The 59,294-nt window shown below is 46.1% G+C and overlaps 1 protein-coding gene across 1 annotated transcript; it reads left to right on the forward strand.

Moving 5' to 3' along the window:
• Positions 1 to 400: 400 nt before the first annotated feature.
• Positions 401 to 45,609, forward strand: LOC149363793 (chromosome-associated kinesin KIF4A-like). Its single transcript, XM_089573731.1, has 26 exons — positions 401 to 594; positions 1,047 to 1,290; positions 4,618 to 4,808; positions 5,772 to 5,861; positions 6,556 to 6,817; positions 7,448 to 7,558; positions 9,766 to 9,941; positions 13,563 to 13,778; positions 14,885 to 14,943; positions 17,405 to 17,486; positions 18,267 to 18,311; positions 19,711 to 19,971; positions 22,485 to 22,582; positions 23,355 to 23,517; positions 26,183 to 26,470; positions 28,704 to 28,841; positions 30,004 to 30,115; positions 31,666 to 31,745; positions 33,609 to 33,779; positions 34,439 to 34,528; positions 34,679 to 34,756; positions 35,766 to 35,846; positions 38,857 to 38,982; positions 40,784 to 40,837; positions 42,392 to 42,523; positions 45,451 to 45,609. The coding sequence occupies exons 2-26, from the start codon at positions 1,059 to 1,061 to the stop codon at positions 45,529 to 45,531; spliced, it is 3,417 nt and encodes a 1,138-aa protein (XP_089429857.1). The 5' UTR covers positions 401 to 594; positions 1,047 to 1,058; the 3' UTR covers positions 45,532 to 45,609.
• The last annotated feature ends 13,685 nt before the right edge of the window (positions 45,610 to 59,294 follow it).

A 59,294-nucleotide genomic window follows, 5' to 3' on the forward strand; every position in this document is an offset into this window, starting at 1 on the left:
ATCAAACGACGCGCCATTGACTCACCGGACGTAACGTTGGGACGTACCGTAGTCCGTTGTGTCCGTAGTACTCTACTACAGCTGACCGTAGCAATATAACACCCACAATAACGCCGTTGAAACATGTAACGTAATCAACTGCCAACGTTGATACTGGTCGATACATCGATATGTATATCGAAGTTGTCACGTTGTCAATTTCCTGGTCAAGTTATTGTGCCTGTGTGATAGCACCCAAATTTTATTTTGAAACAAAACAAAAATTGCTTTTAAAGGCAGTTAAAGGTTAAACTTTGGTTTTGAAATATAAAACCACTAGAAGCGCTAAAAGCGAACAAGTACTAAAGTAACCAAAGGCAACACTGGCAATATCCCGTCAGCCAATCACATGGAGGCCAATCACAACCGCCGTAGCGCGTGCGTGCCTAACAGCTCAGATTTTGAATGCGCTCGCATCGTTCTGTTCTCACAGCGCCGCCGGTTATTCTGTTGCTCGCATGCTAGGTGGTAACATGTCACAAGTGTGCTGCTCTTAAAGTTGGCAGTTGGCGTACAGCTTGTGCTGTACCCTTAGGCAAGTCTCTTCTCAGTTGAGTAAGTATGCATCTTCTAAGTATGCCTCTTGTACGTTGGCAGCTCTGTCGGGTTTGCCTGCCCTCGGTCCTCTTCGTGCCGGTACACTGCAAGTATGTTCATTGATGTGATTTGTACTGTTTCATACATTACGAAATGACCTACAGCACTGTGAGAAACGCATGACCAGGAACGCCGCGATTCTTGGAGCGATTCTCGGTACCATTGAACTCTGTGCCGCGTTCATTTGCGATGAACCGTTGGATAACATTGTTCAATTGCGAGAAATTCACTGAATTCTTCACGCGCTTGAATAAGTGCGCCGGCTCACTTTCGAATCGCGACAGCCCATTGCATTGCCACAAACCCAACACTGCGCTTCCCAGTGTGTCGGTGCAAACTACTTCTGTACTTGAGACGACTGTTTTCAGACATATTTTACTGTTTTTTTGCTGCTTTTTTTTTTCGTGCAGACATCTCGCAAAATGGACTCCGAGAAAACCATTCCCGTTAGAGTGGCGGTCCGTTGCCGCCCGCTCGTCTCTAAGGAGCTCATCGAAGGATGCCAGGTCTGCACACGCCCAGTGCCAAACGAGCAGACCGTGGTTATTCGTGGTGAAAAGACATTCACGTACGACTACGTTTTCGGAGAAGAATCGAGCCAATCTGGGGTCTACGAGGCCTGTGTCTCCAGCCTGCTGCCTAAGATATTCGAGGGTGAGCATACTTCTCTTAAAATACACCCCCATTATTTTCTTTTCTGATCCTGTGAGTGGGGTTGGTCCTGGAATTGCGAAAAGGTTGGCAGGTATACCTTGCTTACATGCGACTTGGGGTGAATAACGGTGCTGCTGCCTCAATGCAGTGCTAGCATTTTGACTACGAAACTCGTTGACAGGTTCTGATAAATGTGTAATTTGGTTCTGACGAATGTAATGTTTACTTCTTAGCTGTTTCCACTGAACTTAGACATCAGCACTCGTGTTTAAGTTTGTACAGTTCTTGTTTGCTTCAGTCGTCCTGCTTTCTTTACTCTCACTGCTCGCATATGCAAGCTGCCTTTCTCGGTGACATACAGTCGAGCCTGCTTATAGTGGCTGCAGTTGTGACCAATGTTTGGTTATTATGAAAGAGGGTGTTTTTACGAGGGTGGTGTCGAAACATGTATTATGGCTATGGCACGCGTCTCGGATAAAACGAACAACTGTGACCGCACCACTAATTTATAATGAACGAGGAGTCTGCCAGTGCACAGACTGAAGAGTCTTCCAGCCCCCGTGATCTCTCCCAAAGAAAGTGTGTACCCTGAGAAACAATAGAAAAGGCAGCATTGCAATTAGAGCTGACCTCCAGCCAAGTGCACCCACACAGGCTAAAGGTTAATCGATGCATGTGTGTCTGCCATTTCGGCAAAGTGTTTAATGTCAAAGAAGCATGACATGGGCAGCGTTGAAAGTGAAACTACTACACCTGGCTGGTTATCAGCCAGTGACAGCAGTTTGAGAAGTTAGAATGTCTGTCACGAGTTATGTCCACTGTTCCATCCGGTAACGTGGCGTGTATTGCCTAGCCAATCTAATCTGTGCTGCTGCCGCGTGTAGGCAGTGCAAAGATGGTAACCGGTCTGAATCACCTTTGTGTAGAGCGGACGAGCAGTCCACAACAATCAACGAAACTGAAATTGGACAGTACCTGATTTGTTTTGGGTAAAGCAGTGGTTCCTGCCTAGTTTAGGTCCATGTGGCCCTACCTTAGTGCAAAGGTTGCTTCAAGAACCTAGTTACTGTGGCAAGATGTCTCTTTATCTGGTGTCCAATGCGCTGCTCAAGCACCTTGCACAAACGGCTTTACACAAGGGTGGTGCATACTGTATGAGGAAAGCACTGCGCTGCACATATATGCACTGCAGTCACTTTGCCGCTGCTTCCTTACAAATTTATCTAGGATTAAAGACAAGTATGCGGACCTAAACATTTCAATCGGTATCAGTATTATTGCATACCAAAAGCTACTCATCCGCAGCAAGGGACTCGGCCAGGAGCACATTTACTGCACTGGATAGCTTAGCAAGTCACTTGATAGGGCCTACTTTGAAGAAACAGACATGCACAACAGGTTTTGAAAGAAATAAATGTCAATCTTGTCTGGATTTGTTTTGGCTGCAATAGGTTAAGTCCACCTGCTATGAACTTTGGGTACAACAAACTCAATCTGCATGACCATCAGGCACATTATAAATTGGTGCAACTGTATTAGTGACTTGTGGTGGTCGCTTTCCTGGAAGGGATCCAATGGAGGGAATATTTTTCTCATTAGTGTGCTAGTTTATTTCATGTTCACTGGCAAGATTTATGGAAAATTGTCATTTTCATCTGTTTTTTTAGTCTGCATACTGGACAAAACGATCGGTTGATTTTATTGTAGTCCCGCTTCAGAAAGTGCAGTTCCACCTGAGCCTTCCTGCGGTGCTTATGAGGAGCTGCTTTTAGGGTACTGCAGTTACAATATTTCCCACCAATCTTAATCTTGGCAACCTACACTGTTCCCTGTGCAACAAAAGCACATTGAAACGTTAATTTCTTTCATCACAAGTAGCAACAGCTAGCGTTTTATTTTGCATCAACCAAAATTTTACAGCTTAGTCCACATTGTCTCTTTCTGTTGAGTGTCTGTAGACTGAATTGGCTTGATTCAGCTATGTGTATGAGAAAAGCTAAGCGTCGTCGAAACCTGAGAGAGCACAGGCATTCTTTTTGAGGGTGTCTATTAAAGAAAACAAGTTGATAATTTAAATAACAGGTACTTTCACAGAAAGTAATGGGAAAAAAAACAACTGCATGGCAGTGATGGGGCCCAGATGCATGACCTTTCCATACTGTGTGCAATGCTGTATCCACTGAGCTAAGGCGGTGGCTACCTAAGCTTTTGCTTTCGAATGCGTTAATGTTATGTGGAGTGTAACCTCGTGTTTTATGTAGCAGAAAATCCGGTGTCGGCATTGTTGACTTTTAGCGAAACATCCGCGAAAAATCCCCAGAGGAGTAACCTCGGAGTTAGATGGTCCACCTAGGTCACGTAACCTTGTGGCACCATCATAACCTGTCCACCTGATTGTGAGCGATGCGCACCGTGGCAGGTAATTGGTTGGTCACGAGAGTGACCACAGACGTGGCCTCGTGGTAGAGCACCCGCCTCAGCTTCGGGAGGTGGTGGGTTCGACTCCCGCTGCCGGCCGGGTACCCACCGGTTTTCTCAAAATGGGTACAAGCTATGCCCCGTCCTGGTGCTCGGCTTCCTAGGGCTGCAATGCTTGGGAAAGGAGTCTGCGCCTTCAAATCCCGTCAATGTAGGCAAAGAGTCACGTGGACAAAGCAATAAAGAGCCACAAGTTGGGCTTCTACCGCACGAGGCGGACGTTGCTTGACGGGATTTAAGGTTGCTCTTTGCCCACAGTGACGGGATTTGAAGGTGCAGGCTCCTTTCTCAAGCTATGCAACCCTGGGAAGCCGAGCACCAGGCCAGGGCATAGCTCGTACCCATTTTGAGAAAACTGGTGGATAACTGGCGGCAGTGGGAGTCGAACCCGCCACCTCCCGAAGCCGAGGCGGGCGCTCTGCCACGAGGCCACGGCTGCGGTCTTGCCAATTGGTTGGTAATTTGTTGGTCACCATGGTTGGTCACGAGAGTTTGCTCAGGAAGTGCAAGCAGGGCCGCATAAACCACACCGGCATCAGCACTTGCCATCGCAGGGCAGTGATGCATCACATAACCGCTGTACCACTGTGCCAGTAGTGGTATAAGGACTTCCAGGGATCTATGAATGTAGAGTAGGGACCAATTCCGCATATGTGGGCATTAACCCATCCAAGCTATCGTGCCATATTCTTAAGGCGCAGTTTAAGTGTCGCCTCCAATTTTTTCTTTGTACACATATTCTGACTAACCCCTTCTCCCACTGTCCTTGTTTGATCCAGCTGTATAATATGTAACTAGTTCATGCCCATGAAAACGTTTGACACCGTGACTGCCTCCTCTGTGTTCAAGGCTTCAACGTCACCGTCCTCGCTTACGGCCAGACTGGATCCGGCAAGACTTTTACTATGGGCACATGCTGCTCTTCGAATGGTGTTAACTCTGAGGATGCAGGAATTATCCCCAGGGCAGTTCAAGACATCTTCAAGCACATTGCAGCGAGCACAGGCAAAATTTTTCTTGTGCGCGCTTCGTTCCTGGAGGTGAGTGTTTTCTGCAAAGCATGGACATCGGAATTTGTGCCATCAGCCAGTGCATACTGAATACAACCAATTTTATGGCGAGAAATTATTAGAGCTATTCTGCCTAATGGGCAACTTGGTGGTCTTTAAAAAAAAAACTTTGTCCCTGAGCGGGATTTGAACCACTGCAAAACAGAGCAGCTTCGTCTCCCGATGCCTTAGGCAATTCAACTATTGTCACAGCTTGTACCTGCCCTTTTTCCAGAATACAGAAACAGTTGCGAGTCTTAAGCTCATTTTCGCAGGCTATTGCACATGTTAAAAATAAGACACGAGTGGTGTTTGTGCAGGAATTACATTCGTTCTAGACGACAGTTCTCCGGACACTAGTTGGGCTGAAGCAGTTGAAAACGATTCTAACTGGAGTCTCCTACCCGTGACTCGGAGTGAAAGAATGAGTAGCAACAAGATCCAGCCATGGGTAAAGCTTAGTGCAATTGTGATAGACTTTATGGCTAAACTGATCACGGGCGGCACCTCTTTCTTCTTTCGCTCCCACGTTCTTCCCTTCCCTTACGGTGCAGTTCGGATGTCTACCAAGATGTGAGACAATTACTGCGCCATCTCCAATTTCCTCAAAAACCAATTTTCAATTTTTCAGCTTCTCGCTGAATTATTCGTGTCAAGCTGCAAGCTGTCACAAATTTTTGTTCAGGCATCACTGGTTCACCACTCGGATTTGCATGTGTTCTTATTGCTCTCAAAGTGACTCCGCATGCTGTATGCATCTTGAGGATCTTTTGCTTTCATTGGTTGGGTGTAAGATCCCCGTAACCTAGAATGTGGACTGTCAAATGCGGCTGTTCTTCATGTTGTCATTGGGCTTGATGTCCAGAAATAAGTCTACATGCAAGATGTTGCGTCATGTTCATAGCATGCAAACTGGCTTCTTGTGGATTTAATACTGTTGCCAATTTCTTGCAGATATACAAAGAAGATGTCTTTGATCTATTCTCAAAAAGCTCAGGGCGGGAGCCGCTTGCAATTCGGGAGGACCAGACCGGCACCATAAAGGTGAGGTTCCACTCGTATATTCCACAGATCCGTGCACAAACTGCACGATTAATAGCATGCTACTTGAATTTCATCTGCAAGGAAAAGTCAGTACCTGGCTGAAGCCAGCTGTTCATATTTCAGGGCCCCTACATCAGGGGAAAGATGGGGTTTGCTCATCCTGCTACACTCTCAAAGTAATGTGACTGAATTTCTTTTCAGTATGCAAAACATAACTCAGCTCTGCTTGTTTTGTGGCCTAATCTGTGCATTTTCTAACTGTTCACGGCACTTCCGCTTTGCTTGGGGCTTCTTATGCATCTTTTTTTAGTTTGGTTTGGACGGCGGGGTAGGGGTGTAGTTCTGTCTCTTGCTGCATTTATTTCCATTTTGCAGTTTTCACCCTGTTCACGAAGACTTGCTCATGCAACAAGCTTTCTTTTAACTTTTAACTCTTCTTCTGTAGCCGCCGTGGTGGCTCAGTGGTTGTGGTGCTCTGCTGCTGACCCGAAAGACTCGGGTTCGATCCCGGCCGTGGCAGTCAAATTTCGATGGGGGCGGAATTCTAGAGGCCCGTGTATTGTGCGATGTCAGTGCACATTAAATAACCCCAGGTGGTCGAAATTTCTGGGGCCCTTCACTGCAGCATCTCTCATAGCCTGAGTCACTTTGGGGCGTTAAACCCCATAAACCAAACAATCTTCTGTGTGTGCAGGTCACCAACCTGACTGAACTTAACGTGACCACCCCTGATGAGACGGTCCGGCTCCTTGAAATCGGCTCTGCATCTCGGAGCACTGCTTCGACCAATATGAACCTGCGATCCTCGCGGTCGCACGCCATCTTCACATTGATAGTGGAACAACAGGACAAAGAAAACATAGGCGCCACAACGGTGGCCAAGTTCCATCTCGTGGATTTGGCCGGCTCTGAACGGGCTGGGAAGACCAAGGCAGTTGGCGAGAGGCTAAAGGAAGGTTGGTCACTAATTTTTTCAAGGTTTCAGCTGCTCGTTTTTGCTAGGCATGAGTAGGTACAGTGGTAATGGGCACTGTAGTCAAACTGAAGGGATGGGCAGAAGCAATAGGCACGAGCATAGAAAAGACACTGCTATCACACTGCCTGTGTAGCCAGTGGTTTCTAGAAATTTTTTTTTTCATCGATGGTGTGGATTTTTTTATGCAGCTTGTACTCTGCATTGTCATCTCTGATAATACTAGTTTTCATACCTTTTGCAGCATTTTTTTTGTGCGTGTGTTCATAGCTAGCAGTCATATGTGACATGATGCAGTGAGAGAAATGTCATTTTATGATATACCTTACTACATAGTTCACGCACTTGGTCAGGAGGATACCTGGCCCTTGCAGCTTGTGCCGCAGAAGACTAGCACCTCATCGTAAATCATGCCTTGTACGCACTCCGCATATCAGCTTTGATTCTTGACGTTGCCATACCAAGCACTTGTGATACTAGTCAATTTCATCCTGTTCTTGTTCTTGTGTCGTTTTTCTATTTTTTTATCATTTAGTTAACAGTAAGCTTGTGATTATTTTGTATTTCTCAGCGCCAAAAGATGGCTGAGCTTGTACTCTGAATTTGTTCACAGGCATCAACATCAACCGTGGCCTTCTGTCACTTGGCAATGTCATCAGTGCCCTCTGTGACGGCAACCTCCACGTGCCATACCGGGACTCCAAATTGACCCGATTGCTTCAGGGTGCGTACAGTCTCAATTTCGGTTTTGCGCATTGGAAATGTGGCACATATTGTATGCTGTACACAGCCCAGTGCACAATTTTTATTGTGTTTACTAGCATATTGTAGTGTAGTGTGTACAGCCTTGACCTTCACAAGCCATTGGCATCTCTTGTATTTCGGTAAATGTCACACACAGCTTCTGTTTCCGAATCCTGTGCAGCATTGAATACAGTGCATCAATTACAGCTGGTTACACATGCACACAATCAAGATGCAGATTCAGTGCTAATTTGAGCATGTTTGTGCGCCTGCAGTCAAGTTTATGAAACATAATAATCAGCAAAAAAATTATTTCATCATCTTTGCACAGAGCCTGGAAAAAACTTGGGCAGCCTTAATTCTGGGTTTACAAATTACACAGTGCATCATTAAATCTTGTGCAGGGCTTCCTCGATGCTAATGAATTGTATTTTTTCGTCAATGTCATTGCATAAACTTTTGAAGGCTGGTGTACTACAATACATCTCTATAATTAATGAAATAAGATAAATTAGTGCTTTAGGTCATTCCAAGGCAATCAAACTCCTTGGCCGGCAGTGTTATTAAAAAAAGGAAGTTGCTTGAGCAAATATCCCTTAAACATCCCTTAAATATCCCAACTGATGGCTTATGTCTCAGGGCTGCAGTTACTATTATGCAATACTTTTCTTACCAGCTTCGTCCCTGTGAATTCATCTGCGTGCTTTAGTAATCTCCAGCCAATCAGCCTATGCAGTGTGTCACGATGTAGTTGCTTAAAAATGTTGTGTGTGTGCGGTATTTATGGTGCCAAAATACTTTAAGAGAAGATTGAAACCATACATGATGTCGATGAATTAGGATGTCTCCAAAAAGCACGCTCATTGGTTTGGCAGTTTTTGCACATGCAACGCACGTGCAGCCGTTCTGGCGTCTTCTGTTTTTCAACCTTAATGGTCGTGCAGCATCTGCGACTCGCAACTGTGAATTTGTGAGTCGCGAAGTTTGCGCTATTTTTTTGGTAGAAAAGCGATGGTCGCGTGGCGTCCACACGCTGCTCGATTTTCCAGCCTTGCGACCATGCTCACAGGCTGTTGCGCACCTTTCACGCCTCTGGTGCAGCTCTGCTGCGCAAGTTAGGACGCACTGAACATTGCCTGCCTTTTCTTCAGTTTTGAAGGTAAAAAAAGAGGCCTTTCGATAAGTTCAGGCTTTTGAATGGAAGGTTATGGCCATTGCCTTCCAGGAAAAAAAAAATCTAAAGGTGATGACTGAAAATTTGACCAATAAAGTAGGGTTATCTCACTACCACGCTGCTTCCCGACCGTTTTATCACATATTCTGTTCACTTTCATTAGTTCGAACTTCGGTTAATTCGAACTGCGTTGGCGTCCCCATGGAATTCGAAATAATGAGCTTTTAATGTAGGTGGAAACTTGCTTAATCTCTTAAAGGCCTTAGACAAGTTCACTTTGTTCCCGGCCAAAATGGCTAGTTTGGCTTCTGACGAACCTGCCTTGTTGAGTATATTTATGAGCTTTAAGCAGAGCTTTTGACTGAGCGCACGGAACAATATTGTAGTCGCTATTGGATGCAACAGGTGGCAGTACAGGTTCTCATGAATGCCTATAGTACCTGTCAAAATTGTGACTTCCTGCAGAAGAACCATTCTGGTTTGACCTGTGAAATGGTGGGAAGATTATGCGATCCCGATATTCCATGTGTGTACTTCCATGCTTTGAGCATTAGCGCGCAACTGAAAAGTTGAGTTTACATGTGGAAAGGTATAGTTTTACCTTTCTGGCATGAATGATTACCTTGTGTGTTTCCCTTGAAGTTTTAGGGACCTTTCAGCAATATTCAGATTCTTTTGACTTCCCACAAGGTGATGTGGTGTTCGTGATGTGACCAGTAAAGCTTGTTTTACTACAGTTACGCACTACTTGTCATGCTTTCCAAGCCTAGAGAGGCATAGTTTGTAGCTTAGAGCCTTAAAACTCAAGGAGGAATTGGTCATTCAGCTGGTAAAATGTTTTTCATGGCTCAATTGGCTTTGAATTGGCGAATGTTTTAGTATATGCTCGTGGACTGTGCAGTTAATCTGCTGCAGGCAGCTCTAAATTTTTTTCACACGAACTATCTTAAATGTCTGTCACTTCCTGGCATTTCCTTTCCTCTCAGTCCTTGTTTGATTATTTTTTTTCTCAGATTCACTGGGAGGCAACAGCCACACCGTAATGATTGCCTGCATTAGCCCGGCCGACAGCAACCTGGAGGAGACCCTGAACACCTTGCGCTACGCCGACCGGGCTAGGAAGATAAAGAACAAGCCTGTTGTTAACTTCGACCCGACCCAGGCAGAAATTGCCCATCTTCGCCAGCAGGTAGGCTGCTCTTTGCTGCACTGTGGTGCCCTATTGCTGCACTGTGGTGCCCTATTGCACTGTGGTGCCCTTATTGCATTGCAAACAGCATCCGTGGTACTTGACCTTGCGCTGATGGCTATTCAGTCGTTTTGCAGTTATCGTATCTACAGGAATATGGTGAGAATTTTAGAGCAATACAGTGAAAGCTCGTTAATTCGACCCCCGTTAATTCGGAAAATCGGATAATTCGACGCGCGCGCGAGGTCCCTACAATTATACATAGGAGTCTATGGGGCGAAACTCTCGTTAATTCGAACAAATTTTGCCGTGCGTCGGTTAATTCGACTTCACTCCGCAGCCCGCCAAGCCGGTTTGCCGAGAGCAAAGAGAAAAAAACACTGCCATGAGCGGCGCTACTGTACGGCTGATAGGCCATCCGTATGGTCATATTATCATCCATCCATCCATCCGAGGAAGCGAGTTAGCAGCGGCCGAAGCGGCTGGCGTCTTTTTTTTTGCGCTTTGTTGTGTCGCAGCAGTCGCTACGATCGCGGTTATTTACGGCGCCGTTTTTGGTAAATGCGCGCTTTGTCAGAGTGTTTACTGCGCTGCTTATTGTTGCTGTTTTGTTGCGACTGAGAGAAGGGTGAAAGGAAATTGCAAGGGATTGCCTACTGGCTCAGCCGAGCCACCACCGCTGCCATGTGCAGATAGAGGAGAGTTAAAAGATCAGAGGAAAGATAAAGAGAAAAGATAAGACGCCGTCCCCGCGGACGGACGCTGGCTGAAAAAACAGATAAGCGGGGAGCCGCGCTCCCTTCACCTTCTCCCCACCTCCTCCCCGCGCTGCTTTCGGGTGGGTAGCGCGCAGGGCCTGCGCGCCTCGCCTTTGTGTCCTGTCAGCTGACCGAGGATGAAATAATTAAAGTGACAGGCGCTGACAACGACGACGATTTACGATTGTGAGCAGTTGTCCCAAATGCCGAAGTGCACGGTGAAAGAAGCCGCAGAAGCCTTGTCTGTGCGGGAGGACTTCTGTGAACAAATCCCTGACGGCGCGTGTGCCGCAGAGCACCTGGCAGCTGTTAGAGCTATCGTAGTCGCTCAAATTTGCTCGAAAAAGCAGACGGTGATTACAGATTTCCTTGCCAAATAAAGGTATACGTCCTGTTGCGGCAAACATTGTTTTTTGTTGTTCATTCGATAATTCGACATTCGGATAATTCGACAATTTTTCGCGGTCCCGTCAGTGTCGAATTAACGAGCTTTTACTGTAGTAGCTCTATTCGGTGCAGAAACTCTAGTTTCAGTTTGTGTTCATCTGACCTTCGGATGCCCTTCGGGCTTAGAGATTCATAGCAGCAGCCTTGAATCAGATGCCAAAGCATGCTTGGCTGTGGCCGTCGTGATGGTGGCCCTGAATTCAGCCCTGGTCATTGCCAACATTGGCCCACCCCTTACCCAAAATTTGACCTTCTCTGATTTGGACCAGAATCGATATCCAGGCTGATTTGAATGTGCTCAATACGATGGTGACCTCCAAATTTGACCTAGGCCTTTGCCAAAAGAGCAAATTCACAGTAGAAGCAAGAATAGCTATCGCTCGACCATGTCATTTTTTTCCTTAGTCCATCGGTTTGAGAACGAGTCTTGTGTTATATATTCAAAACCAAGGTACGAATATAAGGAGATTTTTTTTTTTTTCGCTACACCTCTATGGTGGCTTCACCGTCGGACTCTTGAGCTGCCAACTTTTCGGCAGCTTTGGGGAGTTGCGCAGTGCGTATGGGCAAAGGTGAAGGTGGCGTGAGCCGGTGAGAAAGAGAAGACGCTAAAAGTGTTGAGTGACGTAGGGAAAGGAAAGAAGGGCGAATGGGGACTGGGAGTAGTAGGCAGCACGAAACATGAAGCAGCGGTGGCACTGCAGTGACAGCGGCTGCTGCTGCGTGGGAGACTGCATACATCAACGCATCGAAGGCTTTGCTGCACTCTTGCACACATTTCAGCATGATATGTTGTCTTGCAAGTAATACTGAGGGATTCGATATTTTTGTGCCGCCTCAGTTTTTTTTCCGGAGCCCTCGGCTGTAGCTGGGTTGAACAAACTGAGGTCACTTTATACAGTTAAACCTTGATTTAACGAAGTCGGTAGTATTGGCAGTGTTGTAGCATTGAAATTTCACCACATCGAAATTCTTATCCTAGCATTCTAAGAACCCTCCAGAACATGTTGCGAATCACTCGTGGGGAAAACCATTATTTGCAGTGGAAATGGTCCTTTATGTCTACTTTCTCTGCCATCAGCAGGTTTACTCGTCGTTCATCTGTTCACTAAGATTGAATTTGCTCGTATTGTGAGCTTGTGAGCTGCCTGAGCATGTCTATTGCACAGAACATTTGGTGGATGATGGGGATGGCACACCTGACTTGAGGTTTCATTTTGCTGTCATCCTCATGAGTGTGCCCGAACACTACTGACACGACACATTCTGCTGCCGGCTTTTGCCTACTTCGTTTTGGGACTTGTGCAGTAATTGACTGTAGCAGACTTTCACTTTACAGCCAGTCATTATTAATTTGATTTGTTTGCTTTTTTTGAGGGGCCATGCATCTGTGTATTATTTTATGCATTCATGTTAGGCAAGAAGGAACAGAATCGAGGACTCTGGAGGTTTCCCAACACTCATTGAAAGCCAACTGCTCAAGAGTGGGAGTGCCCGCCCTAAAGAATTCAAGATATTCACTTTGCAATTACTCAAATTCAATTACTACTACCCACTTCAAATTCACTTGAAAGAAATATTCGCACAAGCCTAATTGCAACAACCTGGCAAAGGACTCAGCCAGCTTGCATACCATGTTTGCAGATATATTAATATGGCCACTGCTAAAATGCAAGTGGGGCGCTTGGAGACCATGAAAATGATCAGCAGATGTACAGTCTTCGTCAAAAGTAACCAGGCTACATGGTTTGCTTATCATTCGTATAACAGAGCCCTCACGGCTTCCCTAAAGATCAAAAAGTTCTTTGAAAGTGAGAACAGGAGTTCTTCTCACCGTACAGAGATTAAGAGCTTGAGGGCTGGCATAATAGCTTTAATATACGACTGAGAAGAAAAATACGTGTAGCCTGGTTACTTTTGGCAAAGACTACATTTGTTTTTCAGTTGAGTCAAGTGACCTTCAGTGCTTGTCAATGTTCCTTTAAAGATCAGTTGGCATTTGCATGGCTTCACATGGTTCAAAAAATGATGGCTGCATGTCAATCATTAGATGTACTGAGGCATAGACTATGCACCTGATAGTGTAATGGAGAAAAAGCTGCACTTGGGCCATGTGGAAAGCAGGGAGGCAAACAGAGCTTTATCGTATTGTTCTCATAACAATGGAGGCACGAAGGCATAGCAAGGGAGTCTAATCATCAATGCTAGGCTATTGAGTGTTGCAGTATTCCCAAGTTAGGTGCAGTGAGATTGGAGGGTATTGTGGGCTGATCTGAGAGTATGGATTACTTCTGAATTTGTCCTCCTCAGTGTTGTCACAGGTGTATCCTCAGTATCTGGCTTATTGTGGGTCACTGCATTGTTACCCTATGTTAACTGGTTCAACATGCCTTTGCTTGCACCCCGTGCTCTGCAGCTCCAGGAGGCGAAGATTGAGCTCATGAGGTGCCGAGCACTTCAGGGGGAAGGGGGAGCGGAAACATCCGGTGGAGCCGAGGACGACGAGCCGAAGAAGGAGTTGGCACTGGTGCTCTCGCGCAACACGCAGCTGGAGAGTGAGAACCAGCGCTTGGCTGTCGAACTGCATCAGGCGCTGGACCAGCTGAGCGAACAGTCGGAGCGCCTGATCCTTGTGAGTGCCCTCTTGTGGGGGGATTTCCCAAACTGGGTTCCACATAACCCTTGGCTTCCTTGACTTACTTTCTGTGCTCCCCCTAAGTGTGTCTACCCACACCTTTCCTTTTATCCACTGCATTTTGGGAGTGATCGCACTGCAGTTGCCTATAGCAGACTGTTTTGCTCATTTTTAATTGAATTTGGGCATTTTTTTGAGGGGCCGTGCTTCGACATGCTGTTTTCTGCTTGCGTGTTGGCAGGACAGGATGGAAATAAAGGCACATGGGGTTTCTCAGTTCCTTTTGAAGGTTTTGAGGTTCCCCGAGGCTAAAAAGATTGAAAACTCCTGCTCAGGAGTTTCTGCTGTAGCATCCTGCCTTTTTTTTAAACTCAACTATAAAAAAATTTGAACTCTAAGGGATGGAGGGTTTATTTGAATTAATGGGAGCCTTTTTTTTTTTTTTTAATACGCTTCATATGGATGGGGGACTCAAACCATTGGTTTGAGTACACTGGCAGTTTGAGGTAACGACTGTCCACCATGTCTACATTCCAATTATCTGCTGCATTAGTAATTTGGACGGCACAAAGGTTTATTCGGGACTATATTGTTGGTGCACACCTAAACCGAAGTGGAGGCTGGCATTTAGGCTGCACAGAAGTTTTTTTTTTTTTGAGTGCTGGAAGGGACTTGCATGAGCTGTAGTACCACTTCATTCAAGGGCAGTCTTTGTATATGTACATCACATCTCATGAATATTTGTTGAAGAGCCTTCACTTGTTTTTTTTTTTTTTTTTCAGTGAATGAGAGTGAGGCAAGCAGCAAGTCCTCTTTGTAAAATTTTGAAGGTAGAGTACTAGCAGACTAGAGTACTAGCAGGGCGGCACTGTGCTTTATTTGGTAATACAGTTTGTCGTGCATCGCAGTTACTTTACTACGCCTCATTGTAAGCCTTACCTCTCTGTAGCTCTTTCCTTGGGGCATGCCAAAGACAGCTCTCCAGCACTTATATTTTCCACGTAACCTAAAAAGCATGCTCGTTATTCATGCTGTTTGTAGTGACTTGTGCTTTTTTGTGACTGCTACCACGTACCTTATTCCTTTCTTTTTTTCTTTTCCAGGGCGACCTGGAGATCCAGAAAATGAAGGAGCTGGTTGTGCATCTGTCGGAAAAGATAGAGTAAGCACCACATTTGTGTTTGGTGGCTCGACATAATGTCTAAAACAAATGGAAAAGCGTTTCTGAACTGAGTCCGTATGCAGCAATTTCAACTACATCCAGACTCCTGCTGTAATGCATTTGTTCCCTATGTGCATTTCTCGCCTTCGTTTCCGTTCCTATTATTTGGCCAACCTTGCATGTTTGTGAATTTTGGTAAAATAGTCGTTAAATTAAATCCAGAATGAGACAGCATAGCTCTGTACAAACAGCAGTGATGAAAATATTTGATTGTATTCATTACCACATCTGCATGTTGAGGGCTATTTGAGTTCCTTTGATTAAAGCTTTAGAACCCCCGGGGATAGGGAACAAATGCACAAAAAAAAAGGAATGATATTGTAGCTGCAATTAAGAACAGGAGATGGACATCAGCGGAACTTGTAATTCAGAAAACACAGTTGATGGGCCTTTGTGGTTGCCGAGCAGATTTGCAGACAATGGAAGGGAGATATCTCAGCCTGGTGGGAGATGCAGTTAGATCTTTCTGACTGATCTCTCATCGGCTCCTTTTCCTATGTCTTGCGATAGTTATAAACGAATGCTGACAGTTACCACGATAATGCCAGTGAAAGCGCCAGTGAAAACGTTTCTATTTTTCCTTTTTGTGGTCTGTGACACCTGTGCTCTGCTATGAATACTGGTAAAACTGCATTGCCCTGTTTCGTATCAGTATACGCTGGGGCAACTTGTCTTGGAAATGAAGGGAAAGGTACAAGGGTGGAGCATCCGTAACTGCCACTCCTCGAAATAGTTCGGCCACACGAGCGGCCGACTTGAGCACCTGACCAACTGGCATGTTGTTCGCTGTGCAGTTTGCTTCGTTCAGTTGTTGGTGTAGCTGGCGCCATATATGCAAGCTTCTTGTAATCACATACCTGTCTAGGCAACTGGTTTTGCCATGACTGTCTTGATTTTAAAATTGGCTCTTATGTTAGGAATACGCCTTAAATAATGAGTATTACCAATACGCTCCTCTGTTTTAAAAGAAAACTAGGTGTAACTAGGGGCTACATATATTCTGTTGCATAGGACGCGAGGGAATGTTCTGGCTCTTTAGCTCTGTCTTTATTGCCAATAAAAGCTACCGCGGAGTGTATAAGCCTCCACATCACTGTTTTTTTTTGCAGGTTTGTTAGGGATGTGCAGATAGTCGTTTCGTGGTTCAAAGCGAATTTGAAGTCAATAATAATTTTCTTTCAGTAACTTAAAAGTGAATATTTCGGATACTCCTGGCATGAAAAGGTTTGAATGGCCCAATAAGCATATTCAAAATCGTGCATTTTTCTAACACGCAAGGCCATTGCGTGAAGAAAAGAGTCCATTGAAGCCCTGTCAAACTCACTGAAGCACTGTAGACTTTGTGTGAAAATGGGCCTCTGAAATTGGGGGGGCCAACCCACATGCGGTGCCAACGGATTTGCGGAGTGTGAAACCTATCTTTGGGACCATTGAATGCTGCCCTGCGATAGCGTCATTAAGCAGGTGCTGCACCTCAAGGGGCTCAAACTGTAAAGTTGTGACACCTCCCCTTCCTCCTCAGTTTCTCAGTCCTGCAGTTCTCGTATGCCTTGGGAGGTGTGGGCGATTTCACCGAGCGTGAGGGAAAAGGAAAGATGGAAGGGCGATCGCGGGGCTGCACTCTTTAAAGGTTTCTTTACGCATGCCCAGCGCCACCCTGGGTCAGTCGTCGAAAAGGGGCGCCCGCCTCCGTGTGTCTCGGACTAATTCCCCTTCTTGTTCACGCTGTTGTGCTTAATTAGCGAATTGCACGTGGAGAAGATCGGCTGCAGCAGCTGCAATCGACTCAGACTGGTCCCATGAAAGTCAAGGGAACCGCGCGTCCTGAAATTGATGCATGGCACCATGCCAGTTCTGGTGCGTGCACACCGCAGGAAACACGGGCGCAAACACCTGGCCAGGTGTTCATGGTGTCGGGGCTTTGGTGTGTGCATGCTATGGTGACATCCCAGAAGCAGTGTGCTGAAACGAAACCACATGAAGCAAGCGTTCCAGAAGTGCGACGCTCGTGACGAATACTTTGAGAGTTCCAATACCAAACATTCGGATTGAATCGAATATCTAATAATTTACTATTCGCCCGAATATTCAAAATTGTCGAATATTTGCACACCCTAAGGTTTGGTTTATTCGAAGCGTGGCTGAAGATTTTGGTTCACACCAGTCCGATTATTTTTGGCCAAACGTTGCCTTTACGTCTGTGCATAAACAGCTAAGCAGGGCTACAAATTGCAGGAGCAGTTTTTTTGCTTCTGTTTGTGTTGTTATTCGCCGATATTGGCCAGCGGTCATATTGCACATTACAAATGTGAGCTTAGGGTGGGTAGCTGCTTCGTAGAGACTGCTAACGCTAACGACAAATGCTAACAACAAATGCGATGTGTGCTCATTTGCATCTCAGCAACAGCCACCTGGCAGATGCTGACGGAGATCAAGCAGCCAGCCTCCTGAAGGACCTCCAGACCTCTATTTTGGAATTCTCGGTGAGTTCTATATGCATTCCTCGTTTATGTGCATTTGCTTTCTGATAAATGAATTAACTACAGAGCTTTCCAGGGTGATGTTCCCAAGGAGGAATTTTATGCTTCCATGAATGTCATTCGTATGAGTCGTAGGCCATGTTCTGGTGTTCGTAGTTACATGGTGTAGTCTTTAAAGGGACACTTAGGACAGCTCTATGCAGTCTTTGTCCTTGGTAAAAATAAATTGTTTGTTTTTCTGCCATTTTCTTTTCTCAGTAATAAACGAGTCATCGTGTAAAACAATGCTCCATTTTTTTAATTCAGTCTCTTAAAACTCATAACTTCAAAACCGAAAAGGACTGCATGATCGCCATTTGGTACTGAATGGCATCATAGTGTAGCCTCGGCGATCCTTGTAGTACAAAAGATAGTAGACTCCACCTCCTTTTGCTGGCGAAAACGGCCAGTGGCAGCAATGCCTGTATTTTGCTTTTCGATTTTTTCCTTACTTATGATTTTCCGGGGCGAATGCTATGTCAATAGAATCTGGTAATCTATTAGTACAAGCCAACTTGAATTTCTCTTCAGTGTCACTTCCAGCAGCAATCTGTGTCTGTCTGCTTTCAGCATTTTGAGAGCCAGACAAGTGCTCAAAAATTTTTTTTTTTTGTGCATGTGTGCTACCCAAAAAGTGTGAAACAAATGAATCTGCCTTTGACAGTGCCCGCTTTTTCCTCTCGCATTTGAAAAATGATGTGGTGAGATGGGCAGTTGTTTATTTTGCTTTCTTTGTCACCCCAGGCAGGAGAACAGAAGAGGCGCAAGATGAATGAATCTATGTTCAAGGTGGGAATAAGTTAAACTGAGTTTCTTCTTCCTTCCTTTTTAAAAAAAGGTTTTAAGTTACCCTTTTAATGCTCTTTATGAACTTTTTTTTGTGCATTCTATTTTAACTACACCTTTGTGGCATTAAGTTACGGCTTGCAGCGTCATTAAATATAAAGCCTTGCCATTAGCCACCACTTTTGACATAGAGGTATGAAGACTGCAATATCATGTGTGTATCACTGAATCACTGAGAAGGAAATGGGAGAGATGAAAAGTGCATAGTTGTGTGGTCTTCTAAGCTAAGCTATGCAAAGCATGAGACAGGTCAGCAGCTTTGACAGGAGGAATTATTTTTTGAAAGGAGGAAGGTTAATGATCGAGATGCGAAGAGGCTTATTGAAGCATGTTGCATGTGTCAAAAAAAAAAAAAAACTGTTGCTGAGGACCAGTATGTGCAAGATTTGCCCTCTAGCTGGTGGCAGCTGCCACGGTGGCTTAATGGTTGTGGTGCTCGGCTGCTGGCCTGAAAGAAATGGGTTCAATCCCAGCCACAGCAGCCGCATTTCAATGGAGGTGAAATGCTGGCATCCCGTGTGATGTGCAATGTCAGTGCATTTTAAGGAACCCCAGTTGGTCAAAAATATCCGGAATCCTCCACTACGGCGTCCCTCATAGCCTGAGTCACATTGGGATGTTAAACACCAACTAGCTGGTTGGAGGGTTGCCACACAAGTCCTCCCCCTGATGCTCGGCTTCAATATACACGCCATTTATGGCCCCTAATCACCCCTAATTAGGCGTGAGGCCTAGTAGCAGATTGCTTTCACCTGACATACGTACCAAGGCTGCTAGCTGCTGGAGTATCACAGCTTAGTTTCATAACTGCAGATGTTCTGAGAGCTGCTTGCATGTTCCTTTGGTTGGAAGGCCAATCCTGTTGCTGCCAATGCATTTCATGCTACTACATTGTGGCACTGCAAGAGGAGTGAAAAAGGCCATCGGACGTGTCTTAGCTTGTCATTTTGCTCTTCCATTCAGTTTCACTTCTTGCAGGCGCCTGGGAATGGGGGAGGTAGTAATGCATGTCACATGTGGAGCACACGATGCCTGGAGGCACTTTATTATGGGTGTTCTGTCCATATTCTTTTTCTCTCAGTTTATCTCCAGTCTAAAAACTTTTCTGCAGTTACTTCACTGGTACGCTTAAAAGCTTCAATTGTATTCCTTTGGAAGGTAAAAAACTAACCAAAACACTGCAGTTTCCTGTGTGTTCCTTGGTTTCAGTGGCTCTTTTGTTTGGCTTCACATGCCAAGCTTCCTGTGCATCTAGCTAACTTGCTTTTGGCAGAGGCACGACTGCAGTTGCTAGAGGCCATTTCACCATCTTTGTCACAACTATTTTCATTTTGCTGGGCAGGTTGACAAGCCAGCAGGTGCGGACGACAAGGAGATGACCATCATCAAGGAGGAGGACAATTCAGATGACGAAGTCGCGGCCTGCGAGCAGACTCAGCAAGCACCGCTGCTCGAGCAGTTGCGTCTCGATGCAACCATGCGGCGGGCTGCGCTCAACAAAGAGCTGGACGACCTGAACCGCATGCTGCAGGCCAAGGAAGAACTGGCTAGCAAGATGCACATGAACGATCAGCAGCTCGAGGTCATGAAGGTTCAGTATGAGGTGAGAGCCCTTGGTCACTCTTCTGCTTTTTATTTCCTTGCAAGTTAAATGCTCAGATTGAGAGGACATGGTAGTAGCGCCAAAAAACATGGACGACAGGATGGGAGAAAACACAGGCACTAGTTTTCTTCTATCCTGTCGTCCATGTTTTTTAGCGCTACTACTCTGTCCTCTCAATCTAAACACCAACTAGCCCATTTCTGCCTTAAATGCTCAGAGGTGGCATTTAATGGAAGGTGTGAATTCATTGAAACTGACAACTTTGTAATAAAACCTGGTTGTCCTTGCTGCCAGCACGTTACAAGGAAGGATCTTTCAAGCAGTGGCGTTGAGCTTAGGTGCTCATGAAGTAGAAACTTTACTCATTATGCAATAATTCATTGTAGCTTAGTTGCCATTCAGGAGCGCAGTTATATTGGACGCAATCTTCACTGTATGATGCTAGGACTACAAAACTTTGATTTTACACCATGCTTCCATCCCCATTGTGCGCAGTACTCTGGCAGCACTTCCAAGTGCACTCCCACCTCTAAATCTCCATCCAGTGATCACTCCATGGCTTCCATAAGTCTTGACCTGTGATGCAACACAAAGTGCATCCCTCTCGTGGCCTGACAATATGTTGTGACCATTGAATGCACTTCAGTGCCCTTAAAGGGACACTGAGGAGAGCTCTATTAATATTTTTTTTATAGCAAAATCCGATAGTTCGGCATGTCATGGCTTTGTTGCCACTAGGCCGGCAGCGAAAGATGCATTTATTTCTAAGAAATTTGGATTCGAAGTTGAAATAGTTTTTCCCGCCGCTCTGATTCAAACTTGGGATTCTGCTATGACGACACAGAACTAAGTGACGTGAAACATGACATTCACAGGACGTAACGCAGACTCCGTGATTTCTGGCGGCCAGCAGTGCGGCCCAGCAGCAGCCGAAAAGAAAGCTACCGCTGGCCTTACGTTGAAGGCATCTATCGGCTATTGCGGTCGTCACTTCGTTTACATTGCACCGACGTTTTGCCAGCGTTACGATGGATCCCGTTCTCGAAGTCGTCAACAAAGTTCTCGCAAATAGACACCTTTAGCATACCGTGTACCTTGTTACCGTTAGCAGAATACCGGGAGCCCGCATACCGCTTTGAGCAGGTGCTGATTGGTCCCGGCGCTGCAGGAGCGCGCGTAGCTGTTGGGTACGTGGCGCCATCTGGCGACGTCAAGGAGATTTGCGCATGCATTTGCTGCGCCTCAGTCATTCGTGGCTTCTTGTGTCCTAGTGTTGCTAGAACTATTGGTTCTAGCAACACTGTTTTGTCCTATGACGTCACGAAGCTTGTACTTGCGAGTTTGGCCTGTGGCGGCGATACCTGTATTTTGGTTCTTGCTCTTTTCTACGTTACAAGAGCTTTGTTGTCAGTATGAATGGCGTTTTTGTAACCAGGAGCTGGTATTCTGTCGATGCAAGTCAACTTCAATTTCTCCTCAGTGTCCCTTTAATGAACATTGCAAGGCTGTCCTCTGAGGGCTGTGACACAACAAATCTGCCCTCCCATCACTTCACCCTTTCCTCTCTCATGCCATAAAGCATACTTGCATATGACCCAAACATACCCCCTCCTCACAAGGGAATGCGTTGTTCTCTTCTTCCTCTTTACTGTCCACAATGTACACGTTGTACAGAATGGCCTTGGACCCACCTTTTGGAAAGGTCACAATTACGTAACACTGTGTACTAACTACCCACTTCTGTGTGAATAACGAGAACATCTGGTTAAGCACATTACGACTACACTATGTCACTGGCTAAATGTTTGCTTTAGAAGTTCTCCCTCTTTGTTTGAGTGCTTACAGCTTCAAAGATTCTATTTTATTTTTTTTTCTGATTTGCTTAGCTGTTGCCATCGGCCCATAGTAACTTAATTTTTCCTGATCGATACGGTTACCAAATACAAAAGCTGCAGACATGCATAGTGTGTGCAGCATGGTCACTAGCTTTCCTCGGTGCATAGAACACTTCTAGCTCTCACCGATGGCACTCGGCCTCAGTATTGTTTCTGGCTCAAGCTTCTACTTCTCCTGAAATTTGTCTGCATCGAAACTTTCGTCCCTGACTAAACTGACATTCTATGCTAGTAGTATTTTTATTGCTAAAAAATCGTGTCTAATTGGTTTATCAGATTTTGAAACCGGTTATTGTAACCAAAGTTACATGTTGCTGACACTTTTTTTTTTCCTTAATCCAAAAGTGTCTAAAAGGCTTTCAGTGGCAAGTAGTGTTACAGACAGCATATCGTGCTGCCTAGTGTTGGGGCAGCCAGTTATACAATATAACCTTGCTGGTGTGTTCCCAGTTTAGTTCCTGGTTCATGTGCTGATAATAGTGGGCAGTAAAAATGGCCCATTGTTACTCCTTCTCATTAGCCTTTCCGCCGTATATGCATCCATTTCAATCGGATGGGGTATACGTTTATCCCCGCATAGTCAGTTGAATCTGTTCTGTGTGTTTTTTTTTATTGTAGGCTACGAACCGTGAGCTTGAGCGCGAGATTTCTGCCCTCAAGAAGGAACGTGATGACCTGTCCGCTTTAATTGCGAGCCAGCAAGGCTCTGCCAAAAGGTAGGAAGCTGCAGAGCCTGTCTTGACTGTGCATCTTGATAGTGCCTGTGTTGTGGGTTTGTGTTTTCTCCCCTTTTTTGCGTCGTCCTGGTTTGCGCTACTCTTATGTTATGGTTCTTGATAGTTGCTCTATTTTTATGACTTGTTTCTTTGGGGCATTGTCTTGCACTCTTCTATCAAGTGTTCAGCCCACAGAGCAAAATAATGTGGAGACTATGTTCAGTGCTGCGTTAAAGGGACACCAAGAACTGCAACTAATTTTGTTTATAATTTAATTGTTTGGCTTTTTGTGGCTCTGGTGTTTGTTTGGCAGTGAAAGATGGATTTATTGCCGAGAAATTTGGACTTGGAAATGGAGTGTTTTTCTGCCACTTCATTTGATCCTGCGACATTGATGATGACATTGAATTATGTACCACTTCATGATTGCAGACTAGAAGTGGAGAGTGGCAAGACTTGGCCTCTGAGATCTGCTGCTGCTGCAAAAAAAAAAGTCAATGCAGTTTGCTTGTGAAAATATTCTGTATGGCCAGTACCCGTTCTTGTACCTGTACCAATGCCTAAACTGAAGCAGCTAGCATAAACCTTTTTTTTTTTTTTTTGCCTGTGGGTCTTCTTTGGAATAGACTTCTGACATATTCGGCCAATTCAGTAGTGTACACAGTGGCACTGTGACTTGTGTGGAGTGGATCAGCACAGAGCAGAAGTCTAAGACACAAAATGTTTTCGTTGTACGAAGTAGTAAAGCATCCTTTTTCCTGCGCTCTTTCAGCACGCCTGCAAGTAATGGCTTGGCTGAGCAACGGCGCAGGAAGATCGTGGAGCTGGAGGAACGTGTGAACCAGCTGCGCAAGCAGGTCACAGATCAGTCGCGCATGATCAGGCTCAAGCAGGACGCAGAGCGCAATGCCAAGAGCCTCCAGCAGGAGATCCTGGTGAGTTCCGTGTACCATTGGTCGTCGGTCTGTTTAGCGGAATGTACAATTCAGGTTTTGTCCCTTTGGTCTGTCAGTACCACTACGTTGACTCCGACAGTTCACAGCAAACTCGGGGAGGAAAGGGAGGTTAGTGCCAACGCTTGCCTGTAGCTCAGGGTCTACTGCTTCCCTTCAGTCCCATCTGCCTTTTTATACCCTCAGACTGCACTCTCATTGCACCAGAGGGCTGAAAGGGACTGTTGATGATCATCGCGAGCCTTGGCGTAGGCTTTCCTTTTTTTTTTTTGGTCATTCAAGTGATGGTGCTGCCGCACTACATTATGATTGCACCACGAGCAACCCATTCCTAAATAATTATTTAAATTGTAGATACCGTATTTTCCGGTGTATAAGACGCACCCGCCATATATGAAGGCTCTCATTGAAAAAGTTGGTATATGAGACGCACCCATGTATAAGACGCACCCCAATTTACCCACTTAGTCTAGTGAGGGTTAATTAAACTCGCTTGCTCGACCATCGCGAAATGAACCATGGATGGACTCATCTGATCGCATAAAAGCTCCGTAGCTCCGTAGGCCGCAGCCCGATTTCCGTTTTCGGTAGCATACTCGACCGCAGATAATTTGAACTTTGCGGTGTAGCTCTTGCGCAACTTCGGTGGCATACTGTAGTAAGACCGAGCACGACAGGTGTAGGTAGTGGAAAACACACGCTGAAGTCACCAACACAGACGTAACACGTACACGGTTGCGAAGTTGCAAAGAATGACTAAAAAAGAACGCCGGCTTGGCTTGTTTTGACAATGGCGAGAAGCGCGACTGTCGCCATCTTTTGGAATTTCACATTACTTTTGCTTGCGCCTCCGAAACGACCGCGTGTTTGCAATTCTGGAAGTCGTCATCCCCGCCGTTTCATGATAAAGTTCACCTAAAAAAAGTTGCGCACGGCGGTCCCCGTATTGAAGTATTAACCGTGTTACTACCGCATCATTGGTAGTGATATTTTTTCGGTGAAAAAAGCTTGAGCATGAACCTGAGTAATTTCTGAACTCGCAAGAAAAACGAAAAATTCGCATATAAGACGCACCCTTGTATAGGACGCACCAGCAAAATTTTTTACAAAAAATCGCGTCTTATACACCGGAAAATACGGTACTAGTAAAATGTAAATTTTTTCATGCCTTATTTCATTAAATTATAGTTGCAGTGTAGAAGTTCTTTTCTTTTTTGCGTGCGTCACAGCTGAAGACTCTGCAGAGCCAAGGCAATCAAGTAGGGGCGCACTTTCAGGTCTTCATCAGGGTTTTTACTACTTTACATGTTTGCACGTATTGGTGCTTCTAACTTGTGAATGCTGCAGATTAAGGATTCTGCCAGCCAAGACATCGTGTGATTTAAGGCCCTGTGACAACAGATGTTGCCAGTATGGCCAGTGTGGCAGGTCCATCAGCCACAATCTTATTCAGCTGAGACTGCTGACCTCAGTTGCACTGAACTGCTGTTGGTCGTTGAATGGCAGTTGCCACTGCCATGTACCACCATTCAACTGTCATTCACTCAATTATACATAGGGGTTGGACATTAAGGTTGTTATATTCCGAAAATTCGGTAAACTTTTGTCGGTGTTTGTTTCATATTGCAAGTTCCTTTCTTCTCTGTGAATATTATTTTGTACTAATGAATTACTGACTTTTTTGATGATTTAATGTGGCATTTTTGTATGTTCAAAAGTCGCTTAGTCTATCTCAGCATTTTTATCAGTATGATCAGTTCGTTTGCTGGTCATTAACATAATTTGCCATAAATTTTGCACTTGGAGGCGTTCTTGTAGAAGGATTGCTTTCGTCTTTAAAAAAGTCATGCAAGTTTAGCGAGAGAGCCGGCAGGCAAAAACGCAAATGGAACTTCTAAGAACTGGGTTGACAAGTTTTCTTTGGGTTGACACTATGCCCAGACACTATGCCTTTCATGTCGGCCATGCACGGTTTCGTGTCGTATCCTAAATGCAGGTGATGCACCTACTTAACAGACTGACATTAAGTATATTTCATGTTCAGGCTAGTTGCAGGACCTGCAGATGGAAAGGAATTGCATAGATGTGGACACCCAAAGGGCCTCTTTTTGTCTGAACCTGAAAGCTGTGTGAAGAGTTTGCAGCCCACTGTTGGAATAGCTTCTGGTTGTACTAATTACACTGTAAGGTTTATTCACTGCACCCTGTGGACACTAATTCTCTTTGCAATGGTTGACTGCATATCTTTTGAGTTGCCACCAGTGTTCTAAGAGGTCTTCCGCAGCCCCCGGCTTTGGGACCTCTGCCTGTATTTACACATTAAGTAACTGATGGCATGTAATGCGAAGGCAAGATAACCGCTGCTCCTTAAGGGTAATGGAGTGGATTCCAAGAGAAGGCAAGCGTAGCAGGGGGCGGCAGAAAGCTAGGTGGGCAGATGAGATAAAGAAGTTTGCGGGGATACGGTGGCTGCAACTGGCACAGGACGGGGTTAATTGGAGAGACATGGTAGAGGCCTTTGCCCTGCAGTGGGCGTAGTCAGGCTGATGATGATGACTTCTGTTACGTGTATTAAAATTAGTTCACGAAGGGTGAGTTTCGGGGCCTGTTTAAGACGAGGGGTTTGTTGTTGCCGTTGGCTGCGCAGACGATGAAGCAGACGCGGGTGCAGCTCATGAGGCGGCTCAAGGAGGAGGCGGAGCGCCACCGCCGGCAGCAGTCGCAGCACGTCCAGGAGGTGCGGGCCCTCCGGAACCGGGAGCAGCAGCAGAAGGCCCAGATGGCCCGGCTGGAGCGGCAGAGTGCCCTGCGCATCAACGTGCTCCAGCGACGCATGGAGGAGGCCCTCGCAGCGAAGCACCGCCTGGAGGCTGCCAGCAGGCGCCGCCAGGAGAAGAATGCCCACGCCAGCGGACTGGAGGAACCCCGCATCAAGGCAAGGCTGCGGTCCTTGTCCTTGATGGTGTCTCTCGCTATAGCCTCCACCGCGTTGCGATCTTGTTGCCAGATACCAATGTCATGTGACCTTCTCACTCATGATTTAAATGTTTTAAAAGAAATGTTTCACAATGCTTAAAAGCAGTGAGTGCAATGCAGCTTAGACTTGCAACTCGAGTTAGCAAGGAAGGAAATGGTGAAAGTTAAACCTGGATTAGATTGAAAAAAGTTCAGGATTTTTCATTAGATGCAGTTTTTGCAAGAAGACTTGAAAGGACAATGCAGAACAGAAACTGGAACAAGCAATAAATGTAGGTGAAGTCACCTTGAAAATGTGTACAGAAAACTCCATTATTCAAAACCATAAATGTGGAGCAATGTTTCTCGGTTTCGCGATAGCCACCACCTCCTCCACGATTGGGGTGGGGCAAGTGAGAAAAGCAGAGGCATCGTGGCTGAGCTAGAGGAGAGCGCACGCGGTCATGCCGCCATGCTAGACCTATGTCTCTCCCCACGTGTGCCCTCTCTCGGTCTGACCACCGCTCTCGCCCCAGGAAACTGACTCTGCGCCTTGCCCCGCCAGCACTCGTCGCCATCCCCACTCCCGACACACAAGATCAATGTGCTGCAGTCATGGAAACAACCGCGTGGCAGCAATGGGCACACACTGCTTGTGCCATTTCTTTTTTGCTATGCCGTAATTTTTGTTGCCTTTGAGCATGAGCTGTTGCAGTGTCACCTGGTATGATGTTCCAAATGCAAAAGTGGCAGAGGTATGTTGATGGCACTCGAGCACGGCATGCTGTCAACTGCTGTCGCTCGTGGCAGTCGTAGATGTTCCTCTCATGTCACTTTGTGCTTTATTGTCGTGAAACTTTTCTGCCAAAATTTGCAACTTGGCAGACGGTAACAGAAAGTTGTCATAGCGAGTTCGTTAGACCTTGATACCAAGGTCAACCACTGCAACATCTTTGTTATATAGAGGTCTCAAATAAACGCACTTCAATGGAAGTGGTGTTCGGGAATTCAGAAACTTCATAATATCGAGGAATTCGCTATATGGGGGTTCGCTATATCCAGATTTGACTGTATCCATCTTTTTTTTTTTGCACGTATACATCAGTTAGTTTGGCGAGACCCTTCTTTTCTTACTTTTCAAGATCTCATATTTGTTGCCTGCATGAAATGACATCATTACCGTAAAAACCAGAATATAGGCCGGATCGGAATATAGGTCGACTCGCCCCCAACTAACCAATTCTAAAAATGAAAAAAAAAAAAATTTTCAACGGCAAAAGTACCGAAAGACACGCATACCTTGAATCAAATGCGAGTCAACCGGTCGTACAATGGTGACGGTATTTATTTTAATTTAGATGCTGCTCATATGTAAACCCAGCGAATTCTGTAACAGTATCGCGCGACCATCAACCCGCGTGCTTATCAGCGTTGAGTGGGGAAACAAGCGAGGTACGCACATGTGTACACATGCGCTTACTCTCGCTTCTTTCGGCGCTCCGTGATAAGGTGCTGACAAACACGCGAGGCAATGGTCGCACGTTACTGTTAAAGAATTGGCCGGGTGTACAGTACAGAGAAGGGCATGAAGTGCGCAAGCGTTACTCAGAGTCATCACAGTCGTCCGAACTGGAGTGGGACGACAATTGCTTCTCACTGCCCACGGCCCATAGAGCATTATCCTCTGTACCGTCTAGAGCATTGCTTATGCTGCATTTTCTAAAAGACTTGCGCACTATCTCTGCGGGGAGAAATTTCCACGCCGACAACACCCAGCCACAAACCAAAATAACTTTGTGACAACGGAAATGCGAATCAACACTGCCACAACGTCGCCATACCATGCTGCTGGTAGTGGCGATGGTGATGGAGGCTGTTGACTTCAGCCGCCCATTGTTGCAAGACTTCCATAGTTTTTCCACCAGTAACTGGTATATAAGACGGGGGTCGACTTTTTGCCATGGTTTTCTGAAAAAAAGTTCAACCTATATTCCGGTTTTTACGGTACATAGGAAGACCATATGGCTGATGCAAATTATGTGTCTCGTTAATGGATCTTGTGACTAGATGACCAGATCACATGATTCATTACACCTCTGACTAATGACCATGATCTCATTATGCAACGTGACCCCATCAACTCCTGGACAGCTGACACTGGAACTCGTGTTGCATTACGTGAGCACCTCTTTACCTTTTTTTATCCCCCACAGAACTGGCTGCGGGAGGAGCTGCTCGTGGTGTCCGAGAGCAAGAAGCTGGAGCACCACGTGGCCTCGCTCATTGATGAACGCAAGAGCATCGCCATGGAGATCCACAGGCTCGAGAAGCGGCTGAAGAACCCAGACGAGGTGGGTGCATCATCATTGCTGTCATTGCCTCTCAAGCAGGATGCACCAGGTGCTTCTGGACATCGATTGGTTGTTGAGGACAGTGTGTAAGTGCAAGCAGCAAAAGATTTGAATTATCAGTGCAGAATCAGCAGCATGAAATGCCTGTCACACTGGATGAGGATGTGCATGAACATTGTGAAGAATCGAATGTGCCTTGTTTTTAGCAGCATAGCTGTTCAGTACGGTGGATTCCCCAAAACTCTTCCTGTTTGCTCTTTTCATCCATGGCTTGCATAAAACGTTTAGAATTCAGAGGCAGTCACTTTGCGTAACCCCATGGTGTCTATATGTGGTATGTGGTGTATGGGGTTTAACTTCTCAATCTGTACGTAGTGTCTGTGGAGGAAACTATAGCATCTATACTTTTGCAAGTCCATATATATATGAAGCGCCACACAGTGTGAGGGTCATGACAATGATTATGGGTTCCCATAGAATAGCAGGCATGAAAATGAAATCAGAGTTGCTCATCACTCCTAGTGTCAGTCTTTGTCACTTTGTCACATTTGCTGCTGCTTCAATTTCTGTTTATGTTGTGCAACTTCTTATGTCTATGCTGAAGTGTTCCTTGCATGCCAGTAACATCGCAATGCAATTCATGTTATATAAACGTCTCTTGAGAGTTGAGCTCACTTCCCACAGAGATGGCTTCTAGTAGGTTTCGACCATGTCCAGGTTTCAGACAGGGCTTGACTTGATGATCATGATTTATATTAGTAAATTGGTGAGTTGTTGTGTGTGTGCAGGTAGGTTTAACTATTGTTGTACTCACTGAAAAAAGCTTGGTGCTGTCTGCTGCCAAAAAGGATGAACTGCTTCCCTTTCCAACCCCTACAAAAAGAAAAAAAGTAATGAGTGAAAGGTTGGCATTTCACTTGCTACAACAGGTGGTGCCATATATGGTACTTAGCTGCGTATTTTTGTATTTGCTCTTGCATTCAGTATTCAACGGACCATTTTGTTACTTTTAAGAAAGGGGCAGGTTATGCTGCCAGGCACTGTACTAGCCCACAAAACTCCGTAAACTGTTGCCACAACTCCCACTGATTTGTAAAGGATTAACTAGTAGCTATATGTGTGTTGACGACAGTTGCATCAGAAAGGCAATCTAACACTGCAGGAAGAAAACCGTGCCAAGCTGGAGTCGCGTCTTCAAGAACTCAAAAATATGAAGCACGAACAAAATGACCGCATTGCCGAGCTCCAGCAGAAGATACTGGACGTCGAGCCTGGTAAGTGAAATGCATTTCTGTTGCCTTGCTCCGTCTTTATCTGCACTGTTAAAATTTGCCTGCAAAGTGTAGCTATGTAATGGCAGACAACAAAAAGCAGTGGCCTCGGTGCCTACTTTGTGTTATAGAAGGAAGTGAATTTGGAATACCAAGGAATTGCAGTTCCAGGTTCCAGGTTGACGCTGATGCATGACACTCGCTTGTATGTTTTTGCATCTGTGTAAGGATGCAGCATGGAATTCGGGCTATGCAACTGCAATCCAATTTCTGGATGATGTCAACTTTCAGTAGGTTCTGCCGGAATGTTGTATATGCGGTGCATTATGTTTTGATTTGAAGCAACCACTTCCAGGCGAGCACCCTCAAGCATTTGTGGCTGACAGTGACAGACAGCCATGCAATCCCTTTCATGCTGCTCCCTCCACACTGCTGTAACGTGTACAATCAACCATCACTTAAAATGGCTTACAAATGCAGCCTTTGCAGTCCTCAGTGGCAGAGCTATGGAGAAGTTAATGCTCAATAATGTGGATGCAGAGGGGGCTGAAAATACTGAATTTGATTTTGTGAATTTGGAATGAAGGATACTTCTTGCCTTTTTACTGTACATTTGTTACACAGGAAGCTTTAACCATTGTTAAAGCAATGTCAGCTATTGCTAACTGCGGTCGTCTGTAGTTGCAGGCAAACCGGGCCCTGGTTAACTTGCTAACTATAAATACTGCAGCCTATGGTACCTCAGTTAAACAACATATATTGTTTTCTTTGTATCATTTAAAAGGGAATTCTATTAGCTGCCCTACAGTAAGCTACAATAAAGAAAACTTTTTAAATTAATGGATGAAAAAAATTTGCATGCACACAGCACTGAAATTGCCGGTTTTCCCACAGTAAGAAGAAGAGTTAATACCTAAATTGCATAGGCAACCTTGCCCATGGCCGAATCGGGCAAACCATGGTTATGCTTAACCGCAGTTCCCTTGCCCATGCAGCAAAGGTATTACACGTCGTGTTGACAGGTCCAAAGCAATGATTTTAATAATCAAGTCTAAATTAAGGGTTCGAATTAACGTCAATGAATAAGAATGAACTAACATTCTGCCTTGCCATTCAGTACTGAAAAGAACACTGCAGGGTGCTTCTTCACCCCACCGAGTTGTAATAATCATCCATGAAGTGAGGTGGAATAGCATTGGCATTGACTTTTGAAGCAGTGGCAGGAAATGAAGAAAACAGGTCTGAAAACTTGAATTTCGATGTTTGGCACAGACTTCTTATTTTCCTGAATTGGCATTTTACTTGGGGCGATGGTAAAAAAGAAAATGAACATGCAACTCTACTTTGCTCGATTACATGTGGCTGACTGGAGGGTAAATCATTTCTGCTATTCATCAAGTGGATGCTTCAACCTGTGTTTAAGAACGAAATGCATTTTGTATTTGGTGTACTGCAATGCCTTGTGTACAAACTCTAAATGCAAGCTATTGTTGTTGAGCGAACTCTCATAAACTTGTGTTGGTATGGTGATTGAATTCCCTGCCCCTTTGCAGAGAAACGTGTCAAGGCCCTCGTCTCAAATGTGAGCGATCTCATCCAGTGTAAGGCTGTCGCGACACAGCTTTTCCAGATGGTGAGCTCGTGGTTTATAGCTTGTTTTAATATGGGTTGTCCTATATGGTTACTCTTCATTTGCTCTTAATGTGTCTTGCAAGCATTCCTTTCTTCGTTCTGGAAAACTAGTTTAATGTACTGGCTATTGAATGACTTGCACTCACTCTGACATACTGTGTTCCTCTGCTGTGGCAGTGGGTTTGTGGAGTCTTGTTAACTCTGTCATCAGCGCTTTGAGTGCCTGTTTTTGCTTTTGCAACTGATTTCTTTGCTGCCGAACAGTTAAGCATGAAATATCTAGTTTCACTTGCGTCATCCGTTGTGGAGTGAATTAGCCATGTTTGAATGCAGTTCTGACCCAGTTACCAAATCTGAGCGCCTATAGAATCTTCGACTGCGTACAAAATTTCACTTGTGGGGCGGTCAACAATTGTTAAATGTGCAAAAAAAAAAGTTGGGACCATGACTGTACTCTTACATGGGCACCATTTGATTTTGCTTTTGCCACAACCACAAGTTCACAAGTGTGACCTAATTGGCATGAGCCCTAGTTGTTAATTCAGCATTATGGGGTTTATTTTCTTGTCCCTATGAATACCTTCGTGCATACTTGGTGTTGTAGTTTTCACCTTTTTGGTTTGTTTTTTGCCATGCATTTGCTGGCTTGTTATTGCTAAACCTTCATGGGAGATATCGTTTTTTTTTTTTTCTTTTCATTTCCTGCATAATAATGCATTTCACATTGGTGACCACTGTGGTGATGCTGCACAAATAAGCTAATGCACATAACATGAATTTTCAGAAGAGTGATACTTGTTCATTAGCTCTAGCTGGTCGGAAATGCCATCTGCCTACAATGGAGAGAACAAGTACGACCAGGAAATCTGAAGTAGAAGCAACGGATGGAACTGACTCCTCTGATGGCTTCCATTTGCAAACGGACTTCCAAATAATCGGTTAATACACTGGCTGAAGAGTGAAAATAGCTGCCACACTACCATGCACAGCCTCTCCACATTTTTGGCTAATCATGGGGGCAATGATTACGATATGCCTGTGGGTAGCAGGCCACAATTTCATGGCGTTCTTGGGTCATGTGATTGTAACTTGTATGACTATCACTGTGAAACTGAAACTTCAACATTATTTCTGCGACGTATTCAGGCCAAAATTCTCAGAAGTAAAACATTACTTTCTAAAGACTTCAACGCCGATTGAATCAGCAAAGTGTTTAGTTTCGCACTGTTTTTACGTGAACATTCCCTTGAAAGAAACTCACTATATCAGCCATACCCCTGCGGGGCATTGTGACAGTACCAAGATGGCACTGTGGGGTTTAGCACAGACTCCTGTCTGTGCTTTAACCCTTCCTCCTCTCTGCCGCCGTGGTGGCTCAGTGGCTATGGTGCTCGGCTGCTGTCCCGAAAGACGCGGGTTCGATCTCGGCCGCGGCGGTTGAATTTCTTTGGAGGAGAAATTCTAGAGGCCCGTGTACTGTGCGATGTCAGTGCACGTTAAAGAACCCCAGGTGGTCGAAATTTCCGGAGCCCCCACTACGGCGTCTCTCATAGCCTTAGTCGCTTTGGGACGTTAAACACCGTAAACCAACCAACCTTCCTCCTCTGATCTGCACATACCACTCTGGTAATGGTGTAGAATGTGCGACTTGGCAGACTGCAAGGTAGCTTCTGTGCAAATTTTTTTTGGCATAGTAAAGATCCGTCAGCAAAACACACAAATAAAGGTGTTGCAAGTGGCTGCCTGGAGGAATGCAGGTCCCTATATGTATGTTCTCCTGGCTCCTTGTGAGCGCATTCACTCGGAGCATAATACCATTATTCTCCGTGTACACGTTGATGATGTCTCCTGCCTTTCCCTGCAGCTTGTGGAGAAGGACATGGACACCTACGTGGCAGTCAACAAGCTGGGCGAGCAGGAGCTTGCACTGGCCGAAAGCCAGACTCGCATCGAGGAGCTCGAGGCCAAGGTTCAGCGGCTCGAGAGAGGCTTCGAGCTGCAGCTCCTTGAACTCAAGAAGGAACACCAGGAAGAGGTGGGGCATGCTGTACTCCTTGCTATATAGCTAGGATAATCCTTAGCTGCAAACCTACTTATTTAAACCACTTGTTACAGGTTGTTCCGTAACTGGCAAAAAAGATGTCATAAGAAATAAATATACAATCGCCCAAGAGCATTGTACACAAGGGTGAACGTTTCTCAGGTGGATGAGTTGTAATAGACTTGGTAGTTGTTTAACGGCAGTCACCTCGATGCCATTCACAATGTTTCTGTTACACTGTGCAAATGCCATTAAACATTCCCTTCAGTGCACTCACGCCATAAAGCACAGTCAGTCATCAGTAAACATACCTTTTTGGTGTGAGTGTTAACTGGAAGCCAGCGATGTCATTAAGGCAAAGAGCAGTATGCAGAAACAGACTTCACGAATTGTGAACTTGGTCCTTTGTGTAATTATAGTCTGTAAAAAACAGGTTACTCCAGCAGCACTATCGCATTATGCTGAATATACCGCAGGTTCTGCTTCATCAACATTTGCCAGGGGGAAAATATATTTCTTACCTTTTACCTGGCTTCATGCCAAGTTCTTTCGCACGGCAATTTGCTTTGTGATGTCCACATTTACTATAACAGTGCCCTACACTGCATTAAAATGGAACCAGTTCTAACGCCCTTTGCACATGTCCCCTGCAGAAGCTGTTCTTGCTCAAGCACTCGGCCAACTCGACGCTCCAGTCAAACCCAGACATTGACGCCTCACTGGTGGAGAGGCTGGAGAGCCAGGTATTTAAGTCTGGGCAATCACTTGCCCTGCCAAAAAAATATAGAGCCTGCCAGCTTTTTCATTTCTCTTTTTCTTCTATGCACACAAGGCCTTGACCAAAACTATTTTATATGCATTTTGTTCTTTTCCTACGTGTGCAACTGCTCCAGGTTCAGGAGATATCCAAGCTCCAGTACGTCCACGATGAGCTCAAGAAGAAGACTGAGGAAGTGGAGGCTCTGGAGATGGTACTGGTCGTGTTTCTTACTGTTCTCTCTGTTCTGTTCTGTTCTCTCTCCTGTCTAGTAGCTGACATTGGCATGCAAAACTGTGCAGTCTTGAGATGGGTGCACATATCTCCACACTTGTGACTGTGCAGTCACTTTGACTACTGAGCCTTGTTTTGTGAAGGCAGAAGTGGTGTGGCGATGAAGCGGCAACCTTAACACTCGCCAGCGTGAAACAAGCCAGCCAGCTTGCCAGCCAGCCAGCAGTTTTATCAGCTTTGTCTTGAACATGTCTTGAACATGTCTTGAATGTCTTGAACATTCTGGAAATGTACGCAGTGTTCATTAATTTCTCTTCTTTTGGCGAGGGCTCATGTTTACTTCCTACTTTGAAAGCCCTGCAATACTATAATGGTAAGCAGCATGCCTGTAGTGTCATTGGAAGAAGCAAAAGTTACGGCCCTTTAAATTCAGGACAATGGGAACTCGTTATTTCGAACTTGCTAAAGTCTAACTTCTACTTTAAATAAACCAGTGTTTAGGTCCCGTCAGCATCAGGTGCATTAAAAAAGCTTGGCTTAGTTCGAATTTGGTATAGTTTTTGGCCTTTTTTGGGTTTTAATTATTGTCGACTTTAGGTCTATATTGGCTGGCCATCGGTGAAGTTGGGGCTAATGTTCAGTATGCATTGCAGTGAAGATGAAACCAACTTATTGTGCAATTCTTTGGACAAAATGCCCCATCCTAAATACTTTGTGCAGTAAACGCTATGATCAGCCTTTCCTTTTACACATATCAAATCTGATTCTTGTTGTCACTGTCAGGAGGCACTTTATTTTAGTCATTTGAAAGATTGTTGGCAACAAAGTTCAAAAGCGAAACCAGTGTGAAAGGGATGGGAATGTTGATGCCTCTGCTGATAACATCAGAGTTCATGTAAAATGCACATTCACTTAGGCTGCACATATGTGTCGCAGTGAATAGATTCAGCTGCAAAACAAACACCTTTGATTGTTCCGCACATTTGCAGGAGCTTGCGAGATTTAAAACTGGCCGCAAAGTGTTCTTCCAAGACCTGTCTGCCCAGAAGCCAAAGAGGAAGCCACTCAGGGTGAGAAACTTGGCATTGTTCATGGAATGGCACCATACATTTCAACCAATCTGCACTATTTGAGGGACAAATTTATCGAAAATGGAGTGAAAAAAATTTCAGTTAAATCCAGAAATTTGTGTTTCTGGAACCATCACTTATTATAACTACAAGTTGCTCGTTTTGGCCTCAGACCTGGAAGCAGATTTGCAGGGAGGCGCTCCTCTATGCATTTTAGCAGAAATGTGTCGGTGATATCTGGCTTAACTGTTCCTTAGCATGACACAGGTGAGGTCCCTTAGTTGTCCAGCGCAGACGTCGCTTGCTCAGAGCTTATCTACAAAAGTGGTTAGTTGGTTGTGCATCTTGAGTAAAACCTTTGATACGTTTAAAAAAACAATGCGGAAAAAACGTATTATCCGGCAAAATATATGATTCAAACTACCTAATTTTGAAAAATATAACTCTTGAATGAAGTACAGGCATTTATTTGATAATTTCATTGTATAAAATTGTCAAATAGCATTTTTTGGCGTAAGATCTGAACAGATCCTTTTCTAGCGCTCTCGTAATGCAGTAAGTGTTTGCACTGTCTTGAGTGGGGAAGGAACTACGTAGTGCATCCGGTCTGTTGACGGCAATGACGAAAGTAACCAAAATATCTTCCTTGTTATTTTTTTTATGCTTCACCTCTTTGTGCCCAAGTATTGCGGATAAGCCATCGCAGCTGCCCCTTGACCCGGCCTGCTCGTATGCAAGCGCATCGAGGTAGTTCACAGATACTTCGCCCCCTTTCCCGTATGCACCACGAAAAAACCTCGGCGTTTCTCCTCTTTGTGTTGCGTCCCCATAAAAATGGCTCTCTGGAATGCTAGCGCGCTGTGGTGGTGATGGTGGTAGCAGTAATGCTTCGCCTCCTAGCACCTCTGCCATGCAGAAAAGCCAGCACGGCGGTTGACTGCCGCTGCATTACAGCTCTTCACATTCAACTCACCTGTATGTTTGCACATGTGCGATTGGTCAATAAACATATTATATGACCACATTTTGTCGAAATTTTAAACTTAGTAGCCAGGAAATTGTTATACGGGAATATATTAACCAGGAAAAATATAGTGGAAATTTATAGGACAATTTTAATTTCTGCGATTTTGAGCGAAGGAACTGAGAAATTATATGAATCGGGAATGTATCAACGAGGTTTTACTGTACTGTGAGTGCGTTGTGCTTGGGTACTAAGACTAACAGGCGCACGTTTCCACACACAAAGCTAGCACATTTTACCAGCGTTAGCGTGCATATGTGCGGCCTAACCTGCCCTAACCTTGCACCATCCATAGGTAGTACAGTTGAGTTCGGCTATTTCAAATTATTGTCTATATTGAACACAGATTATCCTCTCAAAAATCCTGTATAAAAGTATAGAGAAGTCTCGCCGTATAGTATCAAGCTTTGTGCCATACGATTGCAAGTGGCGCTTCTAATGGCGCTCGTAGATCGCTTTCAGCACCCGGCTGTGCGGCCTTGGGCACCTACTGGCAGCGCTGGTGCTGTGAAACCGCATGACGAGGTGAACATGATGGGGCCTTGAGGATGTCTTTCGGTTTCTTGTACTCGTTTTTCGCGCCACATCTTTTACGCGGTGAAGCCAGCTTTACTACCTAAAGCCCAGTGGCGGCCCTTGCTTTGCGTGCTTCACAGCCGAAGGCGTTGCGGAAAACAACTGAACCTCAATTTTAATGGGTGGTAATTCTGTTAATAATGTATTGGCAACATGATTAGACATGTTGTGATAAGCAGTGGCTAATTCCGAAGCACTATCCACAGCAGCTTCAGTGTGAAGCAGGTTGGACTTAGCAAAGAGTAGCAAGTGGTGTGCAGCCAGCACACTGGCTGGTGGTACGTCGCTACATGAATCACACCACTGCAATGTATTCTCGCTTCTGAGTTGCAGATGAGCTTATCTATAACCATATTTTTTTTGTTGAATTATTGATGTAGTAACAGCTTTCGATACGTTAGTTAGACTGGCACCCTTTCAAGAAGTTCGAGGGTTACGGAAGGCAGAGTGAAGCAGGTGTGGAAGACTGTGGGGCCAGGAAAACGAAGGGAAAGGAACAGCAGCAGGGAAGGTGCCAATGGAGGTGTAGGTTGAACAATGCAGACCACAAACGGAAAGAGGTAAAGAACGCTGTGTGCCAAGCTGCAGGGTTGGTAGCATTCCTTACCTTTAACATTGCTGTATGTTTGCAAGTTGGTGTGTGTGCACGATATATTGGAACGAGTATTGGAACGCAGATTCTAGCGAATCAAGTGATGTGATTGAAACGACACTTAGAATGTTGTCAGAGTGAAAAGTGAGAGGGAGGGAAAGGCAGGGATGTTAACCAGAAAGGATTCCGGTTGGCTACCCTGCACAGGGGAAGGGAATGAGGGGAATTAAAGAGGGAAGAGAGAAGTAACGGGAAATAATCACAGTCTGTCAATCAAGGCAGTCGCTCTCAAAAAGCGAAAGAGTGCCTTGTAAGCCTTGATGGCAGTTGACTGTTGTGGCCACGGACTGAGGATCTTGGCCTCTGTGAAAGGGCGAGGGTCCAAGCGGTCCAGAGCACATCGCAGCTTATGTCTTTCGGCTACAAAGGCAGGGCACTCACACAAGATGTGGGTGATTGTCTCATCACAGGCGCAGTTCACACAAGAAGGGCTGTCGGCCATCGCGATCCGGAAAGCATACTTATTCGTGAAGTGAATTTTCTAGATGAACAGCTGCGGTAACTTAGAAGGGCTGAGCAGTCGAAACTTGTCTGGTGTCTGTGGTGCTATGGCCACATGGAATGCGACGAAGTGGAGACTGCTTCCGTTGGTATGTGCTCGTTCTACCAGTGTTCCTGTTAGATGCAGCACTCCTTCGTTTCAGTACTGTTGTTCATTTGTACACAAAGCGACTGTGACTGTGATGCCTTGGTATTCTGGTGGGATGCCAGAGGTAGCATATTTTCTCATTTTCATTAGTGGTTGTGCGCTTTTTCAGTCGAAGACGGCCAATGCACCTCCAATTTACCTCGACGACCTGGAGACAAGCATCGACAGCGAGATCGATGATGCCAGTGAGAATGATCCTGACTGGTGCCTCTCTAAAGAGCTGAGGAGGGGCATGGTGAGTTTTGTGCATGTCATTTTCATATGAGCTCACATGCAGTAGTTTCTTTTTATTCAGTCAAATATCATAGACACAAATACATGTGACAACTGCAGCATGGTCTAGGGCTATGTCAGCGTCTCAAAGAGAACAGGCTCTTGCCAAACAGGCTTAACAGGCTCTTAAACTTTTTGTGAAACCTGTCTGAAATCTTTGGTTATAAATGGCCTGTTCCGAAAAGGTTGTTCATAAGCGCTGATTTCAGTCGCAACATTACGCGACAGCTTATACAGTACGTTCGGTCAAAAAGCTGTCGGCGTAGTAGTAGTCAGCACAGCATGTCGTAAATAGTCGGAGGCTGCATAAAAAAATCATGTCATAGTAATTTGTGGTTTTAGTGATTGGTGGCTGATTGGTATGTGATAGGAGGTGATGTGTTAATGAAATAATTGTAATTCATTGATTAATTAAAGAAATGAAAGGAGTTGTAAAAAGGGGGTTCAAAGGTGTGAGAATGCTCAGTATGATAAGCCAATGCTTGATGGTGGTAGTTTAAAACATTTAGAGAGTGTAATTGATCAGTTAATTAAATGAAACAATTGAAAATGTGTTCGTTTACACCACCACCGCCTGCAACGCGCTGTTACATTGCACTCTTAAAGGCGAAGCTTAATTGTCCTCTAATTTTTAGTGCTTCCTCCCTTTGTTCTTTTCATTTGTCATTAATATGAATTTTCAGACCTAGCGGTTTGAGCACCCGCCTTGTATGTGGGAGGTGTGGGGTTCGATCCCCAATGCCGCCAAGTACCGACCGCTCAAACAGTGGATTCTGGCCTGGTGATCGGCTTATCTCTGTGTGAAACGTTTGGGAAATGGGTCTTTCACCCCACCTTGTATAGACAGACACCTTGTTCCATAAAAATTTTTCACAAATATTCATCTCCAACACGGCTGAAGTTGCTGTACCTTCTGGCACAATAGATGCACTCACATAATGCGTGCACCTGTGATTTTCATAAAAATAGCTTTAGATGAATAATTTTTGCTTTCATTATACTTATACAGTAAATTCTCAATGATACGAATACGATTGGTACAAATTTCAGGATGATACAAATTCGGATACCCTGGCCGGAGTGCATTGTGTACAATGTACAGAATATCAGGTGTTCCAAACACTCTTCCAAGCCACGACTGCACCCTCGAGCGCCAAGTGCTACCTGTTCATCGCAGACGTTGCGATTGCCTGTCGCGCTATACGCACCATGAGTGACCGCGTGGCCATAAATAAATCCTGTCAGTGGTAAACAGATCTGCGTGAATGCGTTTCCCATGCTTTTGCGCAAGACTTTTGTTCGTTTTGGATGATGCGAATTGTTTTTTGCAACCTCTTGCGATTCCTATCATAGATTCCACTGTTACTCCTTTCCCATTCATTAGAACTTCATTTCTTTCCTGCTTGGTTACTTTACCTCAAGGTCATTTTCATGTCAACAATGCTAGAAGTTTTGCCTCCTTCCATTTTCACTTCTGTCTGCCTTGTTGGCTTGGTGCGCCTTCTCATCAATTGTAGTGTGCATAAAAGATATGCAGAAGCCGCAAATGACACAGGGAGACAGCACACCATGCTTCAGCACAAGGAAGGTATAAGTCTGTGCTATATCATGGTCTTGTCCTTTTTGAGTGAGTTTGCCAAGCGAGACAGATTAGCTTCTGTATCCGCCCAAAACAATTTTGAACAAGGAACGTGTGTGCAAATCAAAGTTAACAGGCTAGAAAAGATATGTGGTGTTTAATGTCAGTCGTGTGATTCGCGCAGGGCACCCGCAAAAGGAAGTCCGAGGAGGATGAGAACCACAGCAAAAGCATGAAGGTAGGTTTTTCACTTGGCTGGGCCTTAAGGGACATTAAGGAGAAAATGAAGTTGGCCTTTATCTATAATTAGTTTTCTGACGACACTCTGCTACCTTCACTAAAAACAGGAGAGAAGCCAACAGCCACAGAAACCAAGGGACACGAGGGATTTTTAATTAATTAATTTATTTTTGTGCTGTTGTTCGATTAAGAATATTACTGAATATGTTACCGCTTAAAGCTAATTGATTAGAAAAGCAGAAGAAAAAACAACCACATGCCGCCGGTGGGATCCGAACCCACGACCTCCGAATTACGCGTCCGGTGCTCTACCTCTGAGCTACGGCGACGGCTGTCAGACCTTCTGCTTTCGGGGGTATTTATGTTTACAAATAGCCTAACCTTTAGAGTGTTCACCAGCGCCACCCACGCTCTTAAGCGGCGGTCGTAGCACGTCCTGAGTTACCGCTGATGTGACGTAGAACGTCATCGAACGGCGAGAGTGGAAGCTGTGTGAGAACCCTCTTATGCTTCCTATGGCGTCAAGGCTGCCAGAACCGAGGCCCTCGCTAAGCAATTAAGCAAACGAGAGGGGGGATGAGGGGCTCGTTATAAATATGAGAGAAGCCAACAGCCACAGAAACCAAGGGACACGAGGGATATTTAATTAGCTTTAAGCACTAAAAACAGAGCTTTTATAAGGTACGATAGATAAAAAAAATTAAATATTTTTTTTTTTACCTCTCATTTGCGAGAACGGCTGGAGCTAACGGCAGTGTGTCAAGGGTTAGTTTTTTTTTGTGCAGATCCCAGACACTAGACAACACTGCCATCATCTTTCATACTGTGATCATATTTCTTTTTTGGTCTTTTATCACAAGTGAGAATCCAGTGGGGTCAGGTTGAGTGGGCGGCTGAGATTGGGAAGTTCTGGGGGTAAGGCGGCTGCAGCTAGCACAGGACAGGGTCGATTGGAGGGACATGGGAGAGGCTCTTTTTTCCTGCAGTGGTTTGCTGCTGCTGCTGGTGATGGTCAAAACTTGAGTAGTGAAAAAGACTTTAAAATCCAATTTTCTCGTCAATAAGTGCATTTTTTGCTGCTGGACAAACGTCAACATCCACAGAATCTTTTTTTTTTTTTTTAGGGAAACAGAGTTGTCCTCAGCTCCCCTTTAAAGCACAGCTGCCATTGCTTTGCTTCACTCATTAAAAGGATAATTCCGAATCTCTTTCTTGAGCAGAAAAGCCTCGTGCTACAGATTGTGCACACAGTTTTCAAGATTTGTGTTGTTATGAAACGACATGCTTAAGTAGTGCCATGCACCTCCACCATTCTTAGTTCCTGCGGTAGAAAGACGAGCTCAGAATTCTCTTTATTGCGCCTTTAATAACATGCTTATTCACTTTGTTCGTGTTAGCGAACTGTTTCTATCTGAAAGATTTTGAGCGGTTGACCCACAGGCAATTGCTCCTATTGGACCAGCTGCTAGCTGAGAGGCTGTTGGTTCAAATATATTTTCATGCGTGTATCTAGAAGTTCTGCGAGAAATTTTGATGGATGGTGGTTGTGCAGCGCTCCACATCGCTGTCGGCGTGCAAGTGCCGTGGTTCGTGCCGCTCTGGACGCTGTGGCTGCTCCAAGAAGCAGAAGAGCTGCACCTCTATGTGCTCCTGCAAGGGGGACTGCTCTGTGGCACAGCACTCGGCAAGTGGTCTTCTTTGTACTCCGTCCCGCCGTGGTGGCTCAGTGGTTATGGTGCTCGGCTGCTGACCCGAAAGACACGGGTTCGATCTCGGCAGCGGCAGTTGAATTTCTTTGGAGGAGAAATTCTAGAGGCCCGTGTACTGTGCGATGTCAGTGCACGTTAAAGAACCCCAGGTGGTCGAAATTTCCGGAGCCCTTCACTACGGCGTCCCTCATAGACTGAGTCGCTTTGGGACGTTAAACCCCATAAACCAAACCAACCAAACCATCTTTATACTCTCTTGGGCCTCTCATTTGACCACTCTAGTTTTGATTGACAAGCGCGGTTGCGCTGTTTATGCAAAAATTTTCTCACTGGCTTTGCTTTGCTGCATTGACTTGAGGTAACTAACTGGTTCTGCCGGAAGCTCCACTAAGTCACCACATCCAGTGACGATGCCAGCAGTTTTTCTGAGTGGATGCTGTTTTGCAAGTGTGCTTGGAAGATGAGGTTGTGAAGAACGGAAAAGTACAGCGATGCATGCAAAGGTGGTTTTGAACTGTGACGGAGTTTGTAATGAAATGTTAAATCTTGGCTAAAGTAATTATGTCTAGTGTCTTTCTCTAATCTCAGAAAAGCATTGTTCAAATGTGGAGTCTTTTTTTTCTATGTTACCCGCTGAGTGTGTTAGGCAAATCACTGAAAGATGAAATTCTCTGCTACAAGCTACAGCGAGGCTAGAATGGGTAGCTGTCTTAGAGTTGGTTCAGCTTTTGTGATGCTACGAACACAATTTGATATGCGTGTTGCAAATTCAGGGTTTTCGGTAAGTGCGTTACCTTTAACACTGATTACTTTCTTGCGTATGAATTTAGAAACATTCACTTTATAACTGCAGTGTATTTTACATTATGCTTAAAGCTCGGCAAATAATATTTCACAAAAATATCAGCTTAGTCGCGTGCTCTTTTTGACATGGCCATGAAGGGGGATTTTTCTATTTTATTTTAGGCTTATGAGTCTGCTTCAGATAAATTTTTTCTGGATTTCAATACCCTTACACTGCCCATTGATCAAATCCTAGTAACTAATATAGTGAGAAGTTATGTTTGACTACGATTTGTGCATAGCCACAATTGTGTACAAAGTGCCTTAGCATAACTGAAGTGTGTGCTACCCGCCAGTGGATCTGTTAAGGTTCAGCCATCTTTAAGTATGCAAGTGAAAAAGAGAAGGAAGTGAAGTATATTTTTCCGGTTCTTGAGCTGACACTGTATTCAAAGAAAGCCTGAGTGTGCCAGGCTTTTGTAGCCACACACTTTGCTTTCAAAGCAAGTCACTCTCCCCGTTAGTCGTGTGTGCGAAAGCCTGGGACCATACGGGGAGAAATGTGCAGAGCACACGTTAAAATAGCTGCAGTGAGTCTGCCGAGAAAGAAATGCGCTTTATCTGCAGGCTGAGTTTTCCTTTCAGGTGTGGCAGCCATGTTCTGTCAGTGCTGCAACTCCAAAGGAGAGCGCAGTGCTGAGCCAACAGAAATCTCCTCCAGCATGCACATTATTGACAAGGGAAACCATGCATACCTGTCTGGATGATTTGAAGCTTATGGCATATAGGCTATGTTAACATGCACCAAAGGCAGTTCAATCGTTTTGAGAGAGACACATTACTTTGAGTGATAAAACAAGTATAACTGTTTCCGTCACTCCCTACTCAGAAGAGCGGCCGGAATAATTAACGACTTTATTCTAATAATTTTATTTGCAATTCATCATTGGCTCAAGGCCCGCCATGCCCTCATAATTGCTTGAGCTCCGAGGTGATGAATTGGTGCAGAGGGAAGTTAGAATAAAACGGTAAAATAGTATTGAACGAATAGAGCTGTGCTGACCCTTGTTGCGAACCAGCGGCCAAGAAGACGCTTCGTGCACAATTGTTAGTGTATCTGCAGTATAAATCGTGGATGTTTCTCAAAGCAAAAAAAAATTCAGGGGTCACTTTGTTGACCTGAAGTGCGGTGAGGCGAAAGCCTTAAGCGCGATGTTGCTGCTTGTGACACTGATGCGTTAAGATCTTAGGCTTCGCGTGTAAGAGTGAAACGCGACAGCGTCTTGCAACTCTGCCAGGGAGTCCCCAGAACGCCATCGCCCGTTCGGTTTTGAGCAATCTCGGTAAATTGGTTTTTGAGGAAAGGGAATGTGTCTCGCATACCTTTGAGGAAAGGGAATGTGTCTCGCATACCTTGGTGCTTGGTGCTCGGTGGACACCTGAACCTCGCTGTAAAGGGAAGGGAGGAAGATGGGAGTGAATGAAGACGCCGTATTCACCAGAGGCGCCTTTGTTCATTCCAAACCATCGAGCTGGCATGGCGGAGTGGTAGCGTGCTCGTCTCGCACTCCGCAGACCGGGGCTCGATTCCCGAGCTCGACCAGTTTCCTACTCGGTTTTATTTATTTATCTGACCTGACTAGAAAGGTTAATTAGGCTAATTGGGTAATTAAGCAATTGACTAAACTCAGTTTCACTTACTTGGAGCATCACTATACGATCCCTTTAATTGGTTGATTGGTTGCATGGTTACTAGCCCAAGTACAATTGGCCCCGTTTGAAATTCGCGCACTGTGACGTCACGACCGTTTCGACCAATTGAAAAGCGTGAGATTTCTGTCGACAACTTCTGCTTACAACGATGAGGCATTAAAGGCTTCCGCCTTAACAAGTTATTTAGCTTTCTTTAGACCTCCCTAGACTACTTATGAGAGAAATAATTTTGCTTTCCAATGGAAATGGTGTGCTATGCTTGGGACGGTTAAGAAAATCAGTAAATCGAGATCTACCAGCAGACATCATTGCTGTCACAAAAGCTGTGCATATGTATAGTGAACTTTTAAGTATTTTTGGTTGTACCATTCTGTTAACCCGCCCCCTCTTTTTGTTTTTTTTCCAGGATTCTGAGTCTACTATAGCGGACGAGGGCTTGCCTGAGACTGCACAACAGAAACCGGTCTCACTGAGCAGCAAACACTGAACTGACTGCACAACAAATTGTGTACAAATTATATCTATGTATATTTTAGTATGAGCCTAATGGCATTTTTAGTGGATGTGATGTAATGTGTGCCACTTATAAAATTTGCAATTTTATTTTTCGGTCTGAAGTGTTCGGGACATATTGAATTAGGAGCAAGCACTCACTTGACTGCGCAACTAGTTGTGTACATAGGATATTTATGTGTACTTTAATATGAGCCTATGGGCACTTTTAGCACAAGTAATGTTGTGTACTACTTATAAAATTTCGAATTTTATTTTTTGGACTGGACATCACAAGCGTTTCCTTCATGCCAACTACGTATGTGAAATGAAGGCTGCCAAGGCATTGCATGTTTTTTTGAAATTATACATACTGCAATCCACTCATAATATTTAAGCAAGTGTGTGAGCACTTGCAAACGCTCATCATTTTGTCAGCTGTAAATTGGACTTGACTGAAATATACTGATAATGTATTCATGACCATACATGATGCATGCAATGACATAGGCATCAAATACTGTCGGTTTTTTATTCAACAGGCTTGTTCACACACAAGGGCATTGGATAGTACTTCACAAGTGGTGGTGGTAACGTGGTATATTTTCTGCACACATGCTTTGCTACTTAAGAAAAATGATCACATGGTTCAGAGCCTTACCCCTGCAAATCTGGAAATGGTTTGGAATCATTTTCTTGCATGTTCCTAGAGATGTTTAATGATGGCTGTTCAGTTCAATTTTAAGAATGAATTGAAGGTTGTCATTAAAGTTTTGAATGCTTTCACATTGGCGAGTTAACATATGGCAATGAGATCACTGTCCCAGTAGCATTCCTGCATTCAAGACAGCCTAGTTTTGACATCTTCAGTTTTTGACATAGCCAAACTAGTGTAAGCCTTATTAAGACTTCTCACGCTTCAGTGTAAAGCATACTTTTTTTCACTTTTCTGAATAAAAGCAAGAAATTTTGCTTTGAAGCATCTAATCTAGTTATTTGTATGTGGTTGCCTTTTCAAGTCTGCATTAGTACCTTGCACAGAAGGTTGTTGCGCATTCTGTAGTGCTGGCGCATGAAAGGTACAAGGTATGGTGGAAGCAGTTCCTGCAAACAAGAAAAGAATAGGGGAATGTTTCTCTACTGGCTGCAGTGGCTCACTGGTTAAGGTGCTCCTCTAGGTTGGAAACTAACCAGGGCAGTGTTTCCAGAAGGTGTGGAAATTATTCTGGAGACCTCCACTACAGCACCTCTTTCTTCTTTCACTCCCACCTTCCTCCCTCCCCTTCCAGTGCAGTACAGGTCCCCCCCCTTCCGAGATATATACTGGGCCATTTCCTTTCCTCGAAAACCAATTTACAATGCTTCTTATTTTTTAATTGCATTTATCATTGGGAAATTAATGGTGTAATTACTTTATCCCTGAAAGATAATTGATTATGAAGTAAAAGAAAAACTTACCAGAGGTTGTGGGTTCGAAGTTCCATCAGTGGCATATATGGTTGTTGTTCCTCCTACTTTAGAATGTATAAATCTCTCAATAATTTCATCATTAATGTCCCATTGATCAGCGCTGCAAGTTGAAAAAAAAAACGATCTCCCATGCTCTTTGGTCTCGGACTATATTAACTTCCTTCATATGTACTTCATAAACAATTCCCTTATTTCCCCACCCTTGTCTACTCAAGGAACAAAGGAAAGCTGTCATTCATGGTCAGTATAACAGCTGTAGCTCTCATCATAATCTTGGCATGATTTCATTCCTGAGAAAATTTTCAATCTGCAAGTGATGGATTCTCCCAGGAAAGTTTGATAGTTCTGAGAAATATATTCCTAAGGGGGGCACGACTTTCAAACCACAAATAATGGCTAGAAAAATCTTTTTTTTTTTTTTTTAAATATTGTACCCACTTGTATGCCTTGTTTTCTTGCTACCTCTAAGTTTCATTGCTTGAGAAAGGGGCATTTTTCTCTGTTCTACTTTTCTGACTAGATACCTAATGGCACAGATTTCTTCATGACTGTTTTGATCTCATTTGTTTTACTGCACTTCCAGAACTCCAATATATGCAAAATTAATATTGACTGTTTTGACATATAGATTTTTGGCGTGAAAAAAAAATTCAGAAATGCAGTCAATGCTAAACTAGCATTCTGTCACATTTTATAGGTGTAATAATAGGTGTAACCTTAAAAGACCGGAAGCGGGCAGAGTGGGTGAGGGAACAAATGCGGATTAATGCCATCCTAGCCGAAATCAAGAGGAAGAAATGGGCTTGGGCAGGGCATGTAATGCGAAGGAAAGATAACCGCTGGTCCTTAAGGAGTGGCTTCCAAAAGAAGGCAAGCGTAGCAGGGGGCAGCCGAAAGTTAGGTAAGCAGATGAGATTAAGAAGTGTGCAGGGATACAGTGCCTTAGCTGGCAATGGACAGGGTTCATTGGAGAGACATGGGAGAGGCATTTGCCCTGCAGTGGGCTTAGTCAGGCTGATGATGATGATGTACTACGTTCAAGAGTTTGCATAGAACTGCAGCGGACTGCAAAACCTTGAATGCACAGTCGCGGACAGAACATAGACCACGCTCTGGCAGTCAGGCTCATCTGATGCGTTACCTAGCGAAAAGTAATGGTTGTCTGAGGTACTGTCGAGTCCACTTATAATGAACGCTTGCTTGTTACGAACGAGTGTGGTGCTGTACCGTCAAAATATGCATTAGGGCAATTCGTCTCAGATACAACGAACAACTTTGGCCGCACCACTCGGCTATAGCGAGTGAGGAGGTGCCGTAAACACCTCCCGAAGTTGAAGGGGCCGCGTTTCCGGCAAAAGCGGAGATCAAGGAGCGCCTCTCAACCCTCGCAACACCGCCCGGGAAAGATCATGTCAACCCAAAAATGCAATAAAAAGGCAGCATTGAAAGAAGGAATTGCCGGCCAAGCCCGCGCCGGTGTCCTACAATGGCAATCATTGCCTGTGTGTTCGCCGTTTGGACAAAACATCCGATGTGGAATCAGCAGCGCGGTGGGCGCGAGACAGGGGCATCGTCTAAAACGAATGCTACTGCCCATGGTCGTCGATCAGCTAACAGCAGCTAATTGTGAAGTTTGACTGCCTTGCTGGCCATGCTGGTCACGTGGAATGCATCGCCTGTCCAGTCGGCTCAAGCTTTTGCGCTACTACCACGTGCACCTAGGCAGCACAATAAAACAGACAGTGCAGTTGATAACTTTGTGCTATGAACGCCGCGCTACTTTTGCCGCTGCATGAGCCTATAGAACGATAGATTAAGCTCGAAATCACGTGATGAGATGAAGGTAAATTTGTGGCAACGTTTCGTTAATGTACAGCTGCCCATATATGTTTCCTCTGCTGATCCTACTGACCACAAAATCGCAGGGCCACGTACTCTGACGAAGCTGTTGAACGCCATGCATGAGCACTCCCCTACCGCCAGGAATCCGATTTATGTGACCGACCTGCCATCAGCTGCCGTGGACACTTCAACCATGATTAGTTACATCCCGTCCAGTTGATAGTTGGCAGCAAGGGTATCGCTGAAGAGAATGTGACTGCCGTAAAGAGCCGCGGTAGGCTCTGCTTTGCACAAGTAGAAGCGCATAACGCAGTTTGATAAGAAATAATGCTACTGTTGGCGCACTTAGTAATTTTGGTTTTTATATGGAGAGTCCAATTACTACCAATGTCGGCTTTTTCGAACGGAATCCGATGGAATGACCGTTAGGTTTGTTACAAGTGGGCTCGACTGTATGTGCAGGTGTACTATTTACTTGTGTCCTGACCGATAAAGGCAGCAAACATTTCCATTTCTGTTACGCAACGCAACAGAAAAGTTTGGACGTGGAACCATGGTTCATATTCTGCCCGCAACTGCACAAGCATTTGTGGCGTCACCGCAGGCCACCACATAGGCGGATCACATAGCAGACAGAACTGATCTGCAAGTGTGCTTTCGTCGTAAGTATATACGCCTTTGGACTGCTGCTTGGAACCCGCGTGTATCGGAGATTCGGCCGCCAGTCACCGCACGCGATACCCGCACGAAGCTGCGTCGTAAACGAAGGATTATCAGCTAGCTGCGTTCTTTACCGCTGCTTGAGCTGGTAGACGAGAAACGGGCCTAACTAAAGTTGTCGATGACAACAACGCTTCCGTCAAACCAAGGAGCCGCGTGAGCGCTTTAAAGCAGAAGAGAACAGTGACTCGGCCATCCGCAACGACTTCCCTCATACACGCTAAACATGAAATAGCCTATATGAGAGTAAAAATGAAGTTATAGCGTGCCATCGTGGTCCGGCCGCAGAAGACGACGACAGCCCCAGCGCGCCTGCCAAGCAAGCGCAGACTGAATTTCGTGGCTGCTTAACTGAATTATAGCATATTCTAGGCACTATAACTGAATGCCAGCGGATGTCCCGTTCCCGCCTGGCTGAGCGCGTCCAGCCAAATATATTTGTGGAGACCCGACGACGACTTGTGTCTGCGATTCGTCTCCACAAATTTGGTGACCCGGACGTGATGCGGTGCCGGCGGAACAAGGCCTCGATGGTGAGAAACCAAAGTTCCGACTCCGATGTCCGGAAGTCGGGGAGCTTGAGGGCGGAGAGCGCGCTCATGAGGTGGCGGCGTGAGAGGCGACGGAGACGGTACATGAGTGGAGGGATCCATGGCCAGGGCTTACACGATGGAAGGTAGGCGGGGACTCGAGCTCCGGGCAGTGGTAGGCCTAGCGAAGCTGCTGATGCAAGCGCAGGTAGCGCAGGGCAGGAGCAGAGAACGAAGTCCGGAGTCACCAAATCCTGGATTCTGAGGATCCGCATCCTGGATTCTGAAACGAGCCTCGTCGTCCAAGACGTCTCTTGCCGCGCTCCACCACTCCAGCTCCTCCAGGCGCACAGCACCGTTTCCGATCCTTGGTCCAGCATACTCGCCGAGTATCCAGATGTCTTCCGACCCCCCGTCCCTTCAAGCACCGGTCGCTCACAGCGTGACATCATATTGTGATAACTGGGCCTTCCGTGTTCGCTCGCGCCGCTGTCGCCAAACCACGCGCCAAACAAGAATTTGAGCATATGCTAGAGCTTGGATTCATCCGTCCCTCCGCCAATCCTTGGGCGTCGCCCCTCCACATGGTGCCCAAAAAGAACGGCGACTGGCGCCCGCGCGGCGATAGACGATATGCGAAATTGCTTGGCGGTCTGGCAACACCGCGCCCACAACTTCCGGTTTCCATCTTGGCGCGGTCGAGCTCGTCGAGCTGGTGCATCGTTTGCTATGCGTACTTTCTTCTTGCGAGTGGAATTTCAACAGGCAAGCTTCAGCTGCTGCGTTGTTTTCACAGCTGATCTTTGACCAAATGTAGGTGCTTTCAATAAGCGCCAGCTTACTCCTACCGCGTCCTCAGCTTCGCTTGAAGTCTGGAAAGTGGATTGGAAAGTCGAACCGTGACCGTGTGCTGTTGTCGTTTTAATGCTCGCATTAAAGCACCAGTTCAAGCATCACGCATTATCATGGCTATTTTATTCCCAGGTGGACGCGAATTCACTGGTAGGGTAGCGAGCGGTTATTTTGCGGTGAGTGCGCATGTGTGTTGACAAACTTCTGTGACAGTGCGATGACGCCAGGAGCTTCGTGCATTGCAGTATAATCACACAAGACCCTCGACCAGCTGCGTAATTCGATTCCTTTACTGTAATGTGCAATGCGCATCCGCGGTTTTCAGCGTCACCGTTTCAGAGCCCGGCGTCGGTTGATTTTCGCCACAATTCGTTGAAACCGCGTCCTGCTTAAGGCGCAGTCAGTCAGTCGACATTAACAAGAGGAAAGTAGGCATGCACATATAATTCAAAATATTGTAAGCAAAGACGCAGCTTTTTTTTTTTTTTTTCAGATAAGCACTGAGCCACCGCGATTAGAGAAAAATGCTACAGCTGTAGGTGCATGCACGGACTCGATACGCTGGTAAAGCTGTGTGTGCAGGGGCGAAATTAGCATGTTCGGTTGCTTCCGAAACTTAATTAGCTTACTCTCAAACTTGGACAAATGGCTTTGTTGCGAAGCAAGCTGTTGTTGCCACAACGATAGTAAAATCTGATGGCCTGAAGCGTTTTCAGAACACTGTTGCACGTACTTTCTAGCTTAGACATGCGTCCCTCGTTCATAATAAAGTAGCTATATTATTCGCTTCCTTTTTTTTTAGATTTTCGTCGCCGCAGATATCGAAGGTATAGGAATCCTCAAGAAATAAACCATTCGCACCTCAGTTTTTATACGTAGGGTGTATTGCTTCACAAAGACTCCTTAACGCGCATAACATATGCGTATATAGTCCAGAGAGTTTGCTCGTCCTTCTAAAACTAATTGAACACGGGAAAAACTTAACTGAACACGTAGCAAACTAAGCAGTAATCGGCATATGGTTCTTCGAGTGAACTTATTTCGCCACGGCACAAGCGATTGGCCCGCTCAAAAAAATTACCTTCTCTATTACGTTGTTCAAGTATGCGTCTATATATATTCACGCCCGACCGGAGAGTTGATAAATGCACGAAATCGGCTTCTAATTTTGATCAGAGACAACAAAGGCTGTGGTCCTTATCTTAATTTAAACGCAAATCACCTCGAGAGATTTGTCAAAAATCAGCGCAGAAAGCGAAAGCTGCGCACTGATCCGCGTGCTGACACATGATACCTCGCATGGCGTTTTGTGTTACTAAAACGTTCGGACGGAGTAAAAAAATAGAAAAGTGAAAAGCTTGAACGCACCTAGTTCTGGCACGCATCGTAGTGTCTTTTCACAGTGGAGAGGGTAACGCAACACTGCATCGGCATTTTACTTTTCAAACGAAGCGCAGCCGTTTGAACCCAACACTGGGCAGCAGTTTCGTTTTCTGTACCGTGCCAACATGGAGGACTTAGTTCTCGGAGCGCCGACAGATGGCGCTGCGCATTTCGCATATCGTCTCTCAACAAGGCCACAGTCCCTGACCGCTATCCGATTCCCCACATCCAGGATTTTACATCGGCACTACATGGCTGCACAATCTTCAGCAAAGTCGCTCTTGTGAAGGCGTATCATCAGATTCCTCTGGAGCCGTCGGATATCCCGAAGACCGCCATTATTAGGCCTGATTCTCACAGCCGGTCTCCTCTACGGCGCGGCGGCGACGGAGGCGGAAACCGCGGCCGCAACGGAACTGAGTGGTGTTCTAATTGAAAGAGACGCCGGACACCGGCAAACCAGTTTGGGTGGGCGCTCGCAGCTCACTTCTTTTAAAGCCCCTCAATGAAACAAAAGTAGCGAAAAGCTTTGAACTTTCCGACACTCCTCCTCTCCAGGCGCGCCGCCGGAGAATCGAGCCTCCCATTGGCCGAGGCGCCGTAGTCACGTGTTAGCGCGCGCTTTTTGGCTCCGCAGCAGACGCCGGCGCCATTGCCGGGGCTGGGAGTCGCGCTTCATTTTCTTTCCGTGCAACAGTTATGGCGGGAAGCGTTTTTTTTTAGCTTTCACGGCGCCTGCGTGTTGCGGCGATGCCGAGCTTCTGTTGTGCGTATGGATGCAACAACCGAGGTGGCAGTGGCAAAAGATTTTTTTAATTCCTTCCAGAAAAAGCAATGCGGCTCGCCGAAAGGTTTGGCAGCACAGGATTGGCCGGGCAAACTTCGACAATGTTGCGGATCCGCGTCTTTGTGAGATAAGTGGTCGTTTTTCAGTTGTCAGTCGTGTTTTTTCGGATGATTTGGTGTGAAGCGCCAGTGGCTGCAGTAATTTCTTCGCACTAAATGCCGTTTGGCAAGATTTTAAATATACTCGTTCGCTAGCGGGTACGAAAGCCGTGCTGAAGTGCAGGTTTAATGTTGCTCGCATTGCGCGGCGTGTCGGCTTGGTTTCAGTCGGGCTCGTTCGCATGTTGTTTGAGCCCCGCCGTTTACGTTGCTCGCTATGCAGGTCTAGGCTTGATGTTGCGCGCATTGCTTGCCGTATTTGTGTTGCTGCAGCTGGACTCCTGGGCTCACGAACTCGATACTAAAGGGTCAATACTCGCTGTTTGAGCCTACGCTGCTCATGTTGCTCGCGGTGCAGGTGTAGCTTTCATGTTGAACGCATCGCTAGACGTATTTGTTTTCAGTTGCACTCCTTCGCTCACGAACTCGACACCAAAGGTGTGGTACTTGCTGTTGAAGCTCCTGCTGCTCATGCAGCTTGTGATTAAGGTCTAGCTTTCATGTTACGCGCATTTCTGAACGCATTTTTCAAGCAGGGTTCTAAACCGAAATAGGGCGTTACTGTGCCTAGGCACATTAACGCACCTGTCGCTTGAATACTCGATATCTGCGTGGATAATACTTGACAATGCAAGCAAGGACCTCTGTAAAACATAGTTTCAGACATTTTGGGTTTAGATCGTCGTCGCTGCCGCGAATTCCTGCGAAAAACACGCTGCGTTGAGGTATGTAACGTGGATAGGTGGTGTCAAATGAATCACTAACGCAGGGGCGTGCGCAATGATCCAGACCATTTCCAAAGTTCGACATTGGAAAAGCTCCTCATGGCTTTTAATGCGGAGTGGTGACGTGTTAACACTTGTGTATTCTTTTTTCAGTTATGAAAGGTCACGCTCTATATTTTTTTCGTGTCTTGTATCTCCCACGCCACAATCCCAATGCGGCCGAATCGGAGGCAGAAAATGCAACAAAAATCATGCGGGCGCGCGTTCCGCTGCGCGCCAAAGCGCGAGCGGCGAGAAAGCCACTCGTCGAGCGATGGTAGTCACTCTAGTGCCGCGAACTCGCTCGCGCGCGCCACTTCCAACTTGTGCTCCGCAGTCAAAGCGATCGAAGAACAAGAAGTTTCTGTAAAGCAATCCAACGTTGGTCTGGGCAGTTATTACAGTAACTGATTTTTCAATCTCTCATTTCATGATGTCATTTTGACCGAAGCCAAATCACAAAAAGCAACACAAAGTTCATTTGGGCGCGCGGTCTGCCGGGCGCCAAAAGGCGACGGTTGGGAGCGTCTGCTAGCTGCTGCCGGCCTAGGTGCCGCCACCGTCGGCGCCTGGGAGAAGCCGAGAGAAGGAGCGCTGGCATAGGAGGAGGAGGGAGGAGATGTCGCTACTTTTAGTTTATTTAGGGGCTTTAACTTCTTTTGCTCCCTCGGCGGCACCGGCCGCCCGATTTGGGGGGGGGGGGGGGGGGGGGGGGGGAACGGTCCAAAAACCGGTCCCTCCGTCGCGCCGGCAGCTGACGGAGGGACCGGTTTTTGAACCGTCCCCCCCCCCCCCCCCCTCCAAATCGGGCGGCCGGTGCCGCCGGGTTATAGTGCCTAGAATATACTGCACTATAGCCGGGTCTTGGTCTCCGTTTCCTTCGAGCGGCGGCGACGGAGCCCCGCCCCACGGAGAGCACGCCAGTCACAGCGCGAGCTCGCTTCACGTGACCCACCGCTTGCTTGCTGCGACCAAGAGATACCGCTGGCGAGCGTCGCGGCTTCGGCGGTGGTGGTGGAAAACATTTATTTACACATGCACTACTGGAGGTATTGCATGAGCTGACCCAGAGGGGGCCAGCCCTTACAAGTACTAGGTGGCGGTCCTAGTTCGGGACCCCAGTGGCGTCGGCCGCCGCCCGGGCTCGCGCGACCAAGGCCCGTTGGGCCTGCAGGTCAGAGCAGCCGAGCAGGGTCGCCTCCCAGTCCTTCCGGGTTGGGTTGGGGTGAGGGGGGATAGCAGGGTTGGAGAGGCAGGCCCACACCATGTGGTAAATGTCCGAAGACTTCTCCGCACAGTGCGGACAGCTGCCCGAGAAAGAAGGGTCGAAGTGTTTGAGAGCTGCCGGGCACAGCAAGGTATTGGTATACAGGCGAAGCAAAAGCCGCTCCTCCGCCTTTGAGAGACCTTTACACGGGCGGGGATAAAGACCATGGCCAGATTGATAATGTAAAACAATGTCTTTAAAGGAGTAAGCGGGAGTGAATTCGAGTTCCTGATCGTCGGGGTCGGTGGGGAATGTCCGGTGAGAGAGCGCGCGGGCGGCGAGCTGCCTCATTTCCCTCAAGGCCCATGTGAGCAGGAACCCAAACGATACGCCGGTGCGCGGGGTCCCCGGTGTAGACGCTGTTTTGGAGAATGCGGTAGGCTAGATATGGTACCCAGCCCTGCTCGACGTTCCGACATGCTTCTCGCGAGTCGCAAATTATTGTTTTTGAATTGGAATCAGATGCAGCCAAGGCAATGGCGACCTCCTCCGCGTGTGTTATGTCACGGGCTCGGAAAGTAAGGCCGTTCACTGTTTTAGATTGGTGGACGACTGCGGCCGTGTACCATCCCCCATGGTGGGGGCCGGAGGCATCCACGTAGAATACGCCGGGTTTCGATCCATAGTGGCGGGCCAGGGCTTCCGCCCGCGCCAGGCGCCGGCCATTATGGTCTTCACGGTTCATGTTCGCGGCAAGAGGGCGCACGTGGAGGGCGCATCTCCACTGGGATGGAATACGTACGCGCTCTTCCATAAGAGTGGTGTGTTGGATGTGCAGTCGGGCAAGCAGGCGGCGTCCCGACGATGTCTTTAAGAGACGTGTGTATTGGTTGGTCAAGTGGGCTTCCCGGAGCTCCCGAAATGTGTTCACCATGCCCAGCCCCAGGAGGCGCTTGTTGGAGGTGTTCACGGGGAGGCCCAGAGCCCGCTTAATAATTTTGCGGAGGATGACTTCGAGTGAATCCTCGTCTTGTTTCCGCAGGTGGAGGTATGGAGTCGAATATAGAATTCGACTGGTTACAAATGCATGCGCCAGCCGCAAGGCGTTCTTACATCGTAACCCCCCACGCTTGTTAGAAACCCGGCGGATCAAGCGGCCTACCTGGTCCCCCACCTGACGGAGTTTGGCCAATGTTGTTTCTGACCGTCTGTTTTGATGTATGAAGAGCCCCAGTACCCGGACTTCGATATTTTCAGGAATTGGACCTGTCTCAAGAGACAATGAAATTTTGGCTGTGCACTTTGGTGAGGGGCGTATGTGCACAAATTCAGACTTTTGGGTGGAGCATTGGAGGCCGCAGCGGCGAGCATAACGGTCCACTATGGTCGCCGCCTCCTGCAGGTTGGCCTCAATGTCTCCAAGGGAACTCTGTGTAGCCCACAGGGTGATGTCATCGGCGTACAGCGCATGCTGCACACCGGCGACAGCGCCCAGCTGGGCCGGTAGGCGCATCATAGCCAAATTGAACAACAGGGGAGACAGCACCGCGCCCTGGGGTGTACCCCTGGTTCCTAAATGAAAAGGGCCATGTTCTTTATCCTGGATTCGAATGTCAGATTGTCTGTCGGTTAAAAATTGCCGAATGTATTGAAAGGCGTTTTTGCCGCAGCTTGAGAGAGGTGGGTGAGAATGATCTCGTGGGTAACGTTGTCGAATGCACCCTTCAAATCCAAGGCGAGTACGACCTTGTCATTGTGAGGGCATTCGACGGGGTCGCGGACATCCCGATTTAGTTGTAGCAGGACATCCTGTGCAGATCTTTGTGGGCGAAACCCGAACATGGTGTCTGCGAAAAGGTGTTTGGATTCCATGAACTCGGACAACCTGTCACGTACCATCGTCTCCATGAGTTTGCCCACACAGGAAGTCAGAGAGATGGGCACGGACAACCTCCGCTTCGGCGGCGATGCGCGGGTGCGCGGGCAGTGGGCAGCAGCGAGCAGTGAGCAGCCGTTCCGTTGCGGCCGCGGTTTCTGCTTTCGTCGCCGCCGCGCCGTAGAGGAGACCGGCTGTGAGAATCGGGCAAAAACAGGAGGTATCCGTGCGCCGGATTCAGGCAGGGGCGACTCTGACCCCATCTGTCCGTCATCGGCCGTGGCGGACAGATTGGGTCAGAGTCGCCCCTGCCTGAATCCGGCGCACGGATACCTCCTCCTGTTTCTGCCTGATTCTCACAGCCGGTCTCCTCTACGGCGCGGCGGCGCGGGTTCAATCCCGGCCGCGGCAGTCGAATGTCGATGGAGGCGAAATTCTAGAGGCCCGTGTACTGTGCGATGTCAGTGCACGTGAAAGAACTCCAGGTGGTCTAAATTTCCGGAGCCCTTCACTACGGCGTCTCTCATAGCCTAAGTTGCTTTGGGACGTTAAACCCCATGAACCATAAAAAGTTTGTTGTTACTACAAGTTCGCGGCCGAAAATACTACAAAAGCTCTGCTGGGACGACAGAAAGATTTGAGGTGCGTTTTTCGACTGAGAAGCAGCATTTAAAAAATGGGGAAAAAAACGAACATAAAGCAAAAAAAAAAACGTAAATGTCTCTGCACAAAACGCTAACTCACAAAATGATGAGTACTGCATACCTAAAAAGGCGCCGATTATGGACCAGGGGAAACCTGAATGATATAGCGTATTTCAGGACCACGTACTGCACAGTCGACATACTTTTAGCTGACACAATAAGAGTACTGCCGTCGCGAAAGCACACATGCCGCCTAATTCTTCCGTATTTATTTTTTTAAATCTCTTTGCATCTAGTTTACGCACTTCAAACGGTTAATAAATTCCTTCATCTCAGGTGACGTACTACATAGTGCTGTTTCGTACACGCTATGCTTGACCAACGCTGTCGAATATGGTCTTTGATTTTAAAAGTCTATTAGCAAAATCCCTCAGCTTCGAAAAGGTGTATATACGACACACAAAACTAATCTGGTATCTCGAGGAAACTGAAGCAACGAATTGCGAACTGAACTATATAGGGCTTCTTGACAAGCCTAGACGCTGGACATGAGGGAATATGATCATACGCGTACATAGATTGCTCGTTATGAGTAAAATGCAAACTTATGTTTCCTTCCCTGAGTGGTCACGATTTGTAGATACGGCGCGCAGGCGTTACCTAAAGTGCAGTCCACCTACACGTTGAAACTGTCAAGCGAATAAGAAATCTCGCATTTTGACACCCATTTATAAACCTGATCATTGAGCGGTTGTCAGCAGAACTAATCGCAGCTGCTGTTCGCCCTGCAGTAACGTTTGTTTATAAAGAAAAAAAAAACGATAAAAGAGCTATATACTTGCAATGCCCGGAAGTTGGTCACTTCGTAATTGCTTTTCTTTTTACAATACCGTGCGTTTGTAGCTAATAAAAAAAAATTACCGACGATTACGTTACTTCCTAATGCGAAATTTGAGCGCAGCAAATAAGCTGTTTCACCTTTTCGATAGATTGAGGCAAAGAAATCGAGCAACATATGTATGCGCTATCACAGAATTTTTTTTTTATTTTTCACACGTATTCCTTTAACAAAGACTCCACTAACAGTTCTTGACAGTCATGAAGGAAGCTTTGTGGTCGGAGAAATAGACTGATATATGTTCGACTTGGTACAGCAATGCTTGATTCTCAAAGACGAGATCTATACAAGTGCCTCGCGAGGTTGTCACAGCCGTGGGACGCGTTACGAGCGAGAGGAACGGGATGTTCTCCCGCATAAGTGTTAGGAAATTGCTGTTTGTCTTTATGTCAACATTAAAGTCCCCCACTACTAACATCGGTGTGGATCGATGGACGGTTAATGCGAGTTGCAGGAAGTGCACGACGTCTCTCGTGAGTGCGGTAGGGGCGAAGTAGGCAGCTACTACCAGCAAGCCGTTGGGCAACTTTGCGGCGCACAGTTCGCCAACTTCATGTGACGTGCCAAACATTTCGACTGGTATTGCAGAGAGACCTGTGCGCAAGTAGATAGCGACTCCCGCCGCTC

Source organism: Amblyomma mixtum, chromosome 2, assembly GCF_055824585.1.
Source record: "Amblyomma mixtum isolate Tamu chromosome 2, ASM5582458v1, whole genome shotgun sequence".
In the NCBI taxonomy this organism is placed as follows: Eukaryota; Metazoa; Arthropoda; class Arachnida; order Ixodida; family Ixodidae; genus Amblyomma; species Amblyomma mixtum.

What these genes read in the sequence shown, in the direction of transcription:
- LOC149363793 (XM_089573731.1), top strand. Translation starts at nt 1,059, where the DNA reads ATGGACTCCGAGAAAACCATTCCCGTTAGAGTGGCGGTCCGTTGCCGC. An exon ending in CAGCAAGGCTCTGCCAAAAG is followed by an intron (nt 22,583 to 23,354) that starts GTAGGAAGCTGC and finishes GCGCTCTTTCAG; the next exon opens with CACGCCTGCAAGTAATGGCT. An exon ending in TGGAGAGGCTGGAGAGCCAG is followed by an intron (nt 34,529 to 34,678) that starts GTATTTAAGTCT and finishes CAACTGCTCCAG; the next exon opens with GTTCAGGAGATATCCAAGCT.